The sequence below is a fragment of the Helianthus annuus genome, chromosome 6, assembly GCF_002127325.2.
Source record: "Helianthus annuus cultivar XRQ/B chromosome 6, HanXRQr2.0-SUNRISE, whole genome shotgun sequence".
Classification (NCBI taxonomy): Eukaryota; Viridiplantae; Streptophyta; class Magnoliopsida; order Asterales; family Asteraceae; genus Helianthus; species Helianthus annuus.
In genome coordinates this window covers 145,702,727-145,774,815 of record NC_035438.2, presented here as the reverse complement: position 1 = coordinate 145,774,815, position 72,089 = coordinate 145,702,727, and the positions used below count along the sequence as shown (strand labels likewise).

Sequence of the window (72,089 nt, the reverse complement as noted above, 5' to 3'; positions counted from 1 at the left end):
TTCTTGAAGAACACATGATGAATCACTCAAGAACACCTAGATCTTGGTGATTTCATGGATGAAATCCAAGTTTTGAAAGATAGAAAGATGGAGAATCGATTAATGAACAAAACGTACAAGGATTAGAGCGAAATACTTACCGGTTTGAGAGAAATCTGAGATTTAGTGAGAAGAAGAGGCTGGTCGGTCAGAGCTTTTCCAAAAGTGGAAAGTTTGACAAGGACAGCCCTATTTATAGGCTTCCAAAAGAGGAAAGGGTCAGCTGATCGAACAGCATCCCTGATCGAGCAGCTGCCCGATCGAACAGCCTGTTCGATCGGCTAGCCTGTTCGATCAGGTTGCCCTGTTCGATCGGCTAGCCTGTTCGATCAGGTTGCCCTGTTCGATCGGCTTGCCTGGTTTTGAGTGTTTCGCGACGATTTTGATATTTCGACTTCGATGAACGATGATTTGAGAATGATAGAATTCCTAATCAAATTACTTCTTAGTCTCACCTACTATATCTACATACAAGCATCCTTACAACCATTTCGGGTTCGATTTCCATTGAGTTTGATTCACCTTCGATTCTTGATTGATTTTGATTGATTCACCACACCACTTTAACACAAAAGTAAACATGCACAAGTAACACATAAGGCACACACACACGTATAAAAAGTACTAAAATCCCCCACACTAGAGTTCGATGATTGATTTGATTAGCTTGATTATTGATTTGATTAGCTTTATTGCGTTGTTACTTCCTATCATTCACAGTCGGTCGTTGATTCATAGTTCGATTATCGGTCGATTAGTTTGATTATACAACACTTACTCCAAATAATATGAAATCAAAATGAAACTAAAATGAAATTAATCTTTATTGATCTATAATTCCAATAACAGTCAACTCTTGACTTTGACTTTGACTTTTGGAAAACACGGGGTGTTAACAGTCTTCCCCTCCTTTAGGGAATTTCGTCCCGAAATTAGGCCGAGAACCGTACATCGCGAGTTACCAATTTGATGCTTCAGATCTATCTGAACAACTGCGGGTACTGGCCTTCATGTCACTTTCGAGTTCCCAAGTGAACTCCGCGCCTCGTTTGCCTTCCCATCGTACCTTTACAATAGGAATGCGAGAGCGTCTGAGTTGCTTGGTCTGTCGGTCCATGATTTCGACAGGCTTTTCCACGAAGTGTAGCGTCTCATTGACCTGAAGATCGTCGAGTGGTATTATTGCGTCGTGGTCGGCTACGCATTTTTCGAAGGTTTGAAAATATGGAAAGTCGGGTGGACATTGCTGAGTTCCTCCGGTAATTCGAGTTTGTAGGCAACTTTACCGATCCTTTCCAGAATCTTAAAAGGTCCAACAAATCGAGGCGCAAGTTTCCCTCTTTGCCGAATCGGACTACTCCCTTCCAAGGTGATACCTTTAGGAGCACGTAGTCGCCAACTGCAAATTCGCGGGGCCTGCGTCGTTTATCGGCGTACATCTTTTGTCTGTCCCGGGCCTTTACCAAGTTTTCCCTTATCTGGTGGATCTTGTCAGTCGTTTCTTGCAGAATCTCGGGCCCAGTCAATTGTGAATGACCGACCTCGTGCCATACAATAGGCGAGCGACATCTCCTACCATACAAGGCTTCGAAAGGTGCCATTTCGATGCTGGAGTGATAGCTATTATTATACGAAAATTCGACTAACGGTAGGTGTTTGCTCCAACTACCACCAAAATCAATAACACACGCACGGAGCATGTCTTCAATAGTACGAATCGTTCTTTCAGTCTGCCCGTCGGTTTGCGGGTGGAATGCGGTACTCAAATTCAGCGTCGTACCAAGAGCTGCTTGAAAAGTTTCCCACAATCTCGATGTAAACCGAGCATCACGATCAGAAATGATGTCTCGAGGCGTACCATGATTCTTAATGATCTCGTCGGTGTAGATTTGGGCTAGCTTGGCCACCTTATAGTCTTCTCGTATTGGCAAAAAGTGGGCTGATTTGGTTAGACGGTCGACTATAACCCAAATACTGTCGTGACCTGATGGCGTGGTCGGAAGCTTAGTTATGAAATCCATAGCTATGCTTTCCCACTTCCATACGGGTATCGGCGGTTGTTCGAGTAAGCCTGAAGGTCTTTGGTGTTCAGCCTTGACTCTTGCACAAGTTAAACAGCTACCAACATATAGAGCAATATCCCTTTTCATCCCAGGCCACCAGTACTTGTAGCGAAGGTCCTGGTACATTTTGTCCGCACCGGGATGAATGGAATATCGGGATTTGTGGGCTTCGTTCATGATGATCTTTCGCAAATCTGTCCTCCTCGGAACCCAGATTCGGTCCAGATAATAGAATATCCCGTTGGCTTTGCTCACGAGCTGAGTTCCATCGTGATAGATTCGTTCTTTCTTCAATGTACGCTCGTTAAAGCAAGCGTGTTGTGCTTCGCGGATGAGAGCTTCGAGGTTATACTGAGCCTGGATGTTTCGAACACCTATCACGTAATTCTTTCTGCTGAGGGCGTCTGCAACTACATTCGCCTTGCCTGGGTGATAACGGATCTCACAGTCGTAATCGTTGAGAAGTTCTACCCATCGGCGTTGACGCATATTGAGTTCTCTCTGGTTAAAGATATGTTGTAGGCTCTTGTGATCGGTGAAGATCGTACACTTTGTACCATACAGGTAGTGTCGCCAAATCTTTAAGGCAAAGACAACTGCGCCTAGCTCAAGGTCATGGGTTGTATAGTTCTTCTCGTGGATTTTGAGCTGTCGAGATGCGTAAGCTATAACCTTGTCTCGTTGCATGAGAACACAGCCAAGTCCAAGGTTTGAAGCATCACAATAGACAACGAAGTCATCGCTTCCGTCCGGCAGTGTAAGAACTGGTGCATGGCACAGCATGTGTTTGAGGGTTTGGAAAGCAGTCTCTTGCGCGGTTCCCCACACAAAAGGCTTGTCTTTATGAGTAAGGGAGGTAAGTGGTACAGCAATCTTTGAGAATCCTTCGATGAATCGCCGGTAGTAACCAGCTAATCCGAGAAAAGAGCGAACTTCTGACGGATTCTTTGGCGTAACCCATCCCTTGACTGCCTCAATCTTTGCAGGATCAACGTGTATACCCCGACTATTCACAATGTGACCCAGAAATTGAACCTCCTCCAACCAGAACTCACACTTGGAGAATTTGGCGTAGAGTTGGTTTCCCTGAAGCAACTCGAGAACCAATCGCAAATGCTGCGCATGTTCGGCCCTCGATCTGGAATAGATCAGGACATCGTCGATAAATACAATGACGAAACGGTCTAAGAACGGTTTACACACACGATTCATCAGATCCATAAAGACAGCGGGTGCGTTGGTCAAACCAAAAGGCATGACAACAAATTCGTAGTGGCCGTATCGGGTTCGAAAAGCGGTTTTGGGTATGTCTTCCTCTTGAATCCGCAACTGATGATAGCCTGAACGTAAATCGATCTTGGAGAAACACTGAGCACCTTGTAGTTGGTCAAACAGATCATCGATTCTTGGTAAGGGGTATCGGTTCTTGATGGTCAGCTTGTTCAATTCCCGGTAATCGATGCACATTCGGAACGACCCGTCCTTCTTTTTGACGAAAAGGACTGGTGCGCCCCATGGAGAAGTGCTCGGGCGAATGAAGCCTTTTTCAAGTAACTCTTGGAGTTGGTTTGAGAGTTCTCGCATCTCAGATGGAGCGAGTCGATACGGAGCTTTGGCCACTGGGTTGGCTCCTGGAATAAGGTCGATTCGAAAGTCGATATCACGACTAGGAGGTAATCCAGGAAGATCATCAGGGAACACCTGAGGAAATTCTCGGACAACGGGAACATCCTTGACTTCAACTTTCCTTTTCTTGTCCGTCTCAGCTACAACAATGTTGGCCAAGAAGGCTCGATATTCCTTGCGGAGATATTTGCGAGCTTGAAGACATGACATGAGCTTGAGATCTTTTGCAGTAGTTTCACCATAAACACATAGAATATCACCACTAGCTAGCACAAAACGAATCATCTTATCAGCACACACAACTTCAGCATGGTTTTCACGAAGAAAGTCCATGCCTACTATGACATCGAAACTTCCGAGCTGCATTGGAATGAGATTAATCGGGAATATATGATTGTTGAGCTCGAGAGTACAATCACGGAGCACAGAATTGACAGCAATGGTTCTTCCGGTAGCGACTTCTACTTCGAAGGGTGACGAAAGATAAGAGCGCTTACGTCTAAGAAGCTTCTCAAATTCAAATGACACAAAGCAGTTATCGGCTCCAGTATCAAACAAACATGATGCATATATACCATTCACAGGGAACGTACCATTGACCACGTTGTTATCAGCTTGAGCCTGGCGTGCGTTGATGTTGAAAGTTCTGGCGTGAGCGGCTTGTTGTTGGGGCTGTTGTTGTTGTTGCTGGGGTTGTTGGGCTTCTTGTTTCACCACTCTGTTCGGGCACCGGTTTGCGAAGTGGTTAGGGTCACCACATGCAAAGCAGGTCCGAACATTGTTTGCCGGGGCCTGTGCAGCTTGAGGAGCTTGAGGAGCAGGTAGCAGGGCTTGGTTAACAGCGGCTTGAGCTTGCGTTTGACGAGGACCATAGCGGCAATTCGCAGTGAAATGCCCGTAAACGTTGCAGTGGGCACAGTAACGGCAGGCCACACCCACCGGGTGATGATAAGAACATGTAGCACAGAGTGGGTGGGGGCCGGTGTACGCACGCTTAGCCGGCGGCGCATTGATCACTGGCGCAGTGCGCTGTGGTTGCTGCTGTTGAGGCGGTACTGACTGAAGAGGAGCAGCATTGGTTGCGGCGGCGCAACTCTTGTTCTTCTTTCTCCTTCTCGAGGACTTGGAAGCTTGAGCAGTAGGGTTGTCGGTTGATGCGGCAGTAACTTGATGCAACGACTTGGATGGCTTATCCCAGACACCAGCCTTAACTCGCTTGTCGTTAATCTCGGCAGCGAGTAGGTAGGTTTCCTCGATTGATGCGGGTTTGGCGGCGAACACATAATCTGCAACACAATCCGGAAGAGCACGGATGTATTTCTTGATGGTCATCTCGGGAGTCTTGACCTGGTCTGGACAGATAATGCTCAGTTGCTTGAAACGGGCGGTGAGACCAGCGTTGTCGCCCTCCTTCTGCTTGATGGTCCAGAACTCATCCTCCAACTTTTGGCGTTCGTGGGGAGGACAGAACTCGTCCAGCATGATAGCCTTCAGTTCCTCCCACGTCAGCTCGTAGGCAGCGTCGTTCCCGCGCTTATTCCTTTCGGCTGTCCACCAGTCCAATGCCCGCGACTGGAAGACGCCGGTAGCATTGAGAGTTCGAAGATGATCCGGGCATCCGCTTTGACGAAGGGTAACTTCCACAGAGTCAAACCAATGAAATAAGCCTGTAGGGCCCTCTTCACCGGTGAACTCCTTCGGTCCACACGCCTTAAATTGCTTGAAACTGAACGAAGCTTTGCTGGGTTCAGTGAGGGTTCGGGATTCTTCCGACGACTTGCTGGAGTTTTCGTACACCTCGCTGACAGCTTTTGCTACAGACCTTGAGATGAGCTTGGCGAGACGTCGGTCTCTCTTTTCCTGACGGGTAAGGTTTTGGCGAATTCTTGCTGATGACGACATGGTCTGCAATAGACATCGCCATAGGGCTCAACACAACGAATTCGAATCTCGCACGTCTTAGTTTACTAAAGCTTAGAATCACGTCGCATCTCACGTCACGTAACACATATAAACACATAAGCACATAATCATAGAGGCACATAAGCACAGAAGCAATTAGAGCACATAAGCAATTAAGCAAATAGAGCACTTAATTTCCTAAACACGTACGAAATTTTATCACAGAGGTAGTCAGAAAACAGAAACCTATAGCCACAAGTCGAGTGTCGTTCGTTTTGCGTATCGGATAGCATCACATTGTATCGTCTAACTTAGTCGTATAGCGTAGCATAGCACACTGGTTTCGTTTAGATCACATCAACAGGGATTTGAATCGAGATAGGATAGCAACAAAAGTCACGCAGATTGATAACAAATGGAGCAATCAACGAATCTTAAAACACGTAAACAGGTAAATCACATAAAATCAACGAAGCAACACTCAAAATCGGAAAATGGATTGTCTGCGGCTACTAGACATTGACTAACCATGGCAATTTAACTATTCACAGTTGACTTGTCGTCACTTTCGACTCTAGGGGACATGCTTCTGCCTCGATTCTTGGGCATTATGCATGCGCATTCTAGGCCATACTCGTGAGTTCAGGTCGTTGGAGTCCGTCAATTGCCTTGGCGAGATAAAATAATGTTGGAATAACTGCCAAGGTTAGGGTTTCACCCCTAGCTCAGCAATTTCTTCCTTGTTTTAAGAAAATTTAGAGGAAAGTTTTCATCAAATTACGGGTTTCAGCCCTAATTTGGTATAATTCTCCCCCGTTTGTTGATAGAAAAATCACACAAAATAATTGGCAAAAATTTGTAATTTAGGCAGGAATTCGCGGGTTTCACGCCTAATCCCGTCCAAATTACGAAATTTAGCTCGGAGTTCGGATGTAATGATAGAATAGAAGGAAACAACATAAAATAAGCACATAAACTTGGTCTCTTGGTTCCTAACTATAGTCTAGGTCTCTAAGACAGCGATCCGGACTAGATCGTGTCTAACCTAATTCCCTATAGTTATGGCTCTGATACCAATCTGTCACACCCCAACCGATGGCGGAATCATCGGGGCGCGGCACTGAGCGAAACAGATTGTTCAGAAGTTTCCACAACAACTATCATACAATTCAGTTATATAACACGTCCCATACCGTGTCCCAAATAATAACAAGTTATCATAGAAATCAACTAAACAATATGGGAACTGTTTCGACAACTCAAATTCTTAATTATTACAGACCGAATTTAAATATTGTTTTAAGACTTCTAGACGGCTAACTATAGATCTTACTGACTACAGGTGCCAGTACAAGATCTACAGATAATTATGGCCCTGGAGCAGGTATATGGACACTGTCCTAAGGTCACTGGCTCCTAGAAGCTTATTATTGCCTCGCTTCCCTAGCACGCTAGTAGCTTAAACACCTGTCACATACGTTAAAATAAAAGTCAATACATATAATGTAAAGGTGAGTACACAAGTTTGATATAGCATATAAAGTTCGAAAGTTTACGCATAACCAAGCACGTACACAAGGGCAAACGATGCATGTAAATTATCAACATGGGACCATCGATACCAATGACTTCAAGTTGACTGTCCAAGACAGTTCGCAATACATGATTACCACCGTAATCCATGCAAGTAATTGTCCTTAGCAACCCCCGTGTGAACGGGTGCTGAGTCCAAACTATAGTACTACGTTGCTAAAGCAGGTAGATAGCACTCCACGTGTAAACATAATAAACAGCAATCATTTAGACAAGTAATACATGCAAGTAGGTTAGCGTTCAAATAGTTTGTGTTGTTCGTGAATTTGATAGATTACGTATGTAACACCCAAAAGTGCTGAAAGCAAAAAGGGATCGAGTATACTCACAGTGATTGATCGTGGATAGAAAGGAGCACTGAGAATAGGTTAGCCTGAATAGTTCGATAACACAACGATGAGTAACGCGGAAAAAAAGTAAACAATGTACTTGGATCGAGTAGGCCATTCGATCGGACAGCTGTTCGATCGAGTGGGCTGTTCGATTGGGTTAAAGTCCGTTCGAACGTCCCGTTCGATCGGCCGGCTGGCTCGATCGGCTGGTTCTTTCAAGTGGATTGTTTCTTCCTTTGATGAGAAGGATGTGTTTGTGTATGATGGTTTGTACTACCTTTCAAGTTGGCCGATCGAACAGCTGTTCGATCGGTTAGCCCAACCGATCGGCTAGCACTTCATTGTTTTCAAATATGTCACTCGATCGGTTGGCATGTTCGATCGGGAGACATTCCAATGTTTCGAAAAGTCTAAGTGTTTTGAAGTATAGTATCTCATGATTCGAGTAGTAATGATTACAATCGAGTGGCGTAGTCGATCGAACAGTACCTCGTCAATACTACACTTTGTGAGTTTGTGGGTCTAAGTGCTAGTCGATCGGTTAGCCTAGCCGATCGGCTGGCGTAGTCGTTCGGTTGGGCTGTTCGATCGAACAGCCTAGCCGTTCGGCCAGCTTCTCGATTCGGTTAACCTACCACTTAACACTTGGTTATTCCCGTTAATTGTTGATGTTTTAGAGATATTTTGACTACGAGTTGAACCACAAAGCTGAAGTCCCTACTTAGTCTACTGACTCGAGCAGGAATCACCCAAGCTCGGCCAGAGGCGGTTTGGAACTTAAGTTTAACGTTTAACCCAAAATCGGTATATCTCTCGGTAGAACCCGAATCTTGAACCATGTGTTTGTTTAGATTGATTTGTAAATCGGTTCAAGTCCCGTTTTCGCCTTTTTGAGTGTAAAAGAGTTGAAAGATAGATGAAAACCCATCTTCCAATCCTTTTCCACCGTGAAATGTTAAGATCTTTGGAAGATTTTAGGTTATTTATATGGAAATCGGTTAGATCTAAGTTATTCATGGTGGAATGATGCCAAAACTTAGTGTTCTTGAAGAACACATGATGACATCACTCAAGAACACCTAGATCTTGGTGATTTCATGGATGAAATCCAAGTTTTGAAAGATAGAAAGATGGAGAATCGATTAATGAACAAAACGTACAAGGATTAGAGCGAAATACTTACCGGTTTGAGAGAAATCTGAGATTTAGTGAGAAGAAGAGGCTGGTCGGTCAGAGCTTTTCCAAAAGTGGAAAGTTTGACAAGGACAGCCCTATTTATAGGCTTCCAAAAGAGGAAAGGGTCAGCTGATCGAACAGCATCCCTGATCGAGCAGCTGCCCGATCGAACAGCCTGTTCGATCGGCTAGCCTGTTCGATCAGGTTGCCCTGTTCGATCGGCTAGCCTGTTCGATCAGGTTGCCCTGTTCGATCGGCTTGCCTGGTTTTGAGTGTTTCGCGACGATTTTTGATATTTCGACTTCGATGAACGATGATTTGAGAATGATAGAATTCCTAATCAAATTACTTTTAGTCTCAACTACTATATCTAACATACAAGCATCCTTACAACCATTTCGGGTTCGATTTCCATTGAGTTTGATTCACCTTCGATTCTTGATTGATTTTGATTGATTCACCACACACTTTAACACAAAAGTAAACATGCACAAGTAACACATAAGGCACACACACACGTATAAAAAGTACTAAAATCCCCACACTAGAGTTCGATGATTGATTTGATTAGCTTGATTATTGATTGATTAGCTTTATTGCGTTGTTACTTCCTATCATTCACAGTCGGTCGTTGATTCATAGTTCGATTATCGGTCGATTAGTTTGATTATACAACACTTACTCCAAATAATATGAAAATCAAAATGAAACTAAAATGAAATTAATCTTTATTGATCTATAATTCCAATAACAGTCAACTCTTGACTTTGACTTTGACTTTTGGAAAACACGGGGTGTTACAATAGGTGCCAACTGTAACACCATAGGAACTGTTTCATCAGTAGAACACCTCACAACTTCGTTTAACGTTTCATAAGCAGCAGTTCTTAATCGAGGCTCTCCAGCATCTTCTCTGTGAGTAACTGTCAAAAGAGATTGAACAATTTCCTGAAAATATGGAGTCAAAGGAGACGGCCCATATCCTCGAAACCTTGTGATGGTGGAGGGTGGAGGAGGGTGATGGTGGGTGGAGGTTGAAGATGAAGTATGGTGGTGGGGATTTTCTCTGAAGATGAAGAAGATGCCCGGATAGTCCCTGTGGTCTGGCCTTTTAAAGGCAAGGGTAAATTGGTCATTTCACACCCACTTAACAGAGAAAACAAACTAAAGTTAGACCCAGGGACTATCCGGGAACAAAAAATGAAAAGTTGGGGACTATTCAGGTAATTTTAGAAAGTTTGGGACTATAAGTGAAAAAATACGAAACTACAGGGACTATCCGGGCATTTTTCTCTAAAAAAATATATATCCTTAAAAAACCTCGTGTGTTGTACGAATTGAATAAATCTAATTTTATATATCATCTAAAAAAATTATATCTTAAAAAACCTCATGTGTTACATGGGTCGAGTAAATGTAATTTCGTATAGTGAAAATAAAAATATTTAATATATTAATACAAAGTTTGGTTTTCGTGATAAAAATAGATTATTCTGTTGTTGCAAAATTTGTTAACGAAATCTCAATAAATTTAATCCTTTATTTAAAACTCCGTAAATGTATAAATGATAAATAATATTAGTCCATTTTGCTCCCTGTGGTTTGGTCGTTTTAACGGTTTTGCCCCAATCCTTTAAAAATAGCCATTTTACTCCCTGATCTATCAAGCTTATCACGATTTCACTCTCTGCCCCAAACGGAATCTATTTTAAACGTTAATAACTGTCAGGGGGTGAACGTGACATCGTGTGGTATGAACATGACAATTTTTAACGTTTAAAATGGATTTTGTTTGGGACGGGGAGTGAAATCGTGATGGGTTTCATAGACCAGGGAATCAAATGGCTATTTTTAAAAGATTAGAGCATAACCATTAAAACGATTGACCAAACTATAAGGAGCAAAATAGAAGTTAACTCTAGATTAAACTTAATAGTAAATTTAAAAAAAAAAAAAATCTTTCTAATTTAAAAACAAAAAAATTATGCATGCAGTTAAAATATCTATGTGAGTTGTGACAATATTTTAGGCCCACATTTAACTTGTTATCGGCATCTTTGTTTGTTTGTCATATTTGGATGGACTCTGGGCTAGAGTAAGATCACGAGCCCATCTCAGGATTTAATGGCATGGCATATACTATTATAATAATTATTATAATACTTATTTATTAAGAAAACTTAGGATTATCAATTAATTAGAAGAAATTAAAATTAAAATAATAATTATTTATAAGAAATGGCATAATATGATGACAATTGTCCCTAAAGTGGTTTCTTTTAGTATATAGTATAGATATTAGATTGGATTTATTATGGGTTTTTTTTAAAATATAATCTATTTTATATTTTATTACTCAAATAACTGCTTATTTGCTTCTTGAATAACATGTTTAACCATTGTATATTCTTTTCAATAATCATCTGCGTAATCACCATATCTATGGCGTACCGAGTATATCCATTGGTTTTTTTAAATATAATTTTCTTATTATTTGGTATATAAAATAATATTTATTCAACCCGTGTAATACACGAGTGTTTTTAAAGATATAAATTTTTTATTATTTAGTAAATAATATTACATTTATTCAACACGTGTAATACACATGGTTTTAAAGATATAACTTTTTTTTATCTGGTATACAAATTTACGTTTATACAACCCGTACAATAAATATAGTTCTTATAAATATAACTTTTTAGTATTTAATATATATCAAATTAAATTTATTCAAACCATGCAATAAAGTAGGGTTTTAAAGATATATTATTTTATTATTTAATACATAAAATTTATTTATTTAACCCGTCTAATAAAGGGGGTTATAACCTAGCTCTATAATAAAAAAAAAAAAAAAACGGCGAAAGGGGGAGGGATTGATTATATTATGCGGTAGAGGATAGGTCTTGAGATTTGGGCCATGGCTTGTTTGCACAAAATAACGAGTCCCTTCTCCATTTCTTCTTCTTCTTCGTGCAAACCCCCAACAAAGAAGAAGCAAGAACTGAATCAAAATGTGGCGCCCATTTCAATTTCAAGAAGATCAGCAGCAGCAGCAGCAATTCTGATATCAGTGAGCCTAATCTCAAACCCTCAACAGTCGGTGGCCAGAGAAAGACGCAACAGAAAGGCCATCCCCCTTGAAGACTACCTCACTACCCGTTAGTCTCTCTTATTATTCTTAAAAAAAAAAAAAAAAACAGTTTGGCTTGACAAGGTAGGAAATTTATTTATTTAATTGTTGGTTGCCTTGCAGCGGATGGGCTGCTGCAATACTATGATGTTGTCCAAGGGAAAGGTCCCACAGCTGAAAAGGGTTCAACCGTTTTGGTGCACTTTGATTGCGTTTATAACAAGATTACCGCTGTTTCAAGCAGAGAGTCTAAGATTTTAGCTGGTAACCGCACCATTGCACAGGTAGGTACCTCTCTCTCTCTCTCTCTCTTCTTCTACTTTCCAGTCCAGTCCTATGTAAACTGTTAGGACATGATTCTAGCAAGTAGACGAAAAGATTGTTTAAGTTTTGACTATTGTATGTGATTAGGACATAATTCTGGTTACTTTGAGGGTCAGACCAATGCACTTCCATTCGCCTTAAATTGCACTTTTCGTCCTTTATGTTTCGATGTTTCGACAGACAGATGTTGTCCTTTAACTTTAAAAATTACACTGTATGTCCTTTATGTTTGCAATCATTAACGGGCTGTGTCCTTTCAGCTAAACCCAGTTAACTTTTTATGTTAAACCCCTCACGTATAGGTATTCTCGTCCTTTTACCCCTAAATTTTGTGAATTGAGGGAGAGGATACCCTCTAGGAGGTAAAAAGACGAGAATACCCTCAGGTGATGTGCACGTGAGGGGTTTTAACATAAAAAAGTTAACTGATTTTAGCTGAAAGGACACCGCCCGTTAATGATTGCAAACATAAAGGACATACAATGTAATTTTCAAAGTTAAAGCTTTAAAGGACAGCGCATGTCGAAACATTGAAACATAAAGGACGAAAAGTGCAATTTAGCCCTGTATTTATAAACAAGGTTACTTTTGAAAATAAATAACTCCCCCCTTATACTAGCCTGCCTGCCTGCCTTAAAACTCAGAATCTCCAGTATGGATTTATTCTAATACATGTTTTAATACATAAACAAAGTCTTTTAAAGTTTCGAATTCTTAGAATTAGCATCAATAAAGCTAAGGGTGGCGGGTCCAGAAATGTTTTTCTATAATCACTTTCACAAACGCTCAATGAAGTTAAATAATAATGAGCTTCTATACTTGACATTTTCCTTTAAAATGGGCTCGCTCAAGTAGCCTTATGAGTTTAAGGTTGGAGCTCCCCCAGGAAGGGAAAGAAAACGCGACTTTGTGGACAATCCAAATGGTTTGTTTTCTGCTCAAGCTGCACCAAAGCCTCCTCCCGCCATGTACACCGTTGTTGAGGGGATGAAAGTTGGCGGAAAGGTATTTCTTAACCTTCTTTTTTAACAAGTTAACTTTTTTTTTTTTAGTATAATGCCATTTTCATCCCTGAGGTTTGGCCAGTTTTGCGACTTTCGTCTTGGGCATCTGGATCCAAAAAGTTTGAAATCTTGCCATTTTCATCCGACTTGTGAACTCCGCCATCTTTCTCCGTTAAGTCAGGGGTATTACCGTCTTTTAGACATCTTTTTTTAAAAACCAAAAACACTATAAGAAATAAAGGTGGATCTTTGTTTCTTATAGTGCTTTTAGTTTAATAAAAAAAAAGTCTAAAAAGACGGTAATACCCCTGACTTAACGAAGAAAAATGGACGGAGTTAACTCTCGGATTAAAATGGCAAAATTTTAAACTTTTTGGATCCAAATGCGAAAAAACAAACCTTTGGACGAAAGTCGCAAAATCTCAGGGACGAAAATGACATTTTACTCTTTTGTTATATTGATTATGTAACTTTGTTGCATGTATAGAGGACCGTGATTGTCCCCCCGGAGATGGGGTATGGTAAAAAAGGATTGAATGAAATTCCGGTACGCCATTCATTGCTTATGGTAAGGTTGTTATTTATGAATGTTGTTGACTTATGTGTTTGTTTTTACATGTGTGTGTGCAGCCTGGAGCGACGTTTCAGTTGAATCTTGAGCTACTGCAAGTAATGCAGCCCGAAGGAAAGTAATTTGTAATGTTTCTTGGTTTTGTTATGAAGAGCAAATATTTGTTGAACATGTGTAATGTGTAAAGTACACACAATCGTACGTACGTTGTACTTATTATATACCAATTACATTTTCTTTAAACATTTCTTGCTATCTTCTTCCCTATACTTGTCCTCAGAGCAAAGTTACGCAGGTCACCAGTGGACAATAGTAAAAGCTCCAAAGGTGCTATTTTCGCTCTTTGTTTTCGGTATACATTTGCAGGGTCAAACTACAAGAAAGCTTCCTGGTTGGATATACCGGTTGACAAAAAATATTGGTCGGGCCGCCTGGATGTAAGGCAAGGGGTATTCTAAGAGATTGTTGACTTTGTCAACAAGGTACATACTATTACTAATATTAACCGTATATTAGATTATGAGTGACCAATGATTTAAAATGGATTGATTACATCATTGCAATGCGAAAAAGAACTTTAAAAATTTTAAGATCGAATTGCTTGCAGGTGAAATGACCATATGACTTTGCTTTGATATAAAGGAGAATTTTTTTCGAGTAAAGTACAATTTCAGTCCCTCCCTGGGGTTTACACCCAATCGCAGGTACAGTCCTCATTTCAAAAAATTCAACACTTCAGTCCATGACGTTGTCCATTGCTCTCAATCAAGCCCCTAGGTGCAAACTGCCGTTAGTCAACAGTTAGTTGACCAAGGTGTTGTTGCCTTTTTACTTAAAAAAGGAAGGGCAATGTCGTCGTTTCGTATTTTCTAACCCAATATAGCACATACCATCCCTCTCAAAGCCCCAAATTCAACAATTAGTCCTCCCATCTTCAAAATGCTAACCACAACAGAGCAAAATGAGTTGTAATTTCCACATAATTAAGCAACAACACAATTTAACACCTCCATTGCAAATTGCAATTGACATGAAACAAACAGAATTATGAACGACAGATGAAGGAAGAGCAAGTACGGACTCTGCTAGGTCACTGAGCTGACGGAGAACACCAAGGAGACCGGCCATGGCGACACCTTCAAGCAAAGCTTCAGGATCATCTCTATCAGATACTTTGTACAGTTCTGGATCGGCTAAACTATATACATTTCGTATCTGATATCTATTGATCGGCATTTCTTCGGATTCCTGAAATCAGTTACACACAATCTCGATAATCATACGCAATCTATGCACTGCAGTGTATGTATGCATCATTACATTCCTCAATATTTACCGTTCATCCAAAAGCCAAAAAGCTGAGAAAAATAATTGATAATGATAGTTTTTGTATATCTTTCTATGTCTGATTTTCGTTGCAAAATTGTCGGAATTCTGTTCAAATTAGATGCTTGATTATATTGGAAACTCTCCTGATGTTGGCTCCTCCTCACCCGTTTAATATTTCATGGTATACATCCAAAGAGGGTTATGACTTATGGGTAATGACACTGTCTGCTTCTCCGGCGACATGGCAACCCGCTACATAATCCTTCTTTAATGGAGTTGACCGGAGGACGTATGTTCTTGTTTATCTTGATTTTAGACGTTTTTTTATTGGTCTGCGGCAAAGAGGGGGCAGCGGCTGGTGGTGGTTGTGTGTAGAGGGTAGTATGGTTTTTTAACCATAATCCAAACTGTTGACTAACAGAAGTTTGATGGAGGGGCTTGATTGAATCAAACTGACAACGTCAGAGACTGAAATGTTGAATTTTTTGGAATAAGGAATGAACCTGCGAGCGGGTGTAAACCTTAAGGAGTGAAATTGTACTTTACTCGTTCATTTATTTTTTGAAAACCATAGACCTTTCAAAGAGATGTACCACATATTAACACGTTTGTTTTGGGCCACATACGTTACTTAAATCATTAATATGGGTCAACCACTCAACCCTCAACCTAACCAACCCTATGAATATTAAATATTAATAAACTTTTTTTTAATTGAAACAATGCATGACAGTTAATTATGGTGCAAAATGAATGATGCACTTTTTATGTTAACACATTTGCTTACGTAACATACTTTCTCCAAACCATACGTATTGTTTATCACGTAACTGGTCTTGTAATCTAAAACATGCTTAGCTATTGTATGGTAATATTGTTATAAGGGGACCTGGGGTGGAAGCCTTTTGCTCCATGATGAGCATGTATCACGCGTTATACACGGCCGCCGGTCACCACCATCACGCGTTGTATATTGAACTTGTTTGTGGTTTTGTGAGTGGATTTGTTGGTTGGGGGGAAATTGTTGGGTGTGGTGATGAGTGATGACCACCCCCATTAAAAATGGTTGTGAGTGATGAAAAAGTGGTCGATGACATGGCGAAATTTGATTGGTGCTTGTGAGTGATAAATTCTATCACTAGTGAAGCACCCCCTCCCCTAATGGCTTCTACAAGTATCAAAATTTCTCAAATTCCAACTTATTACCATTTTATTAAAAAAGTGACATGTATTGTTTTAAAAAAATTGTAACATAAAAAGGATTCTGATATTACAATGTCTTCAATTATACTTTTTTTAATTATTTAAGTTATCGTTGTTATTTAAGAAAAAGTGCATCATTCAATTTGCACCATAATTAACTGTCATGCATTGTTTCAAAGAGTTAAATGCGATTTTAGTTTCTGGTTTGGGCTATTTTACCAGTTTAGTCTAAAGGTTTCATTTTTCATCTGTGGGTTCAAAAATGTTTCACCGTTGCCATTTTAGTCCACTGGGTTAAATTCATCCATTTTTTCTGTTAACAAGAAGGCCAATTCGGTCATTTTATATGTAATTCTGTTAACTAGAAGGGCAATTTAACCATCTAAAACGACCGAATTAACCTTCTAGTTAACAACCCAGTAGACTAAATAGCAACGATGAAACCTTTGAACTAAACTGTTAAAATGACTCAAACCAATGGGACTAAAATGGTATTTAACTTTTTGAAAAAAAAAGAAGATATAGTTAGGGGCTGTTTGGTAGCCTCTTAATGACCATTCAGATGCTACCTCTTAATGGTTTAAAACCTCTGAATGAGTAAGAGGTAACCTCAAGTCTGAATGGTTAAGAGGTAACCTCTGAATGGTAAATCATCACATGTCACATTTTTCTACCTTCTCATTGGTAAAATTCTTAATGGTTCCGTTAAGAGGTAGCCTCTTAATGACCATTCAGAGGCTACCAAACAGCCCCTTAGTTAGGATTATTTATTTATTTATAAAGCTGAAAACAAACATGATGAATCTTGACCCCACCCAGCCAGCCAGAATGAGCAGTGGTGTAGATTCACCCCCAGCCACGCCGGACGACGACTCCGTCTATTTCAACTCTGAATTCATCCTCTTCATCGGGCTGTTCGTCATCCTCTGCTTCCTCTTCTGCCTCATCGCCCTCAACGCCTGTACCTGGCTCACCCCCAACCGCACCACCATTCATGATCACTTCTCCCTGCCGGCCGCCAAGCTTCTCAGAACCATTCCCAAAGTCACCTACTCCGCCGCCCACAACTCCTCCGATTGCGCCATCTGCCTCTCGGAGTTTGTGGTGGGAGATGAGATTAGAGTGTTGCCCCGGTGCCACCATTGTTTCCACGCTGTCTGCATCGACAGATGGATTGGATCTCACTTCACGTGTCCCTCTTGCCGCCAATTGTTGTTGAAGACCACCAGAGAAACAGCTCAAAGCTAGCTCCCTCCCTCCCTCCATTAAGTTTAAATTTAATTTCTTTATAACGTCTTTGTATATGTAATATATTAAATCAATTATTGTCTGTTTGTATACACAATCTGAAACATTCGTATCCAGGTATTGGATTCATAGAAAAAAAAAAAAATATATTGCAGAAGAGTATTGTACTAAGAGAGAGAAACTATGTCCAAAACTTTTTCTTTTTAAGTTTGTTTTTCCTTGTATATAATTTATCATAGTTTTGCATTTGAATTGTTAACAAGATAAACTCTATAAAAAATAGGATGGTAACCAAATGTAATTGAAAAAGCTATTTTTGAGAGGTCAATCCCCTACATCTTTCTCGTTGCTTTTTTTTTCTCCATCCATATCTTCGCTTTTGTTAAGGGAATCTCCATCTTAAATCAATTAGCCGATTTTTCTCGTTCGTGTTTCCTTCTGTGGATTGAAGATTGTTCGTGTTTCCTTTCTTTCTTGGGCATGGTCGGTTGTCGCTAATCATCCATTGTATTTGATATTTTTAATATTTATTATTATTATTATTATTCTGGTCAGAGTTTTCATTGTATTTGAGTGTTCCTTTGCCCAAGTAATAAATAAAATCATTCAGTTGGGTGGTAAGTAAAAAAGTTGAAACATAACAGTTGATAATAAAATAAGATAAAAAAGCATTCAGCATAACATAAAAAAAAAAGTGAAACGATGAAACAATTATTTTGATTCCTTTGATAAGCGAAATGCCTTGTCTATTTGATTCTTATGCTTCATGACCACCTTCATTCGTAGGTAAGCACCTTCCATGTCTCTAAGATCACATTCCACAAAATCTTGTTCCATCTCCTCCAATTCCTCCTCAGACAAGTACTTTACTAAATTTCTTCTAATGGAGCTTTTTTGTATCTTTGATCCAATCTCTCCAAGAGCAAGTTCAGGGTACATATACGTTATGTTACGATTAGAAAGCGGGTATTTCTTCTTGTAAACCACCCTGTCCTCATCAGCAGCAGCAGCAACTTGCTTTTCCTTACCTCCCCACACTTGTTGACAAAGTTGGTAAACACTCGCACTGTGTTTATCAGAACCCGCAGCCTTTCTTCCTTCGCTAATCTCCTTAAACTTCCGCCTCAGCTTCCCCACTTTATCCGCAACCTGCTTTTTCTGTACATCAAACTCCAAACAGTTCCTCACCGTCTCATACAACATGGTCATGTTGGCTCTGTCTGTTTGCTCTTTTAGAGCCTGCAGAAGCTTTAACTCGTCCGCAGGGGACCACACCCGCTGAATGGCCCCCGCTTTCACTTCTTCTTCTTCGGCGGGATTGTACTCTTTATCACTTGTTGTTTTTCTTTTCTTTGACGCACTAGCTTTTCTGGTGACGTTCTCTTCAGAACTAGAAGACGAGTTCATCATGTTGTTGCTCATTATTTTTTTTTTCTTCTTCTTCTTGTGAGTGAAATGAAAAACAAATGGGTGTTATATATAGACATAATTAATATTATAGTTTCTGTGAATATTTTGTTTATATAAGGATGGAATAAATTATGCAAGAAAATATTTTAATTTTAAAGTATATACTAAGATGAATAAAACACGGGTGCTGGATCTTGCTTACAGAAAGAAAGAAATCGGTCCATGTTTAAGAGAAATATGCAAGAAAATATTTTAATTTTAAAGTATATACTACATGGTAGATCATATAAAAACTTTATTCAATCCCTATGGTTTCACTTTCGTAACCATTTCAATCCATTATTCTGTTAAGTACAAGAACTGAAATGGTTACGAGGTGAACTGAAATGATTACGAAAGCGAAACCACAGGGATTGAAATCGCAATTTTTAAACTAATGGACTGAAATAGTGATTTATGACAAACCACATGGACGAAAACAGTGTTAACTCCAATTTTAAAGTGTATACTACATGGTAGATCATATACAAACTTTATTCACACAATTTTACATGTCATCTCACTAGTTCATGTATAAGTTTACAAAAGCAATTCATATTTTCTATGTTGAGTGATGATGGAAAAATTGATGCCAAAGACTCGTAATCATGAAGAATATGTACAACTTATCATTCTAAATTTTAATTAAAATTTAGTTACAAGTTTAAATAGCAATATTATTATTATTATTATTATTATTATTATTATTATTATTAGGACAAGTTTAAAAACAAAAAACAATCTACCCTAGTTCTGAATCATGTCTAATCTCATTCTCCTCAACTTTCTGCCTTTTCTTATCTCTATCTTTCGGGTCTTTCTTCTCATCAATGATGGATATGAGTGTTTGAAGCCGCCTCGACTTCGACCCCTCTGACTCTGCGGTGGCTCCACGAAATCGCCGAAACACCTGATAAAAGTATATGAAAATGGCAATGAAACATACGATGCCACATATAAGGAAGAGGCCCCAGAAGCTTTTCAGGTGCAGTCGGTCCGACTCAATCTCCGAATTATCAGTGCTGCAACCGCTTCTTATCAGCCACTTGTCGTGGATCCTTTGCAGGTCCCCATTTTCCGATAGTGACAGGATTGCCGTTGACAAGTCCACTGCCAATGGTGAGTCACGTGGAAATGCCTACAAATTTATGATCAAGTTAAAACCAGTTATCCAAAACCGAAATAGGTTGACCAGGTCAAACAAGTTGAAGGCCGCCCAACGAGTATTCAAATGAGCTTTCCGAAATAAATTTACGTTCAAACGTAGATACAATTAACCCGACTTGTTTCCGAATTAAATTTACGTTGAAAGGTAGAGTAACCCGAATTCATACCGTTGAATGAAAATGTATTATATTTGACCCCACCACTTGTTTCCAAACAAAACTTACGTCGAAACGTAGACCAACTCAAAACGTACATAAAATAGACACATGCGATGGCGTTGTACGCGGCGTGATAAAGTATAGACTACAATTGACCTGACCTAAATTTACGTCGAAACGTATAGTAACTCAAATTTATACCGTCTAATGAAAACGTATTATATTTGACCCGATTTGTTTAAAATAAGACATTTTATAATTGACCCGACTCGTTCCCAGACAAAAAAAGCGTAGACGAAGTAGAATATATACTGACACGTACATAAAAATAAAAACGTAAGAAATTAGTTTTAGGGTATACTCGAAAGTTTAGAAACTTGAGGGGTGTCAAAGTGGCATTTAAAATGTTACTTTTGACATTGTATGAAAGCCTGGGTAGAATGTGTGGATGGCTTTTGCCACCGACCATTGATTTTAAGGTAATATAAGTTTGACTTTTGTAGTCAAACAAGTCATTTGGTCAAGAAAGTCAAAACACCAAGAACAGACAGACAGACAGACTTACAAATCCCCATCCACTCTTAGTGAACTCGCGCCCAACAACCCGAAACTTGCACTGATTGGACAAGAAAAGCTCGATGTAGGGGCGTTCATCAACAATGGCGGCAACCCCACCGTTCTTCGAACCTTTTAATAGTGCATCAGCGTAAGCATCAGGTGTTCCAAGAGGCACGAGTCTTGATTCGTGAATCCCGACTTCATCAACCAAATAGCGCTCTGCAAAAGACCCCACTTGGTATCCAATACGATCATTGGACTTTTTCAAAGTATCGATCCCTTTGATTGGAGAAGATAGCTGTTGGACTGTGAGAATCGACGTCAAACTTGCGGTGTAACTTGAGTTGATTATTAAAACTACAAAAAGCCACATCAGTAACACTATACGTCCAAGAGTACTCGCAGTGTTCTCTCCTGCATAAAACAAAACAGACCCGTAAATTATAAAACCAAAATGTATTCCCTCCCTCTTTCATGTATTTGAAGTATCTCACTTACTATGTGCAAAAAAGAGAGTAGAAAAACTGAACCTGAAATGAAAACAAACAAAAAGTCATTAATATTTTTAAAATTTTCTGAAATCTCACAAAAATCGTCAAAAGAGTAAATTACACGGATGGTCCTTGTGGTTGACCAAATATTTGGATTTGGTCCCTAGCTTTCCAAAAGTACACAGATAGCCCTGTGGTTTGCACTTTGTAACATATTTAGTCCCCAACTTTTGCCAAAAGTACATAGATGGTTCCTATTAGGGCTGCAAACGAACCAAACGTTCGGCGAACAGTTTGTGAACCGTTCGGCAGGAAGTCCGTTTGTGTCCGTTCGTTTATTAAACAAACGAACACAAACAAGAAATTCCGTTCGTTTAGTTAAATGAACAAACATGAACAAAGGGCGAGTTTGTTCATTTATGTTCGTGAACGTTCGGTAACGTGTTCGTTTGTGTTCGATAATTCATTAGTGTTTTTAGCTTTTATATTTTATTTAAATACTTCAAAATTCCGACAAATAAAATATTTAATAAGTGTTAATGTATTATATATTTTGTTCATGAACATTTGTTTGTGTTCGTTTGTTACCATTTGTGTTCATGAACATTAGTTTGTGCTCATTTGTGTTTACCATCATTCGTTTTCATTCGTTGCCTAAAATTAACAAACAAACACGAACAAGTTTATTTCCTTAACAAACAAACACGAACATAAAATCTCGTTTGGTAAGCGTTCATGAACAGTTCGTAAACACTTATATTTCTTAACAAACGAACACGAACAAGGACTTGTTTGTGTTCGTTCGGTTCGTTTACAGCCCTAGTTCCTATGGTTTGCACTTTGTAACACATTTAGTTCCTAACGTGGATCTGCTGAAACCTTTAGATTTGTTATCTGGGGACTAAATGCGTTACAAAGCGTAAACCACAGGGACCATCCGTGTACTTTTGAAAAGCTGGGGACTAAATCCAAAATTTTGGTTAACCATAAGGACCATCCGTGTACTTTACTCTTGTCAAAAAGAATCATAAAATGTAACAAGAAAAGTTACCATAGGATTGTTATGATCTGACTTTTGGGAGAGCCTCTGAAGTCATCATTTATCCGATGCTCTAGAATCCACACGACAGTACCAACAACAAGAAAGAAAGCCGCTGTGACAGCCCACAATGTTGGAGAAAACGGGCGTAAAAAGGCCCAAGCACCCGTATTCATTTTCTTAAACGGAGCCACTACAACGAGCCCAGATGCAGCATACGGTTGTGTGAAATCCACGATTCTTGTTCGATTTGTGGTTATAACAATGTCCCCAACCGCACCATCATAAACCTACATTAATTATTATTTTTATTTTTTTAAGATTTTGGTCTACTAAAAAAGAGGATTCTTGTGTGTGCTAAAAGCTTTTTAATCAAACTTTAATGGTATCTGAAAAGAGAGTAAATGCCATTTTCGTCCCTGAGGTTTAACCATTTTTGTGACTTTCGTCTAAAGGTTTGTTTTTCTGCATCTGGATCCAAAAGGTTTGAAATCTTGCCATTTTCATCCAGCTCGTTAACTCCATCCATTTTTTCCCGTTACATCAGGAGTATTTCTGTCTTTTTTTTGTTAAATTAAAGGGTTTTGAATACTTGTACATTATGCTAAATGCTTGTGCATAAAGTGAAAAGACCAAATTGCCCTTTAAGTTAATAAAATAAGACAAAAATACCCCTGACTTAACGCAGAAAAATGGATGGAGTTAACAAGCCGGATGAAAATGGCAAGATTTCAAACCCTTTGGATCCAGATTCGGAAAAACAAACCTTTAGACAAAAGTCGCAAAACTCGGAAAAACAAACCTCAGGGACGAAAGTGACATTTTACTCTTGAAAAGATGTAAAAAGAACAACTTAATGTACAATTAAAACAAACTCACCCCTACTGCAATCCGGTTCACGAGTTCAGTGTAGTTCGGGTTTTCTTTGCCATTTCCATAGGGTACAAACTGATACGGAACCGCATACGGTAGCAAATTAACAGCAGCAACAAAAACATCAATACAAAACCCTTTCGACATGTTACTCCCCGGCAATTGTGAAACAAATTCCTTATAACTAACCCTAAGCGGCACCGCAATTTTCAACACTTTCCCGTTGTTCGGAAATACCCACCCCCGCGGTTTCGTCACAATCTCTCCAGGCCAAATAATACTATGAAGTTCTTGATTTGTTCTTGATCGATTAACTTGAAGATCCTCTGGGGTCGATGTTGATAAACCCGATTTGTTAGACCAGTACCCAACGGTTCGAAATCCGGTTCCGATTATGTTAATAATATCGTACGCGGGATTAACAAGGTTTCGATCCGCACCGAACTTTATATGCCCGGTTAGACCGACAAAATCACTTCCCCATATATTATCCAACAACAGTTTTCCATCATCGAAAATGTTTAACGCGTCAAGATGAAGATCCTCAAGACCACCACTACTCAACCGTGAATCATTTGAAAACGAAACAACCCCACCTTGATTAAAAAACGCTTCAAGAGCATGTGCTATCATCCAAACGGTATCGTAAGCGTATAAGCCGTAAGAATTTAGCCCGAATGAACCGCGCGTTAATTTTCGCCATTTTGATACAAGCTCTCTCTTTTTCAACGAATCGGGTGTGTGTTGGCGTAAAGCGACAACCCCTTGCATATTTTCCATTTTATCGGACGGATACGGTAAGCTCGAATCTAAATAAGACGAAAGCCAATCGGTAGCAATCCAAACGTAACCGTCACCCATCATCCCGAGATAACGCGCAACCGAAAAGACCAGAAACCCCATATCGGGATAAACATGAAGAACGATAACTCGAGCTTCCATCAACGCAATTTTCACTAAAGCATCCATAATTTCACTCCGTCCGTATTCCGATCCAGGTGGGATCCCGACTTTATTCGATATCCTACATCGTTTTGCTGCTAGTGTATCATCTAACGCTAACACCCCGTTTCTTCCATAATCATCATCTATGAAAATTGCGATAACTTCCCGCCAACCGTGATAATCTACAATTTCGGCTACTGCGGTCATTTGGTACAGATCACTCTGTGTTGCTCTTACGAAGTACGGGAATTGGAGGTTGGATAGTGTGGGGTCCGTCGCAGCGAACGATAAGAGCGGGACTTGAAGTTCGTTTACTACGTGAGATATAATGTGGGCTACTACTGAAGATTGTGGACCTACAATTGCTACTGTGTCGGTCTCCATAAACTGCAATGCTGTAAATTTTAATAAAAGATAATCATTTAACATGTAACTGCAACTAATAAACACAATCTCTATGCAGTTAATATCGCCGATCGGTGATATATATAGGTTATCGGTCCCCTAGTGAGATATCGGTGCAAAATATCAATCAGATATTATCGCCGGTGATATATACGGAATTGTTAGTGTTAAATTGCTATATATATAAAAAAAATTCAGCATGATATTTAAATTACTGATATCCCACTGATATCTCAAATATCGATCCTTGACCGATATCCAATTTTTTACCACATTAACTGCATAGCACAATCTGATGATGAGCAGTAACAAAACATGTGGTGTTTGGATGTTTCTTAAAGCAGTAATACGCATGTTTGATGGTGTTTAGTGTTCTACAAAAAAGCCAAAACGCACCCCGTAAATCTAATTACCTCTATGCCCCATAGAAAATCGTACAATATCAATAACAGTGACATATTGTGGTCCATAAAGATTTACTTGTATTTGGCCCTAAGGAACCCACTTTCGAACACTAGCGCCACTACTGTTGGACACTTTTTATATGAAAATCGAAACAACTGTAGCTGTGGTCCATAAGATTTACTTCTGTTTGGCCCTAAGGAACCCTTTTCTCAACACTTGCCACTACTGTTGGACATTTTGTTATGTAAGTGGTCCTCAAGATTTACTATTTGTAACATTTTTTGTGAGAGAATAATAACATGAACAAACAAGATCATTAATCAGATTAATGATGTTTTTACCTCCAACCATGCCGAGAAAGCCGCTACAATTGGAGCTGCGCATATCCATTCGAAGCATTGTTCCGGGAAGAAGAGAGGGATTTTGATTAACATCTTTGACAGCCTGCTGGATTGCAACTTTAGCAACTTTCCCAATGGTGGAATCAAAAGTGAAAATGGCTCCAACTTTCACAAAAGCTGGTCTTGTTGCTGCTGAACCATTATGTGTCCTTAAACCATTCACCCCCAAATTCAAAGTCAAATTCAGAAGTAAAACAAGACTCCACACAAGAACACTCATCATATCATATCACAAGTGACCCACCTGTATTATTCATCAAATTCTTCAATTTATGACATCAAAATCTTTAATAAAAAAAAAATGATAGAAAATGAGAGAGGTGCTTACCAAGAACATACCAGAGTCTTAAATTAAAACCCTAGTCTCAAGAAACCATTATTGAAAAGGAAAGCTTGATGATAAAGAATCACCGACCAACAAAAAAGTTGAATTCTTTAACAGGGAATAGATGCAATGCCTAAAACACAATTTTTAAAGATACCCTTTGTCATGAAGAAAGATTCTCAACTTTAATTGATCCCCCAAAAACCATTAACATTTAATGGAAGAAAGAAACACACATAACACAGGGGTCAAAGCTTGGATTAGATAAAAAAAAAAACAAAACATGAAAACCTAAAAACATGTGAAAATCAAGACATAAAGAATCTATCTGTGGCAAGTTGGGTAGAGGGTCATTTTATGTCAAAAAAAATGAATAAATGTGTAGTTGTTATTGGATTAAATGAACTGACATTATGTGAAGAGAAGTGGTCCATTCTTGAAGAAAATGATGATAAAGCATGGAAAACGAGTTAGTTGAATATTTTATTACATATAAAATTAAATAGAGTAAATTACGATTTTGGCCCCTTTGGTTATATCACTTTTACTCTTTTAGCTTAAAAAGGATTTTTTTAACATTTGAGCTCTCTACGTCTTTTATTCTAACCATTTTGGCCCCCAACGTCTTTTATTCTAACCCTTTTGGCTCCCAACGCCTTTTATTCTAACTCTTTTGGCCCCTAAAAGTAATAGGATGGGGTTAGTGTTAGGGGCCAAATGGGTTTAAAAAAAAAAAGACAATGTGGGCTAAGATGTTAAAAAAAATTGGGCTAAAATAGTAAAAGTGATATAACCACAGGGGTCAAAATCGTAATTTACTCAATTAAATATAAAAGATTAAATAAGCATTTTTATTTTTTATTACATAGCACGATCTCACGTTTGAAAACTTTTTATGGATCACATAATAATGACTTAAAACATAAGTCATCCCTCTCCATAATTATTTTCTGGTGGTATGTTATATTTTATGTGTGTAAACATGGAGCATTAGCGTTGGGTTGAACAAGTTGTTATTATTCATTAAATGAAATGATTACTAATCTTGTGGTGGCTATATATAATATTGGAAGGCTAAAAATCTATAGTGAATTCTCTTTATTAAAATCAATTTTGATGGCTATATAGCACTAAATACTAACACACACGTGGGTTATTATAAATTTATATGATATGCATGTTTTGTAGTTTTCCTTTAGATCTAATTTTTGTGGCTATATTTACCACTAAATATTAGCATTCTATCGATTGAGAGGGAAACGCAACCTTCTATATAAAGGGGTTGAAACTCTTTTCTATCATGATGTGTTTCGCATGGGTATGCAAGTCGTTGGATGAGCCGTGAGTTTCTGAATGGACAATCTATCGGGACAAAGCAGATAGCGTCCTGAAACGGTTAACATGGGATGTTACAGAAAAGTGACAACCGAACTACCGCACCGAAAGGTAACCATCGAATGTGAATTACCGAATATAATTATGTGACTCACTGAATGTGATTATGTGTCGCAACGAATGTGAACTAACTACTCACTGAACTACCGAATGTGGTTAATAGAATGTGTTACGTGTTTGATATATGGACACTGTTAAGGAATTGTATATATTGTTTATAGTTGTTATCTCACCTGTTAAGGAATTGTATATATTGTTTATAGTTGTTGTCCCACTGAGTAAATTTTACTGAGGCGTGCATATGTCTTTTATGTACGTTAGATTACAGGTTTATTTAAAAAGACTTGGATAAAGAGGGCTTGAGGGAACTAAAGACTCACAGGATTTTCAAATCAAGATCAAAAATATTATTTAACGAAAATTAAATAATGTTTTGATTTATTGTAATATTGTAATGTTTTTATTATTATTATTAATGAATTATGTTTGTGAACTGATTGATGTATAAGTGACACGTCAGCCCTAGCACAGGCGGGGTGTTACATCTACATTCGAGGTACAATGTCGGTTTGAATATGCTTCTATCGTACAACTGAAGAAGTCGTGTCAATAGTTTTATCATCATTACATTTTGACTTATGCCGGTTTGTCAAACGTCAACATGTTAATGTAAGCCCTAGAGTCAATATATGAGCTAAAGTCCCTTTTTAGTTGGTCCACTTTGATGTTTGGGATCCAAACCTTATTACCTATAACACTCGTTTTAAGTACTTTACTACCTTCATTGATGATTGTTTGAATAGTTGGCTACTTTTTTGGGTTTAGGTTTTTTTTTTTGAACTACACTGACATATATTTTTTAGTTTTTTTTTTTTTTCACTTGTTATGGTATATGTGGGTACTGTAATAAATCAAAACCTTTATTAAGTTTTTTTACGTGTTATAGTATGTATTGATACTGTAACAAACTAAAACCTTTAATGAATGACTTTCTGTTAGACGGTGGGGTGTGGCGTCAAGGAAGGCATTGAGGAGGCGAGGTGGCAGGTTATCCCGTCGGGGAACACCGTCCCTCCCGACCCTTCTTCGGTGCAAACGGGAATTCCCCTATCCCCGAGCTTGTTTTTTGAAATGAAGGGTGATGATTGGCCGAAATAGGAGGGGGAAGGGGTACACTACCCTTATGATGAGGATGGAGGGAAAGATGATAAGATGAAGATGATAATTTAAAGATGAGATGAATGTTGGGAGAAGGGCTTCCCATACCCCATTTATGTCCTCACGGCAACACAAGAAATAGGTTAACTAAAGTTTCAAGAATGAAATTAATATTTTTAAAATATGCAAATCTAGACATTCGTGTTGGGATGTGTGCATCTTTTATTAAATGACACAATCTTTTATTAAATGACATAATGAATACCTGCTAAAAGATACACGAACTTTTCAGTGAAAAGGAATTTTAAATTGACATACAAGATTTAAAGTATACAAATAAATTTAAAAAACGTAACTTTTACATTTTTCTCTCAGATCGACACTTGATTATTTAAAAAGGTAACCTTTATAATTTTACTTTGCTAACACAAGTTAATTGTATTTAATTGTTTACTTATTTTACTTGACTAGAATTAGCACCCGTCACAATGCGTGTCACACCCCAACCGATGGCGGAATCATCGGGGCGAGACACTGAGCGAAACAGATTGTCCATGAGTTTCCATAACAACTATAATTACCAAATATTTAATCATTACGTCCCATACCGTAACATATAAAGTAACACAGTTATTAAAGACAAATTGTTCTCAAAGACAAGTAAAACTGTTCCTGACAACTCATAAATTGTTTAATTTGTTTCTAGACTCCCCTAGCTTGGTTCCCACAAACAAGGCACAGCACAACATCCTAAACATCTGTCACATACGTTAAAATAGGTCAATACACATAGTGTAAAGGTGAGCATACAAGTTTAATAGTATAATAGTAGCGAAAGCGATTTACGCATAACCAGCATGTAACATGTTGAAAAGTTAAGCTAGCAGGTTATCGACAATGAAATATGTGACAACTCGAACTTTGAAGGTTAGTGTCGTCTAATCTCGTAACTTTAAATCTTGTATTACTTCTCTTATATTGTGTTTTATTACACGTTACGGTGAATGGTTGCTAGTTGTTACTTGTTAAAGCTACAAGTAGACGATAATCGTTGTTCGCATGCTTGGGCCGCACTTGTTTGTTCACTAATCCGGGCCACACACACACCAAGTATTCTATGCTGATGTTGCACGAGTTCAATTTCTAACCAAAGCCCAATCCGGACTCACTTTATGATTTGAATATACAAATGGGCTTAGTAGAACTCAAAGTGGGCATTGATTTAGGGGCCGGCCATTGACTTGGCTTATAATTACCCATAGGTTACGTTTATTGTTTAGCATTATCATATCCAAAACCCTACTTGTTCCATATTCCCTCAAAATAGTGACGGCAGTAAACCCTTTTCCCCATCGAAGCTTTTCTATTTTCAAGGTACCCTCTCTTGTGCACTTGCATTTATTCGGTATGTGAGTTAATGATTTTAAATGATTGTTGATTGATAGTTTTAAATTGTAAACGGTGGCCATCAAACCATGTGAGTTGATAATTTTAAATAATTGTTGATTGTTTTGAATGTCGGCCATAAGGGTTCTTATTTACATGAGAATGGCAGAACGCATAGCTTTTGGTCCAATCACAACATGTCCATAAGATTCTTATTCGCATGCATAAGGTTTTCCCTTTAATATTGTCGGCCATATATCATATGTATTAGTGACCTTATAATTAGATCATGATAGCAGAGTTGTCAGAAAATGCTTGAAAGCCTTTATGTTGCACATGTCAAGTAAATGTTAATTGGGTGTTATGGGCGGCTAGCCTTGGCTGCCGTGTATGTTCCTAGTATGAATAATCACATATGGTTGTTTTATTAGTGATTCAACTCACAAATAAAGGTGTCAGCCGCATGTGTTTGGGGATGTGGGCGGCATGTGGAAGGTCATTGGGTGTGGGTTGGGTCCAATACTAATATGCCATGGTGGGAGGTAATGATTAATATGGAATTGTGTGGTAACTGCCTTTGCATGAAAACTGATTTGTAACCGAAAGATTCCTTGTAACCGAAAGACTCCTTCCACTCGAAAGATAGTGGATGTTACTTGTTACTCGAAGGATAACTGTTAGCGAAAGATAAACTTGAACCGAAAGATAGATAGGGTCGAAGGATGTCTTAGAGTTCGAAACATAATACGTGGTCCGAATGATAATTAGGAAAACTGTTGGTCGAAAGATCATATATGAGTCGAAGGATAACTGTGATAAATAATATGTCAAAAGATCACTAATATGTCGAAAGATAACAGTTGGAATCGAAGGATGTTAGGGATTATGAACATACTTTGAATGATGGAATGTATGCTTGATTTATTTGGCATGCCATGCTCGGTGATGAATGTTAACATTTGTTTTCGTGTACACTAGCTGAGGATTCAATGTGAAATGATACGTGTTGTGCCGATACGCAAACTGACTGCTATGTGAACATTAATTTGCATGTGTGTAATTTCGAGCATGAACTGATTTGTTATACGTGCATACAATAGGTCGTGATTAATTACTTGTGAGTGCATAGTTTAGCATACCGAGCAAACCAAGGTGAGTTCACACCCCTACTAAGGCATGGGATTCCCGGGTCGTGGGAATGGGTTAAAGGTTTCAATTGAATTATAACGTATAAACGCTTTCTCCTAGACTATCACCTATCATGTCCTCGGATGTCAGGACGGTTCCGTAGGTTGGGTTAACACCTACGTGGTCACATGCAAATTTCTATCCTCGGTACAGAGGGTACGCACGTAAAACCTACGTGTACGCATACTTACTTCTTCCGTAGGTTGGATAACACCTACGTGGTCATATGCCATTTACTATCCTCGTTACAAAGGATACGCACGTAAAACCTACGTGTACGCATACTTACTTCTTCCGTAGGTTGGAAAGTACCTACGTGGTTATATACTACTGTTCTCGGACGAAGAACAGGGATATTACGAATAGTCTAGTGGTCACATAACATGGGAAGCCCCCACTTGTATAACTTACTATCGGCCCTGTAGAGCCACCCGTTACTTACTGTTACGCATTTACTTACTGTGAACTCGCTCAACTAGTTTGTTGACCATTCTGTTACATGCCTTGCAGATCGTTAGGTACTTGGAGTTTGCACTGGAGAAGCGGGTCGTTGTGGACAAGGATCGTGGTTTCTTCATTGAACAATTATGACTATTAAACTATTATTTACTGTTGGATTATTTACTATGCTTCCGCTACATTTTAGAACTATGGTTATGTTTAAACACTTTTCGTATTGAATGGATGGTTTACAATATTTTACTTAATATTAATTGCATGTTCAATATGATTGGTGGCTTGATCCTGGTCAGTCACGCTCCCAAGCGGTGATACTCCGCAGGTGGATTGTGGGGGTGTGACAGATTGGTATCAGAGCCATTGGTTATAGAGAACTTGGTTTTAATATGGGAAAACGTTTTTATTAAAACCAGACTATAACCAGAACAGTGCTCTCAACGATCCACAACGACGCTTCGCTCCACGTGCAAGACTCGACTTTCTAGGTAATAAGGTTTATGTTTATTGCCTACATGCTAGAATTGCATAGAACTTTGCTCGTAGTATGCTTACATTACCTGCTCACAACTTGTTATTGCCTGAGAATACTTATGTGCTTACACTCTTCTGTCATCGCACTATTCGCGAACCTTTCTCACTTATGTTGCCTTTGATGTGAAGATCAATGGCCGCACGAATTAACATGACACAAGCCCAGCTAGAGGCTCTCGTTGCTGCGGCGGTTGCAGCCGCACAAGCAGGTAGTATACCTTGCAGTATAGACACTAGGATCTTTAGATCCTACATTAATTCTTGTACTTAACTTTGCCCTATTCGTACACAATAGGTCAACCCGCTCAGCAACAACCTGGGTGCACTTTCAAGAATTTCATGGACTGTCGTCCTAGCTCGTTCAGTGGCACGGAGGGGGCAGTTGGACTCCTCCACTGGTTTGAAAAACTCGAGTCGGTTTTCGAAATGTGTGAATGCCCTGAGGCTCGCAGGGTGAAGTTCGCCACTGGCACACTTGAGGGGATTGCGCTCACCTGGTGGAATGCGCAAGTACAGATCTTAGGGTTGGCAGCTGCTAACGCCACACCCTGGAATGAATTCAAGGAGCTGATTAAGAGGGAGTATTGTACGAGAGAGGACATCCATAAGTTGGAGGATGAGTTGTACAACTTGAAGATGGTGGGTTCAGAAATCGAAGCTTACACCAAGAGGTCGAATGAGTTGGCTGTGCTGTGTCCAACTATGGTAGACCCTCCATACAAGCGCATTGAGTTGTATCTCAAGGGTTTGGCGCCAGAGATTCAGAGCCACGTGACGTCGGCTAACCTCAACAATATCCAAGAAATTCAGCGCCTCGCTCACCGCATCACAGATCAGGCGGTAGACCAGGGCAAACTACCAAAGCGCATCAGTGCTACCGCTACCGCTACCGCTACTGCTTCTACTACACTTGCTACTCCCAGTGAAAGTAAGAGAAAATGGGATGGGGATTCTAGCAAGGGATCAGCTTCAGTGCAGTCACAGTCTCAGCAGCGAAAGACAGACAGCTACCAGAGTCCAAGTCAGCACTCCTCTAGCAGCCATAAACAGGGAGGGTATCGAGGAAATCTCCCAAAGTGCAACACCTGCAACAAACATCACAGTGGCCAGTGTAATAAGGTTCGTTGTCAAAGATGCCTCAAGATGGGTCATGAGGCCAAAGATTGTAGAGGCGCTCGTCCTGCAAATCAGAATCAGCAACAGGGCAACAAGGGATGTTATAATTGTGGTGCCGAAGGTCACATCAAGAGACACTGCCCTCAGCTAAGCAGGAACCAAAACAACAACAACAACAATCAGGGCAACGGGAACAATAACAACAATAACGGGGGAAACAACAACAACAATGGCAACGAGGCAAGAGGTCGAGTTTTCGTGTTAGGAGGAGGAGACGCAATGAACGCTAATTGAACTCATAACTTATCTTGGATTTTCATTATTATGTTTACGCTACTCAAACAAAGTTTGGTTTGAACATTAATCGTGTTGGGTTTTATGAATTATTTTACTTTTTATATTTTATGTTTGGTATAATGGATGTTTTGATATTATTGAGCGCACCTGCCGTATTTATGGACCTTACGAACAGGGTGTGCAAACCCTACCTGGACAAATTGTCCTTGTCTCCATCGACGACATTCTGATCTACTCCAAGAGCCAGGAGGAACACGAGCAGCACTTACGTCTTATCTTGGAATTTTTCGGAAGGAGCAAATGTACGCCAAGTTTTCTAAATGCGACTTCTGGATTCGTGAAGTCCACTTCTTAGGCCATGTGGTGAACAAGGATGGGATTCATGTCGATCCATCCAAGGTTGATTCGATCAGAAACTGTCCAGCACCGCGTACACCGACGGAAATACGCCAATTCTTGGGTTTGGCGGGTTACTACAGGCGATTCATTAAAGACTTCTCCAAGATCGCGCAACCACTTACAATGTTAACACAGAAAGGTGTCGTTTACAGATGGGGTAATACGCAGGGGACCGCTTTTCAGTACTTAAAGGATAGGCTTTGCAGCGCACCTATTCTCTCATTGCCAGAAGGCACGGATGACTTCGTGGTTTATTGTGACGCATCGATACAGGGGCTTGGTTGTGTATTGATGCAGCGGGATAAGGTTATTGCTTACGCCTCTCGGCAACTCAAGGTTCATGAACGGAATTATACGACGCACGATTTAGAGCTGGGAGCTGTTGTTTTCGCGCTTAAGATATGGCGACACTACCTGTACGGTACCAGGTGCACGATTTACACCGGTCACAGGAGTCTCGAGCATATTCTTAAGCAAAAGGATCTGAATATGCGTCAACGAAGATGGGTTGAACTTCTGAACGACTATGAATGCGCCATCAAGTATCATCCAGGGAAGGCCAATGTTGTGGCTGATGCCCTCAGTCGGAAGGACACTCTACCGAAGCGCGTGCGAGCGCTACAGCTTACCATCCAGTCCAGCCTTCCTACACAGATACGAGCTGCTCAGATTGAAGCACTAAAACCCGAAAACGTCAAGGCTGAAGCCTTACGTGGTTCAAGGCAACAGATGGAACAAAAGGAAGACGGCGCCTACTATGTAACGGGGCGTACTTGGGTCCCACTTTATGGCGGCTTACGCGAGCTTGTGATGGATGAAGCGCACAAGTCCCGCTACTCGGTACATCCAGGGGCAGATAAAATGTATCACGATATCAAAACAACATACTGGTGGCCAAGTATGAAAGCCCACATCGCCACCTATGTTGGCAAGTGTTTGACTTGTGCGAGAGTCAAAGTCGAATATCAGAAACCAGCAGGCCTACTTCAACAGCCCAGGATACCACAGTGGAAATGGGAAGAAATTTCCATGGATTTCGTCACAGGCTTACCTAGATCCCAGCGTGGGAATGACACTATTTGGGTGATCGTTGATCGACTCACAAAGTCTGCTCACTTCTTGGCTATCAAGGAAACGGATAAGTTTTCTACCCTAGCGGACATATACCTGAAAGAAGTTGTTTCGAGACACGGAGTGCCAACTTCCATTATTTCGGATCGGGATGCACGGTTCACTTCAGAGCTATGGCAAACAATGCACAAAGCGTTTGGCTCTCGTTTAGATATGAGCACAGCATATCACCCTCAGACGGATGGGCAGTCTGAGCGCACGATGCAAACTCTTGAAAACATGCTTCGAGCATGTGTTATTGATTTCGGCAACGGATGGGAAAAGCACCTCCCTTTGGTGGAGTTCTCATATAATAACAGTTACCATACCAGCATCCAAGCCGCTCCATTCGAGGCATTGTACGGACGTAAATGCCGGTCACCTCTCTGTTGGGCAGAGGTGGGGGATAGTCAGATTACGGGTCCGGAAATTGTAGTGGACGCCACCGAAAAGATTGCGCAGATACGACAACGCATGGCGGCAGCACGCGACCGTCAGAAAGCCTACGCGAATAAGCGTAAGAGACCATTGGAATTTCAGGTCGGGGACCGGGTTTTATTGAAAGTCTCACCCTGGAAGGGTGTGGTTCGATTTGGTAAACGAGGCAAACCCAATCCACGATATGTTGGACCGTTCGAAATCACTGAAAGAATAGGCCCAGTAGCCTACAGATTGAATCTACCAGCTGAACTCGGTGCAGTTCACAATGTATTTCACGTGTCGAATCTGAAGAAGTGCCTGTCAGATGAGACCCTTATAGTTCCTTTTAAGGAACTCACTATCGACGAGCGGTTGCAGTTCGTCGAGGAACCAGTTGAGATCACGGACCGGGATGTTAAGGTCCTTAGACACAAGAGAATCCCTCTTGTTCGAGTTCGTTGGAACTCCCAGCGTGGCCCAGAGTATACCTGGGAACGTGAGGATCAGATGAAAGAAAAGTACCCCAGTTATTCGAAACCAATGCATCCACTTCTGAGGCTGAAGCTACTACTACTGAATTTCGGGACGAAATTCCAAATCAACGGGGGGATGATGTGACACCCCGGGAAAACCAATGAACGATGATGCAACTTACCTAGCTTCCTCAGTGAGTGCGTACCAAATTTCGGGACGAAATTTCTTTCAAGTTGGGGATAATGTGACAACTCGAACTTTGAAGGTTAGTGTCGTCTAATCTCGTAACTTTAAATCTTGTATTACTTCTCTTATATTGTGTTTTATTACACGTTACGGTGAATGGTTGCTAGTTGTTACTTGTTAAAGCTACAAGTAGACGATAATCGTTGTTCGCATGCTTGGGCCGCACTTGTTTGTTCACTAATCCGGGCCACACACACACCAAGTATTCTATGCTGATGTTGCACGAGTTCAATTTCTAACCAAAGCCCAATCCGGACTCACTTTATGATTTGAATATACAAATGGGCTTAGTAGAACTCAAAGTGGGCATTGATTTAGGGGCCGGCCATTGACTTGGCTTATAATTACCCATAGGTTACGTTTATTGTTTAGCATTATCATATCCAAAACCCTACTTGTTCCATATTCCCTCAAAATAGTGACGGCAGTAAACCCTTTTCCCCATCGAAGCTTTTCTATTTTCAAGGTACCCTCTCTTGTGCACTTGCATTTATTCGGTATGTGAGTTAATGATTTTAAATGATTGTTGATTGATAGTTTTAAATTGTAAACGGTGGCCATCAAACCATGTGAGTTGATAATTTTAAATAATTGTTGATTGTTTTGAATGTCGGCCATAAGGGTTCTTATTTACATGAGAATGGCAGAACGCATAGCTTTTGGTCCAATCACAACATGTCCATAAGATTCTTATTCGCATGCATAAGGTTTTCCCTTTAATATTGTCGGCCATATATCATATGTATTAGTGACCTTATAATTAGATCATGATAGCAGAGTTGTCAGAAAATGCTTGAAAGCCTTTATGTTGCACATGTCAAGTAAATGTTAATTGGGTGTTATGGGCGGCTAGCCTTGGCTGCCGTGTATGTTCCTAGTATGAATAATCACATATGGTTGTTTTATTAGTGATTCAACTCACAAATAAAGGTGTCAGCCGCATGTGTTTGGGGATGTGGGCGGCATGTGGAAGGTCATTGGGTGTGGGTTGGGTCCAATACTAATATGCCATGGTGGGAGGTAATGATTAATATGGAATTGTGTGGTAACTGCCTTTGCATGAAAACTGATTTGTAACCGAAAGATTCCTTGTAACCGAAAGACTCCTTCCACTCGAAAGATAGTGGATGTTACTTGTTACTCGAAGGATAACTGTTAGCGAAAGATAAACTTGAACCGAAAGATAGATAGGGTCGAAGGATGTCTTAGAGTTCGAAACATAATACGTGGTCCGAATGATAATTAGGAAAACTGTTGGTCGAAAGATCATATATGAGTCGAAGGATAACTGTGATAAATAATATGTCAAAAGATCACTAATATGTCGAAAGATAACAGTTGGAATCGAAGGATGTTAGGGATTATGAACATACTTTGAATGATGGAATGTATGCTTGATTTATTTGGCATGCCATGCTCGGTGATGAATGTTAACATTTGTTTTCGTGTACACTAGCTGAGGATTCAATGTGAAATGATACGTGTTGTGCCGATACGCAAACTGACTGCTATGTGAACATTAATTTGCATGTGTGTAATTTCGAGCATGAACTGATTTGTTATACGTGCATACAATAGGTCGTGATTAATTACTTGTGAGTGCATAGTTTAGCATACCGAGCAAACCAAGGTGAGTTCACACCCCTACTAAGGCATGGGATTCCCGGGTCGTGGGAATGGGTTAAAGGTTTCAATTGAATTATAACGTATAAACGCTTTCTCCTAGACTATCACCTATCATGTCCTCGGATGTCAGGACGGTTCCGTAGGTTGGGTTAACACCTACGTGGTCACATGCAAATTTCTATCCTCGGTACAGAGGGTACGCACGTAAAACCTACGTGTACGCATACTTACTTCTTCCGTAGGTTGGATAACACCTACGTGGTCATATGCCATTTACTATCCTCGTTACAAAGGATACGCACGTAAAACCTACGTGTACGCATACTTACTTCTTCCGTAGGTTGGAAAGTACCTACGTGGTTATATACTACTGTTCTCGGACGAAGAACAGGGATATTACGAATAGTCTAGTGGTCACATAACATGGGAAGCCCCCACTTGTATAACTTACTATCGGCCCTGTAGAGCCACCCGTTACTTACTGTTACGCATTTACTTACTGTGAACTCGCTCAACTAGTTTGTTGACCATTCTGTTACATGCCTTGCAGATCGTTAGGTACTTGGAGTTTGCACTGGAGAAGCGGGTCGTTGTGGACAAGGATCGTGGTTTCTTCATTGAACAATTATGACTATTAAACTATTATTTACTGTTGGATTATTTACTATGCTTCCGCTACATTTTAGAACTATGGTTATGTTTAAACACTTTTCGTATTGAATGGATGGTTTACAATATTTTACTTAATATTAATTGCATGTTCAATATGATTGGTGGCTTGATCCTGGTCAGTCACGCTCCCAAGCGGTGATACTCCGCAGGTGGATTGTGGGGGTGTGACAAAATATGCATAGACATGACTGCGAGTTGTAGAATGCACAACACATATCACCACTGTGACACGTGAAGTAAAACCCTTAACAACCCCTGTCCACGACAGGTGCTGAGTCCAAACTATAGTACTATCGTTGCTAAGGTGTAAGGCAACAATCACTATGTAAACATAACATACAAGCATTCATCGAGTAACACGTATGACATGCAATAACGGTTAACATATAAAAGTGTTTGCGTTGTGTGTCGATTGTTATTTGAAATAGGTAACGTATGTAACACCCAAAAGTGCGTAAAACAAAAAGGGTTCGTGTATACTCACGGATCGTGTTTACTAAATAAACACAGTCTTGGATTGAAGGGAGCGCTGGAGTGTTAGTCTGATTACAGAACGATAGCATAAGCGATGAACAGTGCATGAAACGGCGTGTCGGTGAAACAAGTGACGAATAGGTGATCCGATCGGATGACCTTCCGGAGGGATGGTCATCCGGACGGATGGCCATTCGGTCGAAGGGTCGTCCGTTTGGGATGGATGTGTTTGTGTATGATGAACTTTGAAGTTTTCGTTGTAGCATTTTAAAAATAGAGAAGTATCTCTACCTTTCAGGTCGTCCGGTCGAACGGTCATCCGAACGGATGGTCGTCTGATTGGATGACTATTCGTTGGAACTGTTATCTCTTGAAGTTTTGCAAAATTTGATTAAGTGTGGGAAAGTCACAAGTCATCCGTTCGGATTGTTGTTCGATCGGATGGCGATCCGATCGGACGGCAATCCGTTTGGTAACCTGTTCGTTTTGAAATCTTGTAGAATTTAATAAGTTTAGAAAGTTTTGTGTTTGAACCGAGACGGCATGACCACGTTTTAAACAACGGAAACTGCACCAAGTCCTAGTCGTCCGATCGGATGGGAATCACCCCGTCCGATCAGTTAACTGTTCTTGACGAAACTTCATGTTCAACCCGTTAAGCCGGTCATCTCATTGATAGAAATCCGTTCTCAGACCGACACTTCACTAGAGAATGAGTAGAAGGCCCAAACGAGCTCAAATTCTATCGGTTTTAGGTAAAAAGTTGAGAATGTTGAAGAAAAGTTGAAATCAGCTGGAAAATGTTTAGTTTTAAGAGAAATCGGTGTTTAAACATTGTAGAAATCCTTTGGATCTGAGTTGTTCTTGGTGGAATGAGGTCACACTTTAGTGTTCATGAGAACCCATGATGACATCATCAAAGAACAGCCCAAATCTACAGATTTCATGGTGAAAAGTTGAGATTTGATGGTGAAATTGATGAGAAAGTGTGTGTAAATCAAAGAAGTACAAGATTTGAGATGAAAACTTACAAGAATCGCGAGGAATCGAGAGAAAATGGCCGAGAATGCGAAAGGTCGGAGGAGAGCTGTCACATCACGTGAACAGTGATGTGACATGTGGTATTTATAGGTGAGAGGAGGAGAGGCGGTGCAGGTTAATGGGTCGGGTGGCCTTTGATCGGATGGTCATCCGCTCGGATGACCATTCGATCGAATGGTCATTCGATCGAAGGGCTCCAGCGAGTTGGTTTCCGACTTTTCGTTTCGTGCGTTGAGCGTTGCGATGCGTTTAAGCGAGTGTCGAATAAGTGATGTGATGGTTTTAAATAATAGCTACACAAATAACATACTAACATACAACAACATAAATAACCTTGCGTTTCCAGTTTGTGATGAGATTGCGTTGCGCTAGAGTTGCGATTGTGTTTGCGTTTGCGATTAATCACCTCAAAACATATAATAAACATGCACAAGTAACACATAATAGCACACACACGTAAAACAATATCTAGAAACTGCAATTCAAATTGCGATACGATTGCGATGAGATAGCGTTAAGTAGATTAGCTTTTAATAGTGATTATTGCATAGGTCGATTAGCGATAAACTGCGTTTATTACATTTACTCCACATAATACAATTAAAGTAACATAAAATAGAGTATCGATCACAAGTCAAAGAGTACAATCAATAATTAAGCAAGGAGTGACAGATCGCATTTAGCAATCTTTTCTTCCTTTGACTTTGACTTGTACTTTGACTTCAAAGACGCGGGTTGTTACAGCCTCCCCTACTTTAGGGAATTTCGTCCCGAGATTAGGCCGCAGGCATAACAAATAACTGTGGATACTTCGCCTTCATGTCACTTTCGACTTCCCAGGTGAACTCCGCGCCTCGTTTGCCTTCCCAGCGAACCTTCACAATGGGAATGCGTGAGCGCCTAAGCTTCTTGGTTTCTCGATCCATGATCTCGACAAGCTTTTCCACGAAGTGTAATGTTTTGTCCACTTGTAGATCCTCAAGTGGTACTTGTAAATTCTGCTCGGCCAGGCACTTTCTGAGGTTCGATACATGGAAAGTCGGGTGGACGTTGCTAAGTTCCTCCGGTAGTTCGAGTCTGTAGGCCACCTTTCCAATTCTTTCCAGAATCTTAAACGGTCCAACATATCGAGGCCCGAGTTTTCCTTTTTTGCCGAATCTGATCACCCCTTTCCAAGGCGAAACCTTTAGGAGTACGTGATCGCCAACGTCAAATTCAAGGGGCTTGCGGCGTCTATTGGCGTAACTTTTCTGACGACTCCGAGCTTTCATCAGATTGTCTCGAATTTGGAGGATTTTGTCAGTCGTTTCTTACAGCAGCTCAGGACCAGTAATTTGCGCATCTCCAATCTCATGCGACACAATCGGCGATCGACATTTTCTCCCGTATAGTGCCTCAAATGCTGCCATTTGAATGCTAGAATGATAACTGTTATTGTACGAGAATTCGACCAAAAGTAAGTGCGCGTCCCAATTACCACCGAAATCTATGACACACGAGCAAAGCATGTCTTCAAGGGTACGTATCGTTCTTTCAGTCTGACCGTCGGTTTGGGGATGGAAAGCGTTACTTAGATTTAGAGTAGTACCGAGAGCAGATTGAAATGTTTCCCAAAGATGCGAGGTAAACCGACCATCGCGGTCAAAGATGATATCACGAGGCGTCCCGTGTCGACCGATGATTTCGTCGGTGTAGATCCGGGCTAATTTTTCTACCTTAAAGTCTTCTCGTATTGGCAGAAAATGAGCAGATTTAGTCAAACGGTCAACGATAACCCAGATTCCATCGTGACCTGAAGGTGTACGCGGAAGTTTCGTAATAAAGTCCATGGCTATGCTTTCCCATTTCCACATCGGGATCTCGGGTTGCACAAGCAAGCCAGAGGGTCTTTGTTGCTCGACCTTGACCTTCTAACAAGTCAGGCACCTCGAAACGTAGATTGCGATATCTTTCTTCATTCCGGGCCACCAGTACCGTAGATGAGGGTCATGGTACATCTTGTCGGCACCAGGATGAATGGAATATCGAGACTTGTGCGGTTCAGTCAACAATATATCTCGAAGGTTATTGCGACTTGGAATCCAAATGCGATCAAGATAGTAATAGATACCGTTTGATTTGGTGACAAAGTGTGATTCGGCACCACACTTCTTCATTTCCTCTCGCATGGTATCTTCAACGAAGCAGGCGTGTTGTGCGTCACGAATTAAAGCTTCGAGGTCGTGCTGGGCGTGAGTATTACGAACGCTATGCAAATAGCTTCGTCTGCTTAGAGCATCGGCCATGACATTTGCTTTGCCAGGGTGATAACGAATCTCACAGTCGTAATCGTTAAGAAGTTCAACCCATCGGCGTTGGCGCATATTTAGTTCCTTTTGGTTGAGGATGTGTTGTAGGCTCTTATGATCGGTGAAGACCGTACACTTGGTACCGTAAAGGTAGTGTCGCCAAAATCTTCAACGCAAAAACAACTGCGCCAAGCTCGAGGTCGTGGGTCTATAGTTCTTCTTGTGGATCTTGAGCTGACGAGAGGTGTACGCGATAACCTTGTCCCGTTGCATGAGAACACAACCGAGACAAAGGTTCGATGCATCGCAGTAGACAACGAAGTCATCGTTCCCATCGGGTAGAGCGAAGATAGGAGCATTGCAGAGCATATGCTTGAGATTTTGAAAGGCAGTCTCTTGTTCATTTTGTTAACAGTGTTGTGCCAGAACATACTAAATATTAAGTTAGGGGTGTCATGTATCAAAGTGTTAGTTGAGGGTGGCAGCGGCCAATGGCCAATGGTTGAGGATGATAAAATCCAATAACCTAAAGAAAAAAAATTAATTAAGATATTAAGTTCAAGTAATTAATAAATATTAGATATCATACAACTCCCGAACCAGTTTTGACTCGAATCAAAATAAGGTGACATTCTTTGACGTGACATACCATCAACCAATAATAAGTGTTATTAAAAGGAACATTAAAAATTGAATAACCATTATGTTGCACCCTAGCCTCTTGTTTGAGAGTAAGTAGTTGTTTAATAATACAGGTGAGTGCATAACCATCTCCTGTTGATGGTCAGGTCATTTGGACCCGAGTCAAGAAACCATGCCCAATGGTCATATGCTGCTACACGAAGGGCCGACCCATGGTGGCCGATAAAAACAAACAGGTGTATGGAAACCATGTGTATATATATATTCATCACCAATAATCCCCACAAGAACATATACCCTTGCTAAAATGGTGAAAACGGTGAGAGTCTCTCACAATTATCAGCCTGCCTTCAATCTTGGATATATGTTTGATAACATTATGACAGTCAGCACATACCCGTAAGTTTTTAAACACCCGAATGGGTCGCCCACCTGGTGTATTAACGATCCCAAACGCCACCGCCAACTTTTCACTATGGTACCTCAACATATGCTCCTTTTCCTCTTCTTCCACATCATGCAAAACCAATTTCGCCGAACAAATATAACCCTCTTGCTTCAGTTTCATATACAATTCTTCAAGATAACCGTATATTCTAACTGTATCCGCGTGGGTCGAATCCCCTACCGAGAACACATGAAACTTGTTTTGCACTTCCACCCAACTATAACCCGGTACTTTCTTTATCCCCGTGTCCCTCATCTTCAACCGCATTGTGCTCACATCACTCCATCTACCGGAAGCTGCGTATAGATTCGATAAAAGCACGTACATTCCCGCATTGTCGGGCTCCATACGGAAAACCATCTCGGCTGCTTTCTCCGCTAATTCGGTATTTCCGTGAATTCTGCTGGCACCAAGTAACGCACCCCATGTAGCCCCGTCCGGTTCAAAGGGCATGTTTTTCATCAGATTTAGGGCGTCATCTAGCCGCCCGGCTCGACCCAGTAGATCGATCATGCATGTGTAGTGTTTTGAATTAGTGGTTATTCCGTAATCATTATTCATTGTGTGAAAGTAGTGTGTGCCTCTGTCTACCAACCCACTGTGACTACAAGCAGACAGCACGCCAACCTGCATGTAAATACAACAAAAAATTGAGACTAGGCCTGTAAACGAACAGAACGTTCATGAACTTGTTCAGCGGGAAGTTCGTTTATTTAATAAACGAACGAACATCAACAAAACTTTTTGTTCATTTAACTAAACAAATGAACATGAACACACGTTTTGTTCGTTTATTTATGTTCATGAACATCCGTTTATGTTCGCTTATTTACATTTGTTTACGTTCATTCGTTTATGTTCATTTTAATTTAAATGCATAAGTAATATTAAACATAAAAGGAACTTTCTAACTAACTATATATATATATACTAATAGGTAATTGAGCTTTCTAGTAATAAATATGGGTTTTGCAATTGAATTTATCGTAATCAATCACTAATTCATATATTATGTTTGTTTATGTTTAGTAAATTATGTTCATTTGTGTTTCTTCAATCATATTCATTTGTGTTGTTTATTGTTTGTTAAATTATGTTCATTTATGTTTGTTTGTGTACATTTGTTTATGTTCGTAAACTGTTTGTTTAGGTTTTAAACAAACACGAACATGCCCATTTTCTTAATAAACGAACATGAACAAAAAAAAGTGTTCAATTATATGTTCGTGTTCGGTTAAAGTTAAATGAACGAACACGAACACGCCTTTGTTTGTGTTCTTTCGGTTCGTTTGCAGCCCTAATTGAGACCAAAGCTATATTATATATGTTACTTATTTATAGCAGATGATTACCATGGTTACTTCATCTGGTTTAACTCCGCTTCTCTTCATCGACTCAAAAACTCTTAAAGCCTCTTTGCCGAAACCATGTCGAGCATATCCAGCGATAATCGTGTTCCACGAGACTATATCTTTATCAGATATTTCTTCGAATATAACATTGGCTTCATCGATGTTTCCACATTTGCAATACGTAGACAGTAATGCATTGCCTACATACCATCCCGATCCGAGCCCTACCTTAACAAGCTGCGCGTGCAACTGGCATCCCAATTCCAACGAAGTTATCTCGGCACACGTGCTCAAAACGCACGAAAAAATCGATCTATTCGGCTTTTCTCCGCTTCTCTTCATCTCTACAAATAAACGCAATGCCTCCTCAGTGTGGCCTAAGTGAGCGTATCCCGCAATAATCGCACCCCATGAAATGCAATCACGCCAAGGCATTTTTTCGAATAAATCCCGAGCGAGATCAATGGAGCCGCTCTGTGCGAACCCGGTAATCATCGTATTCCAAGAACTAACGTTTTTACATGGCATTGCGTCAAACAACTCCTTTGCAACGTCAATTTTCTTACACTGTAAATAACCAGCAATCATCGCGTTCCAAGAAACAGAATTCTTTACAGGCATTTCATCGAAAACTCGTCTAGCTTCGTCTATCATACCGTTCTGCACATAACCCGACACCATCGCCGTCCATGTATACACATCTTTAACCGGAGATTCATCAAACAACTTGTGTGCTTCGGATAACTCTCCATTCTGAGCGTAACCCGATATCATCGTATTCCAAGACACTTCATCTGGCATAGGCATTCTATCAAAAAGACGCCTTGCATCAACCAATCTCTTGTTCCTTACATACCCACCCATCAAACAGTTCCAAGAGATCACATCCCAAGCCGACTTGGATTGAAACAATTTACGCGCATCCTCTATCCTCCCGTTTTGCACGTAGGCTGCAAGTATACCATTCCATGAGATGGAATTCTTGTTGGGCATCCTATCAAAAACCATCCTTGCTTCTTCCACGTATCCGTTTTGAGCATAACCAGACAACATGGCGTTCCAAGAAACCGAATCTCTCTGCGGCATTTGATCGAACAGCTTCCTGGCAGCACCTAGATTCCCGTTGCGAACACACCCAGTGATCATGACATTCCATGAAACTAAATCTCTGTCAGGCATTTTGTCGAACATCTGGCGTGCAAGAGTGAAGCTCTTGTTCAACAGGTATCCTGATATCATTGCGTTCCATGAAACTGAAGTGCGTGTTGTCATGTTTTGGAAGATTCGGAGAGCAGAATCGCAGTGGCCGTTGCGCATGTGATTGGTGATAGCGGTGTTGCATTGCACGATGTTTGAGTCTGAAACGACGGGTGGTTTGGATTTTTGGGAATTAGTGGTTAGTTGTTTTTTCTTGAGTGGGCGGGTGTGCAGCAGCCTCATGCATCGACGTTGCAGCAACATAATAGATTGATTGATTGATTGGACCAGAACAGAAAGTCAATTTAATTTGTATGGTTAATGGTAGTAGTGAATATGGGGAATCAATCACTGATTGTGACACAGAGCAGGGGGTGGAGCTTTAAACTGGAAAAACTGCCAAGATTTCGACATTTCTTTGTTAGTGTGTTTGATTTTTTGTTTGTCCTGCCAGCTCCTTTCTGTTTGCTATATTTATGTATAGTCAATTGCCGTTAAAAAAAAAAAATCACTGATTGTGAATTTTGTTTTGGGGAAGCCAGCCAATAGTGAACTGAATATGGGGGTGGTGTTTATTAACACATGTTGTTGGAAGAAACTTGTAAATATCATTAGCCAAAGCTAAAAGAGTTATAGACTTTGCAAGGCAGAAGGGTATGGAGGGCTCCATCGTGCCACATCACCACCTATAGCGCCTCCCTCGGCGCCACCATCCACACCAAGCAAATTAAACCGGGGCGCCATTGATGGGGCTTTATCATGTTAACGAGGAAGAAGGGCTTTATCAGGTGGGGCCCACATCTTTGCAGCCAATAAATTTTATTTTTTAATTTTGTTTAATAGAGGGCGTTATCCCACACTCTGCAAGTTAAGAGAAGTCGTGATAAAGCCCCTTGGCTGATGTGGATCTTAGGTGGCGCTGATGTATCCTGATAAAGCCCTTAGGGGTTTTATCCCACACCCCATAGCCTAAGGGGGGCATGGGTATTCAAACCCCATTACAAACGAATAATGTTCCAATGTTTACTAATGGAAGGAAAGGAAAAGAAAGAAAAAAAAAAGTAAAAATATTTTGTGTTCCACAGTTTCATTTAAGGAAGGAAAAAAAGGAAAATAACACATGTCGTATTCCCGAGTTTCATTTAAGGAAAGAAAAGAAAAAAAATGAAAGGAAGACCAGACAAAATTATTTAGTTTTTCTTTCCTTCCGATTTGAGAGGAAATGGTGGGAAAGACATGTTTTTTCCTTTCTCACTTTTACTTTTCTTTTCTTTTCACTCGTTAAATTAACTTTTAGATGGCGTAAAATATGAGTAAATGGTTGCAACCGAATCAGCTTGGGGAATGTACCAAGACTTGAACACCCACCAAACATCCTTATTACTTGCAAAATATTGCCAATGAGCTAGTGGTGGAGTGGTTAGGGAGAGACCTTGTGTTCCAAGTGACTCAAGTTCAATTCCTGCCCCTAGCATTTAGTTTCTGCGGCACCTGGTGATGATGGGAGACTAGGCGAGTAGGCGGCGATCGCTAGTTCGATCCTTGAACTGAGCGGGTTTTACCTCACCGCACTGTCGTGCCTTCGGGCGAGTGTTCACGGGCTTCGGCCCTAGGTGGGGGTTTTCCCCGGTTCGGAAGGCGAGTGTATCCCGATGTGGTGAATTTCGCCAGTAGCCCATTTGGAGGATTCGTTGACCGTTCAAAAAAAAACTTGCAAAATATTGGCCTGTAAAAATGGCTTATTTCACACGTATAAATAAACATGTACTAAAAATCTTACGAATCACTTGACCACACAAGCTAAAATTGGAATCTAAATTATATTTCCAACTTGTTTGGTGTCGATTCTAAATTCAAGGGATGAGTAAATGTTCCGGGGTGATCTACTTGAATTTCATCAAACCATAAAGTATTCAACCAACATAAATTGGAACATCCCATAAACTGAATACCAACCAATACTATCCGCTAAGTCACCCATCTTGAACTACCCCCACCACACCCCTAAGCACAATTAACTTTAGAGTCTCGTTCTCATCCATGACCAACGTGTACATTCCTTATTATAGACAAATGATGCTGTCGGATATCCCAAAGATGTCATAATTGCTGCCGCCTCCGCCAAACCACACCCAGTCGTAAGTTAGAGATTAACTGGGACATAAAGTAGGCGTTACTTGTGATTTAGGGAAGCAAATGTCATATTTTATGTTTCTTCAATCAAAACAACGTGGTCTCATAGTAATATAGTATTTGACATTTTAAAAATCAAAATCAACTTAAAACCAAAATAATGATATTTAAAATCAACGTACTATCTATTTATTATTACTAACAAAAATAAATATAATCAATCTGTCTTACATAAACCTTTCTTACTGAAATACAATAAGGTCACCTTACAAATGCACTACAGCCATCGACTTCATCGCGCACGAAGACGGCTCCATTTCCCGACCCACCTCATTCTTCGACACGTGAACCCACTTCATCTTCGGGTCCGACACATCACACATGGTCAAGAACTCAAGCACCTGCCCAAATATCTTAAACATCTCCACCCCGAATATAAGCTTCTTTTTATCACCAACAAACACCGCGTTCCAGTCCATTGGTGCATCTGGATGCACCGAAACTTCCTTACAGCTTCCATGCACCAAATCAAGCTCCCACACCTTCCGAACCGCTTTGTTTCTCCTTCCGATCTCACCGCCTCCTTCGCACCATGAAACCGACACCATAAACAACCGTTGCTCATCGCATGACACCAGCTTCGGGGCGTACTCCTGGACCCGTGGTCGTACTGGCAGACTCATTTCCACTCGAACCCAGAAACCACGTACTATGTCGTATGCCGCCAGTTTATCGGTCTCGGAGTAGACGTAAAGACTCCCGTTACAAACGATTGCAGAACAAGCCACCCCGAAATCAACCGGGACCCGTTGGATTTCCGTCCATTTGTTCGACGAGGAATCGTAAACCTCGCATGAATCTAACGGCTCGTCCCATGAACCGACCCCACCTACCGCGATTATCAAGAATCGTCCACTGTTTTTAACGCTTGTATGCTTGCTTTTTTCGTTTCTTGGTACACGCCTAATGGAAAACCTGTGGGGATCCTCATAAACATCGGACACTCCACCGATCCTCCGTGTCCGTGGTTGACTTTTAATGGTCAAACAATCCGATTCGACCTCGTAAACCCCGAGAACAGGCTTTGACCTTGCATGTCTCATTGATGCAACCTTTTGCCATGATTTTATTACGGGGCTAAATGCCAGGACCCCTCTGTGCGTCTTTCGGTCCATTCCACCGGAGCTCGAACAGCCTCCGACAACGAAAACGTTCTCATGAACGGAGGCAACGGAAAATAAAAACCGACCCTTAAGTATTTCGGACTCGATTTTATGCCATTTGTTGAATGAAACATCAAAAGCGTATATCTCACGAGAGCTAAAACCGTCTTTAACCGTGCCAAAAAGGAATAACCACGGAGTCGGGTAATTACCTTCTCGTCTCATTTGCATAAAACGGGTTGATGTAGTCAAAGCTCTCCATTTCTTGCACACGAGTCGAGCGTTCATTAGGCTCGTTATCGGGAGTCTCATTAAACACATCTCGAGAATATCATCAGGAAGAAAGACTTGCATTGCTTCGTTTTGGTGCGACTCTGGGACTTGAGAAATCTTCTTTTTATTATTTCTCTTCCAAAACCTCTCAACTCCATACGAGAAACAATCGACAGTCGTGTCCTGGGTCCCACGCACGGGCCCGACAACCTCAGTAAAGTCGTCACTAGTTGCGGCTCCAACCTTGCACCCTCCACCACGGGTATACAAACTTAGACACCTTAATGAAACCCCGTCATCATCATCATCCATCACATTTTCATGGTAGTTGTTTTTTGACTTTTGGCTTATGGTTCTAACTAGACGTTTCGACACATTGGAAAGCTCGGGTTCTTGATGTGAAGTTTTGCCCCTGCGTCGTTCAGATATCATCTTGCATTCTAATAGATTTGTACATGTGTCCGTTTCCACGCCTGGTCATCATACATACAAAGTTAAAAAAAAATAGAAAATTATTTGCAACCAGAATCAATAAAAAGACTTCACTTGGACATTTAATATTCACGGAAATTCTAAAAGATTGTACATAGTTATGAAACATAGGCTAAGAACTACACTTGTCGAAAATTGAATCACAAGGTCACTTTCAAAACGAACATACAAACGCCTCCTGATCTGTAATCATCTCTATTCTCTAATAACTAAAAACCGTGAGGGGCTGCACGTGCTATCCGCTCTAGAAGATTCCATTGTTACTTCATATTAGACAAACTGTGAGTCAAAACAAAATTATGTTGTTATTGTTACCTTGGTTTTAAAATGTGGGTGTAGGATCAAATACAAACCACATTTCGTCTAAAAACTGTAGGGACCACTTTTGTAAGTGCTAGGATATGTTCTCACAGTTTTTAGGATAAATGTCGTTTGTACCGTAACCATCCGTGGGCATCAGAAGCGCATAATGCGCAATGCACACGATGCGCTGATGAGATCGCATCAGGTCTGCGATTACATGACGCGCGCATTTTTCTGGAATCGACCACTATAGAGTAAAGTTGTACAATGAGCTGATGAAGTTGTTAGGTGAGTTCCTACATAAATTACTTGTGCCTTTTGCAAAGACTACTTGTACACATATTGAACTTCTTTGATGGTACTAGAACTATTTTTTGTAGTTATTTATTCTAATCTCTAAATTTTTGGTGTTTAAAGTAAATATATATATATATATATATATATATATATATATATATTATACTGTATACAGCAGTTGAATGCTCTACAGAAGATTCCTTTGTTCTTCATCAATAAAGTTGGATACTTTGAACAATACTCAAATCAAAAACAATTTCATGTGTTTGTTGCTATGTGAATCGACAGGCGTACCATACGTGCTACTACGTAAATGTATAGTTCAATACATACATACATAAAAACAACAAGGCAAACAACAATGAGTATCATAAAGTCAAATTTGAATAAAGACATACAGTGAATCAATTCCAATAATGAAACCCCTACCCTTATTCCCAAAACAAAACAAAACAATCCAAAGTTAAAGTCAAATGAGTTGTCTTCTTCAAAATTAACAATAACAATAATAATGTTCATCTAGAAAAACATATACAACTGGTCTTAGATAATCACACATACATACATACATTCTTAAGTCAAAAAAAAATCACATAAATTTCGAAATTGTTAGGTTTGACTATCTATAGTCAAACAACCTAGAGAATCATAAACACTCAATGGGTGTGAACTTAAAGAAATGCATTTATCTATTCAAAGATTACTGAAACAAGAACCAAAAAGAATCAAGCATCAAACTTTAACTTAAACCTAGTAAATCGAGCACTTGAATTCCCCAAAACAATTACATACCTCATCAAGTTGTTGCATCCACAGGGGCGGCTTGTGTCTTTGGATTCAGATGAATCCAAAGATGAGATCCAAGAAAAGAAAAGGGGATCGAAAAGGGGAAGATGAAATGTGAAATCTTGATAGCAATTGTTAGGTTAATGAAGAGGGAGGAGGGGTTTAGTAAAGTTTGAAAAGAAAGAAAGTGATGGATCTGGTCTCTCTCTCTTTGTTGGGTTGGGTTAATCATTATATCAAGAGGGTGCCTCATTTATTTATTTATTTATTTTAACGGTTGACTGCTTTCCATGTGTAAACCCACCCTTTCGGAGCTATGTTCAAATGCCGATTACTCGACCATCGCTAGAGAGCGTAGCACACCCCTGATGCACAGAAACCCCATAGAATAGGTAAAACTGCACCCCCTCTTAAGACTCGAACCCGGATAAAACCCCGAGCCAAGCCTTCATCGAGATGAGAACAACCACTGGGCTGCAGTGGAAGACCCGTTTATTTAATCTTTTAATCCACTTTTTATGTAGAAAGTTGCAAACGTGATAAAACCCTGAGCCAAGCCTTCATCGAGATGGGAACAACCACTGGGCTGTAGTGAAGATACATTTATTTAATATTTTAATTCACTTTTTTTTTTTTTTGTAGAAAGTTGAAAACGTGTTTCTGTTTTTGATTTTATTACCCAAATGAAAGGTGTCCTCATAGGTCCCAAAAATAAAAATAGGACAAATCTCCTGCTGTTTGATTTGATTTTTCGATTTATGATGCAACTTTTTTATAAATCAAGAGTAAAGATTTATCAATGGTTCACATTGTTTTAACATCTTATTCTTTCACCACCATTCTAACTTTTACCCTTTTGTTTCTTTGTTTTCCGGTTATGATTATTCTCTTTGATTTTAAAAACAACTCTCGTGCTCTGTCACGGGGAAAACATTTAATACAAAAAGGTCCATTATTTTTTGTTTGATTTTGAATAAATTTTACAAGGAAACGTAATGAGAAATCATGTCTTACAGGTATGTTCAAAAGCGTTGTAACCATTTATGGTTATATCTAATAATATTATCTATAATACTATATAAAGCAAATGTGATGGACAAGATTGTAATTTTCCCATGCTTATAAGTTATGAACCACCATGTACAAGGATGTGTAAGCCAATATAGAGGGGTTAAATTTGTATTTCATCCAAAGTTTTAAGACACTAGAGGGGTAATTGGGGGATTTCAGTCTTTATATGGATGATTGAATATTTAGTTTTAGTCATAACCAAATATTAGAGCTTTTGTGATTCTGATTATGTGAAGTTTAATTAGGGTTTCAATATGATATGGTTTATTGATTTAATATCGTATTTGTGTTGAACTGTTACACCTTGACCCGCAGCGGAATAGGTGATTGGGGCATGAATTAGGTTAATCCAAAGCTTATGACTTGCTATTGCGTGTTTTAAATAGTCATTAATCTAAACTGAATGTTTCATATGTTTTATCTTTTGTTTGATAAAATCAATTGATGAGATTTATACTAATCTTTTTATAATACAAAAATATAAAAAAAAGGATTAGTTTAAAATTTTAATTAAAAATAAAAAATGTAGTTATATTGTAAACCATAAATATTACGATTTTATCTATAAATTTAGAATTGTTAGGTTTATATTATTTATGCAGTTTATTATAATACTAGGTTAGTTCCCCGTGTGTTACACGGGTTGAACAATTTAAACTGTATAATAACAGGGTCGGCCCAAGCCCAAGTATTTTGAGGCTTGGGCCTCAGGCCACCAAATGTATAGGGCCTCAAGAGTAAAAAAAAATTATATACTATATGGGTATGAGCCTTGTTATTAAAAGGTTGTAGCCCAGTTGGCGCGCATGTCATCTGTGTACCTTAAGGGGGTGGGTTTGAATCTCCTTTAGGCCGATCGACCGCCGTTTATTCTTTTTGGATAAGAAAAAAAATAGGCAAGAAGGGCCCCGATTTTGAAACTTGCTTTAGGCCTCTAAAATGGTTGAGCCGACCCTGTATAATAAATATTTCTTGTAAATGCAAATCAAAGACGGAAACACTTATATATATTTTATAAATAATGAAACTAATAATAATAGTAAAAAAAATCTCATGCATGTGTATACTCATTTAAGTAATCGATATATATTTGATGTTATCCTATATTTTTTGTATTCAATTAACATTTCTCTATTTAGTATTATTTACAATTACTAGAAGATATATATGAAAGAAAAGCGGGAAAACTTAAAAATATGTGTCTTCAATAAATGACACGTGTCACTATATATTGAGTATAGATGTTACTGAATTTTTGAAGAATAATTTTTAAGTTTGACATATATATTCAAGCTTATAAGTATATAATATAGTCATGAATTTTTAATAAATCCAAAAAAATTATGTGATTAATGGCAAAGTGTGTTTTAGCCAAATCCTAGAATTTAAAACATAAAAGACCAGGTGCAAAAAACGTGAAACCCTTTAAAACTTCAATAAAAGGGTTATAGTTATCAGATAAACATTTTTCTATTTAATATATTATTTGCAGTTATTAAAATATTTTTCTATTTAATATTATCTACAAATTAAAAGATAAATTGTTAGAAGATAAATATGAAAGAAAGGCGGGAAAACAAAAAAAATAGACGCCTCCAATTTTCTATTTAATATATTATTTACAGTTATTAAAATATTTTTCTATTTAATATTATCTACAAATTAAAAGATAAATTGTTAGAAGATAAATATGAAAGAAAGGCGGGAAAACAAAAAAAATAGACGCCTCCAATGAATGACACGTGTCACACATTGGTTTACTTTATTATATGTATAGATGTTTAAGATAATCACAATAAAGTTGTAAAGAGACACCAGTTTTGTAAAGGACCATCATCTTTATATTATTTACGCAGTTTAGTATAATATGTTTAAATTTCAAACTCAGTACAGAGATTGATGTTGTAATTAATTTAAAAAAAAAATAGCAGGTTCTTAAGAAGGAATTCCCAAAAGGCATTGATGTCGTTTATGAATCTGTCGGTGGTGTTGATACATCTGTTGGCTTTGGTCAACAGATGTTTGAAACCACTGTTGGGTTAAAACAGAGTTTTGTGGAGAAAACAATGGTTGAAACCACTGTTGGGTTAAAATGGTGGTTTAAAACCACTGTTGGGTTAAAACGGTGTTTTGTGGAGAAAGAACGTGGTTGAAACGATTGTTGAGTTAAAATAGTGTTTTGTTTAGAAAGAACATGCTTGAATGCAAATGTTATTTCGTTCACATAGATTAATAAATCGTATATTTTCGTATTTTTTATACTCTAAACTTTAAGTATTTACCGACTGACTTATCTATTTATAAATATAACCATATTCACCATTTATATGTGTTATGCATGGTTTTCTAAAAGCCACCCGTGTTTGCACACGGGTCTTACCGCTAGTAACTTCTAATAAAACAAAACAATCTTTTGTGACAACTGCCACTTTTCGGTAACTTTCTTACACTTAAAGTACTCATTTTTAGCTACACTTTCATGCATTTTGAACGTCCGAACTGCATATTTCATGACATACACTTAGAATACTCATGGAATACTTATATTTGATGCACATGATTCTTTTTTATTGAATACATTTGAAACAGTTTAAACAATGCATCGAAACAACTAGAGTAGTACCTAGTAAACTAGTATTCTGACGAAAACGCAGGATTCGCAGAAACCATCTAAATGGCATCTTTAGGACTCAGACAAAAGTCCAACATCTAATTACCATAATCAACTAAGCACATTTCATATCTTTTCACCTTTGAAAACACAAACTTAAGAAATCCTCTCAATCTTCATATTTTAGCCAAGAACACCTTCAAAAACTGTGATAACTCGAGTTTCCAAGATTCTACTTCCGCATTAATTGCACGTTAACTGTTTAGTTGTTTGCTTGTTTGCCTTGTAATTGTACACATTGAATTATATGTGGAGATGTTTGTTTGATATGTTATGTATTTTATATGATTAAGTGTTTGGTTGCATGAACTTGTAAACTATTTAAGATTAAAAACACCTCGACGAAACAAAGAGTTTCGCCATCAACCAACCCGACGAAACAAATGTGTTTCGCCATAGATCATTTCGACGAAACAAGGCGTTTCGTCACCTTCATCTCGACAAAACAAGTGTGTTTCACCGACCCAGTGATTCGCCGAAGCCCATTAAGGGCCCAGTACGTCTTTACGAGTATTTGTTGCGTGAAACTGTTACACTCGACATTCTTTTGGCAAATCGAAACCCTAGAACCTCTCCACTCTCCTGCGGTAGCCATCACCTCTTACCATCATCTCTTTAGGAGATTCTTGTGTTTCATCTTATCTGGTTAGTCACGTTTATTGATTCGATCTACCTGCAACGTATGTGTAAATTGATATTATAGTAAAACAATGATTTCTGAATAGTTTTGACTATGATTGATGTTATTTTTGAGAGTTGATGATTCTGTTGTATATGATTGGATTGGTTTTGTTCATTGTCCACGATTTGATTTGATGTATAACATAAGTCATTCAGATTTGGTTTAATGTTATGAGTGATACGGTTTGTGCCACTGTTCATGATCGATGTTGATAGTTATGAGATTCGGATGTCATGTAACTGATTGTTATGGTATGATTAGGGTTCATGCTAGATGTGGTGTGCCCTGATGAATGATTATGAATGATTTCTGTATGATTACTGTATTGCATGTTTTCCGTATGATGATGACGGCAGTTAGGGTTTGTGTGACTTATGTAACTGTTATGTGACGTAACTGATGCCTCCACGAAACGCTGATGTCGACGAAACGCTGATGTGTTTCGTCAACATTGGTAACGGCGAATCAGGCACGGCGAAACAGGGGAGTTCGCCGAGGGGAATCACGACGAAACAGTGAGCGTTTCGTCGAAGGGGTTACACGACGAAACAAGTATGTTTCGTCGAGAGGGAAATCTGCATAGTAAACTTAGTTATTTCTGTTAAGAGTTAACTGGATTAATTGACTACTGTTAAATTATAAGCATGACTTGTATGAATTTGAATACGTGCTTTGTGCTATTCGGTGATCATTGATTCAATATCCACTGTGATTGTAATTATACGTGAACTTCGTGAATATAAACTGATTATGTACACGTGCGTACTTTAGGACTTGACTGATTATTTGTGAGCACATACTTTACATGCCGAGCGAACCAAGGTGAGTTCACACTCTTTCCAAGGCATGGGATTCCCAAGGGTTGGGAATGGGTAAATGAACTAAACGGTAATTACAACCATCCTCCGTGGGTAGGATGCCAAGATTACACACTGGACCAAATCTCTATCATTGAAGTCCCTCATTATATCGACTTAATCGCCGAGGCCTATGGCGAGCGGGTCATTAGTTAATAGCGCTATTAGGTTTAACAAACCTCACACCGTGTCGTTCGAACGGGCGTGTACTAATGGACTATGGGCAAAGGGTCAATGCTGATAGACATTGACTTAGGGCACCTCTTACATTTTCGTAGCAGTCGATACACTCGGTCTGGTAACACATGGGAAGCCCCCTCTAATTTTCGCAAACATGTCTGGGAGACCGCGATACGAATTAATACGATACATGGTTACGAAACGAACATATGATTTACAAAACAAATACCATAACTAAACAACCAACTGTGAACTCGCTCAACTTTGTTGTTGACTCGCTGTTACATGCCTTACAGGTCGTTAGGTACACATGGAGCTTGCACAGGGAGGCGCGGTCGTTGTGGGATATGGCAGTGTGTGCCATGCTAAAAACATTACTTTATTTCGTACTTAATACTTACATTGGGTTTTACAATTATGCTTCCGCTAAACACTTAACTATGTTTTGATTTGAAACACCTTTCATATTGTGTGGTTGAATTTTACTTATTACTTGTTATGTTCAATATGATTGGTGGCTTGATCCTGGTCAGTCACGCCTCCAAGCGGTGGTACTCCGCGTGTGGATTTTGGGGGTGTGACAAAAACTTTCACCATTTTAAACTTCTTTGATGATTAAGATGGAGCTTAATGATACTTAGGATGATCTAAAGACACTACAAGAAGAAGCAAGCTTTTCCTTCCATTCCATAGCTTCCAAACATCAAGATCAGCAATTTTTCTTTTCTTTGATCATCATCTAGATCATCCCTAGCCACAAGTGCTAGAAGTAAGCCTCTAAAATCCCTTTTTCATACTTATGACTGTATCCCTGCTAACTCAGACTACTTAGCCGAGGGTAACGTCACCTTCAAAAGAGGGGCCTACCACATTACGCATTAATAACTTAATTAATTATCTTTCAATAATCCGACCCTTTAGGATTGTATCCTTGCTGACTCAAACTACTGGATTGAGGGTAACATCACCTTCAAAAGAGGGGCCTACTACAATAACTAAGATAATCTCTTAAAAAGTGCAAAAGTGTGGAAATAATCAAAGGTTACACTAAAGGCGAGTCGGATCCAAGTGATTCATCTTGTCTATCTGTTTTTATTTTTCTTTTTATTTTTATTTTCAGCATTTTAGTTTTTATTTTCTAGTTTAAAACCTTTTCCTAAATTTTTGATTTGATTAGACGTTGAGGATAAACCGGTATTAAAAGCTCTTGTGTCCTTGGACGACCTCGGTATCTTACTAACACTATACTATGCTCACGATGGTACACTTGCCCATATGTGTGTTTGGTGTTAGTAAATATCATGTTTTATAAATTTAAAACTTGACTAAAGTGGTTAAAAAGGGGTATGTTTGTTATCTAATTCTCTACTAATAAAATACATTATTATATAAAACGCCAAAAACTACAAACACCAAAACGCTAATAGTATGAAAACTGTGAGAACGGATGGTGGCAAAGCACCTTGTTAATGTATTAAACGCCAAAAAAATTGACTAAACGCCATAAAAACATTTGGTCTTATTGTAAATCTTATGAAAATATGAATGAATCGTAATGAATTATTAACAATGCCACGAACGCCAAAAAATTGACCAGGGAAACACTATAACACCATAAAAATTATCTATGTGACACAAAACAATTAATTCAATGTCACGCCCCAACCGATGGCGGAAACATCGGGGTGCGAGCACTAGGCGTTCAGATTGTTCATGAGGTTTCCATAACACTATTGTGACGATAGAGATTAATAGATTTCATACATAAATTTGTCTAAACAAAATCCAACATCAACATCAAGTACAAAACATAATAAAGATTGTTCAATTTATTCAATAAGTTTCTAAGTTCACTAGGTGACGTTTCTAGTCATTTCCCCTAGCTTGATTTCCATGATCCATCGCTACCTATCAACCTGCAACATGTATTAAAATATCAATACAAAAGTATTGGCGAGTATACAAGTTTGATAGTAGAATAATAGATTAAAACAACTCATATCCACAGTGCAAGTAGTAAAAATAGTTTCAGCCGTGCTAGTGTCGCAGTCCACGCAGTGATAGCCCAAGTATCCCGATGCTTTAGTGTTTACCCAAGACTCAAGGTAAACTAGAATCCTCCTAACAATACCCCCGAAGAATAATGGAAGAGGTGCATGTCACGGCCCCCGACCCGGTTTGACCCGTTTCAGGAGCCGCGGGACAGAAATCCTGCGGTATTTTAATTTAGGCGACAGCGGAAGTCTTTTTTGAAACAGGATCTTTCAATAATTTAAACTGCCCGTTTTATAACTGAGGGATAAAATCCCATAATTTATAATAATGTGATTTCTCCGGGAAATCTTTATTTTCAAAACATGTTTCTTTTATTTATTTACATTGAGCCACTTTTCTAAGCTGGGAGTGCTTCATGGCACTTCTCTTTCTTTGCTCACAACATATCACCTGAAACATAGGTTTTGTCAGCGGGGAAATACTGAGTGAGTTCATTCATTTTACTAAAACGACACATTAGTTATAATTCACAGTATTAAAAGCGATTACAATGTTTCTGATTATCAAACCAACTACCCACGGTACTTTACCACTCGACCCACTGGCCCACCTGTCCAGTGGTGTCTGTGATTATGGTCATATTACCCATTGGCTGCCCCAATGTTGAAGATTATCAAGTAATGTATACAAAACCCCACATACCGGCTGTAATATGGTGACTACAAAGACTTAATCCCTGTAATTGTAACTTTGAAAATAATTTGGAGTTTTGTAAAACAGTTGATAAAAAGAGAACGACTCACTTTGCAGATTTACGAGCAGAGTATAAGCTTTACTGATTAGCCTGCTAACCTAATTTAAATAACAATGCACACACAAACGGGTTAGTAACTAATACAGCAGTTACGTCAATTCACGAGATTAAACCCTCACAACTATTATCAAGTGCGATACTTAATAATCCAATGGATTCACAACGAATGACAGAGCATAGTCCGAATTCGAACAACACTCAAACATTCAAGTTGAAATCACAATGAATAACAAAGTACAAGCTCAATTTGAGCAGCACTCGGACAATCGTTGGATAGTTATAATCGATCGGACGTTGAATCGTAATAGCGATTGAGTTATTACCCTGATTGCGGCAGCACCTCGTGATCGTGTGTGTGTGTGTTGTGAGCTGAATTCAGAATATCTCGACGTATACAGAAGCTTTTTACGTCGTTTTAACTTCAACAGTTAAGTGCCAAGGTCGGCTATTTATAGAAATTTTTGGGGCTCCCTTACGGACCGTAAGCCTGACCCTTTACGGTCCGTAAGCTAAGCAGTCTAATTCATAGGTTGCCTAGCTCGGGACTAGCCTTGGTGAATCATAAAATTAGCCAATCAGAACTAAACATCGTTTTATTTAGATAACTATTCAACTAGGGTTTGCCCCCCTTGAGTTTTAGGGGCCCTGATCCTGATTCTGATTGTTCTGAAAATTTTAGGGCTAATGCAGAATTACTTGGGTGTCTCAATTAGGGTTTCCTTATTGACTAATTATTGTCCTAATTATTTATTTTAGTGGCAGTTGTTACATCCTCCCCACCTTGAGAAAAATCTCGTCCTCGAGATTTACTGAAATAGATGAGGGTACTTTCGCTTCATTTCCGATTCCAGTTCCCAAGGGTACTCGGGTCCTCTCCTGGATTCCCATTTGACTTTCACTAGTACGAGTCGTTTGTGTTTGAGAAACTTGATCTTCCGGTCTTCTATTTGTAGGGGTTTCTCTACGAATTTCAGCTTTTCATTTACCTGAGATTGGATACATGAAATACATCATGTACTCCAGCTAATTCTTCTGGTAGTTGTAAACGATAAGCTACTGGTCCGATTCGTTGGATCACTGGGAATGGTCCAACATATCTTGGACTCAGTTTTCCTTTCTTACCAAATCGTACTATTCCTTTCCAAGGAGATACCTTTAGTAGTACTTTGTCTCTGACTTGGAATTCTAACGGCTTGCGGCGATTGTCCGCATAGCTTTTCTGGCGATCTCTGGCAGTCTTCAGTCTTTCCTTGATTTGAGTTATTTTGTCTGTGGTCTCTTGTACAATCTCTGGACCTGATAACTGACTTTCTCCTATCTCTGCCCAACAAACGGGAGTTCTGCACTTGCGTCCATACAATGCTTCGAATGGAGCAGCTTCGATGCTCGAATGATAACTATTGTTATAGGAGAATTCAATTAATGGTAAATGGCTATCCCAATTACCACCAAAATCAATTACACATGCTCGGAGCATGTCTTCCATTATTTGTATCGTCCTTTCACTTTGTCCGTCTGTTTGAGGATGATATGCAGTATTTAAATTGAGTCGGGTTCCCATTGCTTCTTGGAAACTTGTCCAGAAACGGGAAGTGAAACGACTATCTCTATCCGATACAATGGAGAGTGGGACTCCATGTAAGGATACTACTTCATCTACGTACAACTTGGCTAACCTTTCCATGCTAAAGGTTTCCTTCATTGGTAGAAAATGAGCTGATTTGGTTAATCGATCCACAATTACCCAAATAGCATCATTACCTTTTCTGGTTTTGGGTAACTTAGTAACAAAATCCAATGTTATGAGTTCCCATTTCCATACAGGCATTTCTAACTGTTGTAGTAGTCCTGAAGGTTTCTGATGTTCGGCTTTAACTTGTGAACAGGTTAGACACTTAGATACGTATTCGGCTATATCCTTTTTCATTCCTATCCACCAAAAATTATTTCTTAAATCTTGGTACATCTTATTGTTTCCTGGATGTATAGTATACCTAGATTTATGAGATTCTTCTAAAATCTTATTTCTTAATTCTCCTTGCTTAGGTACCCAAATTCGTTTCTTGTGGAATCTCCAAATTCCATCTTTTCCTTGTTTTAATTCCTTTAGGTAGCCTTTCATTCCTTCGGCATCGTCCTTGATTGCCGTTCCCTGAACTTCCTTTATTTGTTCCATTAAATCTAATTGTAGATTTAAACTAAGAGCGCGGACTCGCTTTTGCTTTTCATGATACTTACGACTTAAGGCGTCTGCGACTACGTTTGCCTTTCCTTCGTGATATTGAATATCACAGTCGTAATCACTTAAGATTTCCATCCACCTTCTTTGTCTCATATTTAACTCTTTTTGCCCAAATATATACCTTAAACTCTTATGGTCCGTATAGATAGTAAACTTACTTCCATACAGATAATGTCTCCAAATTTTAAGGGCGAAAATTATAGCTCCTAACTCTAGGTCATGAGTTGTATAATTTTCTTCGTGCTTTTTCAATTGCCTAGAGGCATACGCAATTACTTTTTTGCGTTGCATCAACACACATCCATATCCTAATTTTGAAGCATCACAGTATACTTCAAAATCTTCGGTTCCTTCGGGTAAAGCTAAGATTGGAGCATTTGTCAATTTGTGCTTTAGAATCCTAAAAGCTTCCTCTTGTCTAGATCCCCATTCAAACTTAACGGCTTTACAGGTTAGCTTAGTTAAAGGTACCGCTATCTTAGAAAAATCTTTAATAAATCGTCTATAATATCCAGCTAATCCTAGAAAACTTCTAACTTCCATAGCCGTTCGTGGAGCTTTCCAATTTGTGATTGCTTTTATTTTAGCAGGATCTACGTGAATTCCTTCGTGATTCACCATATGATCTAAAAATTGCACTTCTTGTAACCAGAATTCGCACTTCGAGAATTTGGCATAAAGCTTTTCCTTTCTTAACAAAGTTAAGAGTGCATGTAAGTGCTCACAATGTTCCTCCTGACTTTTGGAATAAATGAGTATATCGTCAATGAACACGATTACAAATTTATCCAAGTATGGTTTACAGATCCTATTCATCATGTCCATAAATGCTGCTGGAGCATTTGTTAATCCGAAGGGCATGACTGTAAACTCATAATGACCATACCTAGTTCTGAAAGCAGTTTTAGGTATGTCCTCTTCTTGCACTTTCAGCAAGTGATATCCAGATCTTAAATCTATCTTAGAGAAATACCTAGCTCCTTGCAATTGATCAAAAAGATCATCAATCCTAGGTAATGGGTATCGATTCTTAATTGTAACCTTATTCAATTCCCTATAATCGATACACATTCTCATCGATCCATCTTTCTTTTTCACAAACAACACTGGTGCACCCCAAGGGGATGAACTAGGTTGTATAAATCTTTTGCTTAGTAATTCATCTAACTGCTTTTTCAATTCTAGCATTTCCGTAGGTGCTAATCGATAAGGTGCCTTAGCTATTGGTGTAGTACCTGGAATTAGATGAATTCTAAACTCTACTTCCCTATCCGGTGGTAACCCAGGTAATTCTTCTGGAAAGACATCTGGGTATTCTGAAACTATAGGGATGTCCTGGAGTTCCTGACTTTTAGTGTTAATGATTACAGAAATCATATACACCATTTCTTGTTTCCTTGAATAACTAGCCAATTTCATTACTGAAATGAATTTTAATGGCTTCCGAGGTTTATCTCCTGTAATTAAGATTACTTTTCCTGTGGGGGTACGGATTTCTACGGAATTCTTATCACACAGGATTCGAGCATGGTTGGCGACTAACCAATCCATTCCTAATACTACATCGAATCCGGCTAAATTCATAGGTAACAAGTTTGCAGAAAACTTATGGCCTAACAGTTCTATCTCTTCTTCTTCTTGCAGAACCTTATCTATGTTAACAGAATTCCCTTCTGCTGTTTCGACTGTATAAATCTGCCTAAGGTGAGTTAGAGGTAAGTTAAGAGCTTGGCAGAATGCAGTATTAATGAAACTTTGGTTTGCACCAGAATCAAATAATACTTTTGCATAGACGTTATGCACTAAGAACGTACCCGCTATCACGTCTGGAATGAGTTCGGCTTCTTGAGTGGTCAGCTGGAATGCACGTGCATTTTTCTTAGTAGTTCCTTCAGCTTGCTTGCCTTTATTATCTGCGGCTTTAACCAATTTAGGGCATTCTGTTTTGTAATGTCCGGTTTCTCCACAGTTATAGCAGACTATGACTTTCTTTTTGCAGTTATCTTCACTATGTCCTGTTGATTTGCAAAAATTGCAGGTTATATTGCATCTTCCAAAATGCTTTCTCTTGCAATTTCTGCAGAATGGCGGGGTTGAGGATTGCCCTGTTCCTCTTCTTTTAAAGCGGTTATTATTACCCGTGCGAAATCCCTGGGTAATCTTTTGTGCTAATTCCTTTTTTCGATCTTCTTCTTTTGTGCGTACTAGTTCATCGGTTAAAGTGTTGGCTAAATCTACAGTATCGTCAATCGTGCGTGGTCTCGCAGCTTTAACGATGTTACGGATTTCTCCGATTAATCCCCAAATATAACGGGAAATGAGTACCGGTTCTGGCGAAGCCAGGGAAGCTACCACTCTCGCATATTCGAAGAATGTCGAAGTATATCCTCGACAGTCTACACCTAACATACGATGACTCAGGAACTTGTTTGCCATTTGTTCCTTCTCGTATTCGGGACAGAATTTTCTTTCGACAAGACTCTTAAATTCTTCCCAATTCATCGCATAGGCCATCCTTCTTCCTTTTGCTTGTAGCACCGTGTTCCACCATTCTAGCGCCCCTTCTTTGAACAAGTTTGACGCATACATCACGTGATCTTCTTCAACACATTTACTTATTGCAATTACTGCTTCGGTTTTCTCTAACCAACGCAGTGTTGCAGTTGCCCCTTCATTACCTGAAAATTCTGCGGGTTTACAGGCAAGAAATTCTTTGTAAGTGCAACCAGGCGTTGCAGCTTTTATTCTCTTAGGGAGTGGGGCCTGTTGCGGATCATGATCATTATGATTGCCGCCTCCATTTATGCTGTTACTGCCGTTATCTTCCGGAGTACGTTTACTAGGAATTAATTGTGGTTCGGCAGGTTTCTGAACAGCAGCCACAATTTCTGGAATAGCATTGGCTATCCCTTGAGCAATAAAGTGCTCAATATCTTGTCTAGTTATATATTGATCTTCCTGATTTTGCTCAGACTGATTTACTTCATTAACTGGTTTACTATTAGCGTTTTCCATCTGCTAATTAGTATTAATAGGAATTATTAGTGTCTAATTATTGATAACAAAATCACAGATAAATACACAGATCATTATAACATGCAAGCATAGCCAAAATTGTCGATGCCTCGACTTCTGTTTTGTTTGATATATTATACCTGCTTCAATACACACTGTTTATCTTACATTGTTTTATTGCCCATTTTACAAAGTTAGTTTTACTATATTAGTTATAATACAAACAAACTTCTCCAACCCCTCCTATCCTTTGGTTCACTGGCAGTTTCAGTAACGACGCTCCCTCTCATCGTACTTCCAAGAGATCTGCTCCCCCATTTCCCGGATCCTATTCCCGGTGCCTATCAGTTCTTCACCAAACTGACGTAGTTCAGCTAAATTTTCGTAGCTCATTGGCGGATTAGGGATAGGTTCTGGATCAAACTGTGGGAGAAAACTATAGGGACTATTGACTATATTTTGGAATTGCCAGTCATTGGTCCACCATTCCTCCATTTGGCCTAATGGTCGGGTGTGAACTAGTGGGTCTGGAATAGCTGGTCCTAGGTTTATTGGGAATTGGGCTGTAGCAGGATAAGAGAAGAGATTATCGTTGATAGGCTCTAGAATATCACAATTATCCAGTAGGCGGTCTATTTCGTCCTGGAATGTGATTTCCTCAGGCTGTTTAGAGCTTTCTCCGATCTCTATTCCCTTTTGCTTTAGGTCTATCCCTATTTCTGCTGGCTTGGAACTTTCTCCAGTTTCTATTTCTTTTCCCTTGCTCACACTCACAGGATTTTCTGTTTTAGGGATTCTCCTAGGTTTCCTTCTGCGCACCTTTCGCCACCCTACATATCTTCTCCTCTTTTTAGGTTTTGCTTTTTCCAGTGGTGGAGCTTGGAATTCCAGAGGTTCCTCTATGTCAGCAATGTAACCAGTGAAGTTGTGGGAGACTTCAATTGGCACAGGATAGAGGTTGAGGTTCTGAAACACCTCGGATAGCTCACTCATGCTGTGTAGCATATATGCAAAATTCACAAAAATGCCAAGTTAAAACTTTGGAACAAAGCTTAACAAATAAACATTTTTATTGCACACTAATTTGTATAATATAACAGCAAACAGAACACACTCAGATTTATTTATTTATTTACTGGGAAGTACTTATTTCTAGATTTAGAGTTTTAAAGATTTGCATTTTCTGCTATAGTAGCGAGCAGATACAGATTTGCCCATTTTTCTTCTAAGTTATTTTCCCCTGGTGGATTACTGTTAATTTCCTGAATTTCCGGGTTAAACCTCACTCTCTTGGCTTTGGGGTTTCTTTTTCTCTTGACCCTTCCTAATAATCAAATTCCTTTTCTCCGGTGTAAGTGGGTTTTCCTAATTTGCCTTACGGACAAAGATTCCTTCCTCTAACTTGACGAAAGATTTGGAGGAAGAGGTTCCCTGTTCTTTAGGTGTACTATCTAATTTGCGGTAGATAGCAGAAATCTTTTGTTTACCCATACTGTAATTTTAACAATTAATCAGTTAATAAGCATATATTCACAGAATGACAAATAAAATTTTTCCTAATTGTTTTTCAATAGGCTTAAATCAATTAGAACAGTGAGCTTAATCAGTAAGCTTAAAACAGTGGCTTTGATACCACCTTATTTCTGTCACGGCCCCCGACCCGGTTTGACCCGTTTCAGGAGCCGCGGGACAGAAATCCTGCGGTATTTTAATTTAGGCGACAGCGGAAGTCGTTTTTGAAACAGGATCTTTCAATAATTTAAACTGCCCGTTTTATAACTGAGGGATAAAATCCCATAATTTACAATAATGTGATTTCTCCGGGAAATCTTTATTTTCAAAACATGTTTCTTTTATTTATTTACACTGAGCCACTTTTCTAAGCTGGGAGTGCTTCACGGCACTTCTCTTTCTTTGCTCACAACATATCACCTGAAACATGTTTGAAAAAGGTTTTGTCAGCGGGGAAATACTGAGTGAGTTCATTCATTTTACTAAAACGACACATTAGTTATAATTCACAGTATTAAGAGCGGTTACAATGTTTCTGATTATCAAACCAACTACCCACGGTACTTTACCACTCGACCCACTGGCCCACCTGTCCAGTGGTGTCTGTGATTATGGTCATATTACCCATTGGCTGCCCCAGTGTTGAAGATTATCAAGTAATGTATACAAAACCCCACATACCGGCTGTAATATGGTGACTACAAAGACTTAATCCCTGTAATTGTAACTTTGAAAATAATTTGGAGTTTTGTAAAACAGTTGATAAAAAGAGAATGACTCACTTTGCAGATTTACGAGCAGAGTATAAGCTTTACTGATTAGCCTGCTAACCTAATTTAAATAACAATGCACACACAAACGGGTTAGTAACTAATATAGCAGTTACGTCAATTCACGAGATTAAACCCTCACAACTATTATCAAGTGTGATACTTAATAATCCAATGGATTCACAACGAATGACAGAGCATAGTCCGAATTCGAACAGCACTCAAACATTCAAGTTGAAATCACAATGAATAACAAAGTACAAGCTCAATTTGAGCAGCACTCGGACAATCTTTGGATAGTTATAATCGATCGGACGTTGAATCGTAATAGCGATCGAGTTATTACCCTGATTGCGGCAACACCTCGTGATCGTGTGTGTGTGTTGTGAACTAAATTCAGAATATCTCGACGTATACAGAAGCTTTTTACGTCGTTTTAACTTCAACAGTTAAGTGCCAAGGTCGGCTATTTATAGAAATTTTTGGGGCTCCCTTACGGACCGTAAGCCTGACCCTTTACGGTCCGTAAGCTAAGCAGTCTAATTCATAGGCTGCCTAGCTCGGGACTAGCCTTGGTGAATCATAAAATTAGCCAATCAGAACTAAACATCGTTTTATTTAGATAACTATTCAACTAGGGTTTGCCCCCCTTGAGTTTTAGGGGCCCTGATCCTGATTCTGATTGTTCTGAAAATTTTAGGGCTAATGCAGAATTACTTGGGTGTCTCAATTAGGGTTTCCTTATTGACTAATTATTGTCCTAATTATTGATTTTAGTGGCAGTTGTTACAGTGCACCCCCTATAGCGCTACTATTGTTAAGGCGGAACTAAACACACTGGATTAAACGTCACATAGCACAAATAGAAGACTAGAATGCACAAATTTTCACAAACACACAGGATAGAGTATAGATTGCCAAAAGTATTTAGTTTAATAGAATACATGTTACACCCCAAAAGTTTAAAGTAAAAAGGGGATCGAGTATACTCACAGAGATTGCTTAACAGTCGCAACTGTTATTGGATCAAAGGGAGCTCTTTTAAGGATTAGCCTGATTAGATTTCAATAGGGTAAGAGCCGAGTAGGATAACGAGATTGTTAAAAGTGTTGAAACAGTCACTGGGTCGGAGGGCTGTCCAATCGGACGGATGTCCGGTCGGATGGCCATCCGCTCGGGTGGCATAAGTATTGTAATAAAGGATGGCTGCCCGATCGGATGGGCATCCGATCCGGTTGCCACTTGGGGGAGAATATACTAAAAGAAAAGACAAATGTGGCTGTCCGATCGGATGGTAATCCGATTGGATTGCCACTCGGGTGAGTGCACATAAACTTGACATTCCAACCGGATGGCGGTTCGATCGGACGGCTGTCCATTTAGACCTCCAAGATTGATAGTTTACCGATGTTTGCAAAAATTCTAGGTTTGAAAATTAATGGTGACGTCTCGGTGCAGACTGAGGCAACAGTTACTTGTCATTTCACGGACATTCTGATCGGTCGGGAATCACCCCAGTCCGACCCGTTTGTCTGTTGGTGACGGGTTTATGCCGGAATCCATCACGTGATCGTCTTAATCAGTGAACAATCTGTTCCTAAACCAACTCTAGACCACCGATCGAGTCTACAGTCCGTTCTGACACGTTTATCACCGAAGTAAATCGAAAGTTTGACGAAAAGATGAAGAATAACCCAAATTTTATATGAAAAGTATAGGTTTAGTTTAGATTTAATGTAAAAACGTATGAAATACCTTAGATCCAAGCTAAATCTTGCTTAGAATGACATCACATGGCAGTTTGTACAAACCACCATGATGACATCACCCTCAAGAACTCATATCTGAGAGATTTTATGGTGAAAAGTGTGATTTCAAGCGAGAATCACGTGGAGAATGATGTGTAGAGTAAGAAAGTACAAAGATCTAGCTTGAAACGTACCAAAATTGATGAGAAAATGAAGAAATAGCGTGCTTGTGCGTCTGAGTCGAGCGGAACTATTACATCAGTGAAAGACTGATGTGACAGCCCCTATTTATAGTGTGAGGGAGAAGAGGAGGGGAAAGGGTGGATAGGGTGGTCATCCGATCGGGTGGTCATCCTATCGGATGGTCATCCGATCGGACGGCCACTCTGGCCAATCCATCCTTCCGCGTTCCACATCTTGATTATTCGCAAGTTAGATTAAGCGTTGCGCAGTATTTAGGCAATAGGATAACTATATTATAGCATATATATCAAAAGTTTTCAAAATTAATAGATTCCGCCAGTGACAAGGCTCCAGTCTCTCGTTCCATCAAGAATCAAGTTTCACGAGTCTAAGGAGTCAAGCACCAAATAGATTTTTAGGCATTCCAAACATAGTTTTAGGCATTCCCAGCATATAGACATTCCAAAGGTAGATTTAGGCATTCCAATATAGATTTAGACGTTTCAAGCACATAGAGTTAGACATTCCAAGTGTATAGACATTTAGGCATTCCAAGTATTGTGATTTAGACATTCCAAGCTTATAGACATTCCGAACAGGCATTTTAGTCATATAGAATTAGACAATCCCACGCATAGACATTCCTCATTTAGGCATTCCAACATTAGGCATTCCAGATAGGCATTCCAATCATATAGAATTAGGCATTCAACAAAATTAGACATTTCCAACATAGAATTAGGCATTTCCAACACATAGCCATAGACATTTCAAGAAATAGGCAATCCACATAGACTAGGGGCTAATTATAGACAAAAGTTAAACTTTAGGGACTAGTCTTGACAAGTTCCTAAAGTGCAGGGACGCTGGGCATTACAGTCCCCCCTCCTTTAGGAGATTTCGTCCCCGAAATCTTAGAAGAAGACTGTTCAAAGAGATGCGGGTACTTGGCCTTCATATCACTTTTCAACTCCCAAGTGAATTCAACACCACGCTTTCCTTCCCATCGAACCTTGACAATGGGAATTTTGCTGCGCCTCAGACGCTTGACAGCTTGATTCATGATTTCGACAGGTTTCTCCACAAATTGAACAACTTGATTTATTTGCAAGTCTTCCAAAGGAACTTGCAGTTCCTCATTGGCTAGACATTTCCGTAGGTTGGATACGTGGAAAACTGGATGCACGTTGTTTAGTTCCTGAGGCAGATCGAGCTTGTACGCTACCTTGCCAATCCTCTCAAGTATCACGAAAGGACCCACATAGCGAGGAGCGAGCTTTCCCTTTTTACCAAAACGAACTACTCCCTTCCAGGGAGATACCTTGGGAAGAACTCGGTTTCCAACAGCAAATTCCAAAGGCTTGCGCCTTCTATCAGCATAACTCTTTTGTCTGCTTCTAGCCTTGATCAAGTTATCACGGATCTGAAGAATCTTATCCGTTGTCTCTTGAATAATCTCAAGGCCAGTGAACTGCTTTTCCCCAACCTCATGCCAGCTGAGGGGAGATCGCATTTTCGCCCATACAAAGCTCCGAAATGAGCCATCTGAATACTAGAATGATAGCTATTGTTGTACGAGAATTCTATCAATGGTAAATGTACATCCCAGTTACCACCAAAGTCGATGACACAAGAATGGAGCACGTCCTCTAGAGTTTGAATAGTGCGCTCGGTCTATCCATCTGTCACACCCCGATTTTTCCACGTATTACCAGTGGGCCCGGTGGGGAGTATCGTGATGTAGTTGATAACATCATAGTCAAATAATCACAGTTCAATGCACAACGGAAGTCAAAAGTAAATATATTACAAGCTGATTCAAAAGTAACATCAATGTTACAAACAAATTGTAAGGTGGATCCACAGGCGGATCTTAAAACAGAAAGATAAACACTGTTCAACAGACTTTAGGCATCTAGAACTTGCAAGATTCCCTATTAAAGCCCTGAGCTCCCAGCCAATTTACGTACAGTACCTGTCACTTAACCTTTTTGGAAAATACGTCAGTTTACACTGGTAAATACAATTAACTGACTCATTTTGAAAATGTTTAAGAAAATTGATTTGAATGCACAAGGCACAAAAATTCTTTTATAACTTGGGACAATTATATTAATAACAATCTTGTATCAGATTTACATGTTTGTCCAACATTTAGGGTCGGTGATTATACAAACCGATCAAGATTAATCGACACACCACAAATATAATCTCATAAGAAGTTACCCTTACGAGTGAGTATATCTTTTACATACGTAACAGGAGGTGTTATGCGTACACCTTGTGCTTAAGTTGTGGCCATTCACTTTTTATATGAGCCAAGGATATCCAGGACACGGTCATTAACCCCTATTGTTATTTGTTATCAAGCAATACTGATTAAAACGGGATTATGCAATTTAATCATCTCCGATGAAAAGGTTTCTACACCCGACCAAGCGGTATTTTTTATAATACCGTATCCCAAGCCCGTATAAGGGAAAATAAGTTAAAAATATTTACCTGAGCTTAAAATGCAAATTTATACTCAGCCGTATATCCTAATCAGCAAGCACAAGTACCTCTACTGGGGCTCTTAATCTGGAACGAAGGTTTTATTAACCTATTATATTCCTAACGGGTCTTATTTAAGTCTTTGACTTAGACCGGTTAGTTTTAAGGAAAAGGTTACGGTTCAAAACGCAAGATTAAGCGAAGACCGGATTAGAATGTGGTTTAGACCCAACAAGTTTGTATACTTGTATAATATGGGTAAACTAAACACATTCTGGATTTTGAGATAAAAATGATAAGGTTTGACCCGTTTCGGCTAATTCATGCAAACTAGTTACATAAACCGTACCGAACGCAAAATATGCGTATCGGGTAACCAAAAGAGTCATGAACAGGTTTCCTAAGTTAATATGCCTTAAATATGTTTTAATATCAGTAGGATACCTTCCGTTATGCCCAAAACGTATTTAAACTCAAATTTAACCCTGAAGGGGTATTTTGGTCATTTTAAAGGTTATAAAAGAATTTATATATTAATCTGAGTTTTAGGTCTGATATAATCAACAAAAATACGCAATTTAATAGGTTATATCAGTAGGGTATTGCATATATGTGAAATTTATCATCTATAACCAAACTATGCACCGTAGGGGCATTTTGGTAATTTCACATAAGCTTTAAAGGTCAAAATTTGCATTCTGAGTTCAAAACTTTCGCTTACTATGTGC

The 72,089-nt window shown here is 39.4% G+C and overlaps 4 protein-coding genes across 6 annotated transcripts; 1 reads left to right on the top strand and 3 right to left on the bottom strand.

Moving 5' to 3' along the window:
• Nucleotides 1-11,573: 11,573 nt before the first annotated feature.
• Nucleotides 11,574-14,011, top strand: LOC110866010 (peptidyl-prolyl cis-trans isomerase FKBP18, chloroplastic). 2 transcript variants are annotated; one of them, XM_022115365.2, is made up of 5 exons: nt 11,574-11,895; nt 11,991-12,151; nt 13,047-13,196; nt 13,683-13,742; nt 13,826-14,011. In XM_022115365.2, the coding sequence occupies exons 1-5, from the start codon at nt 11,655-11,657 to the stop codon at nt 13,886-13,888; spliced, it is 675 nt and encodes a 224-aa protein (XP_021971057.1). In that variant the 5' UTR covers nt 11,574-11,654; the 3' UTR covers nt 13,889-14,011. The 2 variants fall into 2 exon arrangements, with proteins under 2 accessions (XP_021971057.1, XP_035830502.1); XM_035974609.1 differs by having other exon boundaries at nt 11,597-11,895; nt 13,062-13,196.
• Nucleotides 14,012-19,581: 5,570 nt separating this feature from the next.
• LOC110866007 (glutamate receptor 3.3) lies at nt 19,582-26,133 on the bottom strand. The gene is made up of 7 exons (XM_022115363.2): nt 25,766-26,133; nt 25,378-25,681; nt 23,288-24,621; nt 22,421-22,698; nt 21,377-21,408; nt 20,886-21,292; nt 19,582-20,133 (listed from the first exon to the last, which is right to left on the bottom strand). Exons 2-7 carry the CDS (start codon nt 25,658-25,660, stop codon nt 19,738-19,740), a joined length of 2,730 nt encoding a protein of 909 aa, XP_021971055.1. The 5' UTR covers nt 25,661-25,681; nt 25,766-26,133; the 3' UTR covers nt 19,582-19,737.
• Nucleotides 26,134-42,710: 16,577 nt separating this feature from the next.
• Nucleotides 42,711-46,255, bottom strand: LOC110866006 (pentatricopeptide repeat-containing protein At4g02750). The gene is made up of 2 exons (XM_022115362.2): nt 44,485-46,255; nt 42,711-43,759 (listed from the first exon to the last, which is right to left on the bottom strand). The coding sequence occupies exons 1-2, from the start codon at nt 45,943-45,945 to the stop codon at nt 42,953-42,955; spliced, it is 2,268 nt and encodes a 755-aa protein (XP_021971054.1). The 5' UTR covers nt 45,946-46,255; the 3' UTR covers nt 42,711-42,952.
• Nucleotides 46,256-47,975: 1,720 nt separating this feature from the next.
• LOC110866005 (F-box/kelch-repeat protein At5g42360) lies at nt 47,976-51,355 on the bottom strand. 2 transcript variants are annotated; one of them, XM_022115361.1, is made up of 3 exons: nt 51,135-51,355; nt 49,912-50,021; nt 47,976-49,723 (listed from the first exon to the last, which is right to left on the bottom strand). In XM_022115361.1, the coding sequence occupies exon 3, from the start codon at nt 49,680-49,682 to the stop codon at nt 48,081-48,083; it is 1,602 nt and encodes a 533-aa protein (XP_021971053.1). In that variant the 5' UTR covers nt 49,683-49,723; nt 49,912-50,021; nt 51,135-51,355; the 3' UTR covers nt 47,976-48,080. The 2 variants fall into 2 exon arrangements, with proteins under 2 accessions (XP_021971053.1, XP_021971052.1); XM_022115360.2 differs by lacking the exon at nt 49,912-50,021 and having other exon boundaries at nt 51,135-51,354.
• Nucleotides 51,356-72,089: the final 20,734 nt, after the last annotated feature.

What these genes read in the sequence shown, in the direction of transcription:
- LOC110866006 (XM_022115362.2), bottom strand. Translation starts at nt 45,945, where the DNA reads ATGTTGCTGCAACGTCGATGCATGAGGCTGCTGCACACCCGCCCACTC. An exon ending in AACCAGATGAAGTAACCATG is followed by an intron (nt 43,760 to 44,484) that starts GTAATCATCTGC and finishes ATTTACATGCAG; the next exon opens with GTTGGCGTGCTGTCTGCTTG.
- LOC110866010 (XM_022115365.2), top strand. Translation starts at nt 11,655, where the DNA reads ATGGCTTGTTTGCACAAAATAACGAGTCCCTTCTCCATTTCTTCTTCT. An exon ending in GTAACCGCACCATTGCACAG is followed by an intron (nt 12,152 to 13,046) that starts GTAGGTACCTCT and finishes TCGCTCAAGTAG; the next exon opens with CCTTATGAGTTTAAGGTTGG. An exon ending in AAGGATTGAATGAAATTCCG is followed by an intron (nt 13,743 to 13,825) that starts GTACGCCATTCA and finishes GTGTGTGTGCAG; the next exon opens with CCTGGAGCGACGTTTCAGTT.
- LOC110866005 (XM_022115361.1), bottom strand. Translation starts at nt 49,682, where the DNA reads ATGATATCTGAACGACGCAGGGGCAAAACTTCACATCAAGAACCCGAG.
- LOC110866007 (XM_022115363.2), bottom strand. Translation starts at nt 25,660, where the DNA reads ATGATGAGTGTTCTTGTGTGGAGTCTTGTTTTACTTCTGAATTTGACT. An exon ending in TACTCTCTTTTTTGCACATA is followed by an intron (nt 21,293 to 21,376) that starts GTAAGTGAGATA and finishes TGTTTTATGCAG; the next exon opens with GAGAGAACACTGCGAGTACT. An exon ending in CTAAGAGTGGATGGGGATTT is followed by an intron (nt 20,134 to 20,885) that starts GTAAGTCTGTCT and finishes ATAAATTTGTAG; the next exon opens with GCATTTCCACGTGACTCACC.